Here is a 72,089-nt window from a genome sequence, read left to right as displayed (position 1 = left end):
TGTCCTGATTGGGTGTGGCAGGGAGTTCCAAAGTGTAGGGGCAGCATGACAAAAGGCTCTGTCTCCAAAGGTTTTGAGGTGGAATCTGGGGGTGAGGGGGTGATGCAGTTGCAACAAGTCCTTCAGGTATCCAGGGCCCAGATTGTGCAAGGAGTTGAATGTCAGTAAGCCAATCTTAAACAGAATTCTCCATTTTATCGGTAGCCAGTGGAGTGAGCACAGGGTTGGTGTTATGTGGCAATGGCGGGGTTGGCTCGTTAACAGCCTTGCGGCGGCATTCTGTACTAATTGCAGGCGGCGTAAGTCTTTCTTATGCAGGCCTGTGTAGAGGACGTTGCAGTAGTCTAACCTTGATGTGACAAAGGCATGAACTAGGGTTGGAAGATCCTCTGAAGGAATTTGGTGTTTATTCCCTGCAATATTCCTTAGATGAAAGAAGGAATGTTTCACAACAGCTGAGATTTAATTCCTGAAGCTTAATTTCCCATTAATCAGTACTCCCAGGCTGCACACACAGTCTGAGTTGTTCAGGTCTGAGCTCCCTATCCTTAGTGGTGTTGGTTGAGACTGGGACTGCTTTGCTGTTGAGCCATGGCCCTCGATAACAAGAACCTCAGTTTTGTCAGCATTAAGTTTTAGCCAATTATTATTCATCCACTCCTGAAGCTCAGCTAAGCATGCATTTATTTGTGGAGTAGGGTCTGTGACGTCAGGTTTGAATGACAAATATAGCTGGGTGTCATCAGCATAGCAATGATATGTCAGGCCATGTTTTTGTATAATTTCTCCAAGTGGCAGCATGTATATGGTGAAAACTAAAGGGGATAATATTGCGCCCTGAGGTACACCGTATTTTAGTGGTACAGGGTTGGAGAGGAAGGGCCGTAAGGCTACCCTTTGTGTTCTGCCAGCCAGGAAGGAGTTGAACCACCGGAGAACAATGCCATCTATGCCACAGTACTCTTGTAGCCTGTTGAGCAAGATTTCATGATCGACTGTGTCAAAAGCCGCTGAGTGGTCGATCAAAATCAGGATGAAACATTGACACTTGTCTCTTGCAATGAGCTTGCAATGAGCAGATTATTGCAAATCTGGGTGAGGGCTGTTTCACAGCTGTGATATAGGTAACATCCCTCCACCAAGCGTGGACTATAAACAATGGCAGGGCCGTCTCTTGGGCAGTGCGGCCAGGTCGCCCTGGACACAGCCCGGCAAGTAGAAGAAGGGGGCGCAGGCAGAAGGACATAACCGCTAGGGAGCTGGTGATGCGCGGTGAAAGAAGAAAGAAGATTACCAGCACGATTACCTACCTTGACCCTTCCTGGGCTGCCTGTGTCAGACATCAAGTCATAGTCACGTCACCACTACATGACCAGGACACACCTGGTGCCTGTAGCGGTACTGCAGGCTGTCAGTGCACGGTGCCCATGGAGGAGTCGGCTTTCCAGGCTCTCTTTGCCTGTGTGTTGTCCTGGTCCCTGCTTCCTCCTGGATGAGCGGCTGGTCACTAGTAGGTAGGCAGATCTACTTGTGACCTGTGGCTGTGTGACTGTCCATAAAGAGTAAGGGTTTCCGAGTCCACAGGGGTGGGGGGAAGGGGGCAGATTTTAACACCCTCGCCCGGGTTGCAATTTAACTTAGAAACTGCCCTGATCAATGGAATGGTGGATGAACAAAGGAGTCAACAAGAATACAATATATTAAGAACTGTTTAAAAAGTAGGTAGAGGGGGACTTCGAGACAGGTAAAAAGGGTTCTGTGTGGCCAAGGACATTTGGAAACTGCCATAGGCCGTAATCTGAATTATGGCTATAGTGGCATTCAACGAGTAATTCGGGAGCTGGCAAAAGGTGGAGCCAAATTTACAATAAAAACAGCGCAATCTGTCCGCCAGCAATAGCTGATAGCCAAATTGCATCTTTCTCCCGCTGTACAGCACCTTGGAGGGAAAATAGTAATTAACACTGCCGGAAAATTTGCAATGCAGGGTGAGCTATTTTTCAACTTCAACCTGCGCCTAAATTTTTCGGTGCCTTTTTTTACATTTATTCGCTAGACTTACCTCCAAGTGGAAAACACTGTAAGTGTATTTTTAAAAAAATGACTTTATTAAGCAAATTTTACACCCAATCTCCCACTGTGCACCAGTAAATAATTTGTTTATTTGTCGGTGGCCGCAACACGACCAAATTGTTTCAGTCTTGACAGCCATGCGGTTGGCAATAATTTTTTTTTAAACTAAGACGCTTACCAATAAACATGGTGAGGCACCCACACCCGTGACTGCTGCTAACTTAGGCACTTATTTTGACCTGAGGAAGCGGGCCAGTACCCGTGAAATGCATTGTTGTATTGTGTATCATTAAAACATTTATCTACCCATGTGGTTTGTTCTTTTATGAAGGTAAGCTTTATCTACTCCTATACACTATGATTTAGAGAATAGACTATATCGGTGAGTGCCTCCTACAGTTCTTCCTACCAATAAAAATATTATTTAATATAATCCAGGGAATACAAGCCAAATCCAACCATATACAGGCTCCTGAATAAAACTTTTTTTTTTTCATTTGTGGGCCTTATTTCTGTGTTGAAGACTCAGGGCATATCTGTTTTTTCCTCTTTTTTTGTACCTGCTTTATTATATTCCATTGTCCAGGATAAATAAAGTGAGGCCTGATTTCTAAATAAACACACAAAAATGGCTGATAGATACTTCCCAGTCTTCTGAAATTAAAAAGTGACATCTCTAAGTCTCTAAGCACAAAAAGTTTAAAGCAAAACAGGTGCGCTTACATCAGCTTTGATTATTCACACTATTCAGCTGAGTGCAGATTTTCATGCATTTACAAATACCTGCAATGGTCAACACCCAACGCAACTCAATGCAGTATGTTTCCCCAAAGCTGCTACCTTCATGAAACATTCATGTTGCCTGTGTGATTGAATGTCCCCTATGCATGAGGATAGTAAGTTTGCAAATATCTCCGAGTTTTGGGTAGGAAAGTGCAGGGATCAGCATAGTCCTTATGGAGGGCACCTGTCAGACAATAATTCCAATCTACCCTTCATCTGTAAAAGGGTGGATGACAAGAGGAAACATATTGGATTTTCATGCCTGCCTGGATGTGATGTAAACAGGGAGATATCTGCCGACCTAGAAGCAGAAAATAAGCTTGACTAGCACTTATTTCATGTGCGCCGAAAAGAAAAGGAACTGAAATATTGTAACGTGTAACACATGAATAAGCTATACCTTTATCCTCAATCTTTCCAGGCTGTTAAATAATGAAGATGGTTAGGAAAGAAGTTGAGCATCAGCTTGTTGGAACATTTGTCTTAACAAGCAGATGGCCAACCGCAGAACGTAGGAGCCAGTTTAAGCTGAGCAGTGCAGTATAGTGTAGTAAAGTGACATCATAATTCCTGTGGCTTTGCAAACTCAGGTCCATTCCTATAGAGAGGAAGGTTCTAACAAAAGGGTGAGTTATCTCTGAGGAAGCTACAGTGTTAAGACATATGGTCCACATGGTAGTACTACCTACATCCATCAGCCAGCAATGATCAAGGGCTCCAGATTCTAATATCTGTCACATGCAGTGGTGCTCATCCGGATTCCGGATATCCGACCTTTTTCCAGCTATCCGATTCGGATTCCAGATTTCTGTGCAAATCCGGATAGCTATCTGCAGATATTTGGTCGCATACCCAGATATCTGTGGATATCCGGCGGATGTCCGGATCCGAATACTGTAACTATGGAGTTTACATCATTGAGCCAATCAGAGGGCTCCCAGCAGAAGCCCTAGCAACCAATCACAGAAGGGAACCCTGGCCAGCCCCACCTGAGCTCATTGAGCCATTCAGAGGGCTCCCAGCCTAAGCCCTGGCACCCAATCACAAAAAGGAACCCTGGCCAGGCCCCCCTGTATAATAAGGAGGGCTGCCAAAATGAGAAAGCTCGTCCTTGCTTGTGAATGCTCACTGAGAGACATGCTCCAGTGCTGCTGGCCTAGCAAGTGCTGTATACAGTGATAAACCTAAAGCTGTTCAGTGATTAACCCCTTCACTATCACTACACTATTGTTATATTCTTAATTAGGTAGCAGCTAGCTTGATTTCATTCAGTGAGTGACAGTCAGAGTGTGTTCTGCAGGCCTGCTGCAACTGCTATGTGTCTGTGTGTGTGCTGTGCACAGACTGAGACCAGGCACGTGGCACTTTGCACTTGGCATGTGGCACTTTGCATGTGGCACTTTGATCTTTGCACGTGGCACTTTGCACTTGGCACGTGGAACTTTGCAAGTGGCACGTTGCACGTGGCAGGTGGCACTTGGCACTTTGCACGTGGCACGTGCAAAGTGCCATGTGCAAAGTGCCACGTGCCAAGTGCCACGTGCCAAGTGCCACGTGCCAAGTGCAAAGTGCCAAGTGCCAAGTGCAAAGAGCCAAGTGCCACATGCCAAGTGCCACTGCCAAGTGTCACGTCCGGCATGCTCCTGGCAGACGTTACACCTGCTGCTGCTGCATTGCCCTGCTCCTGCTGCCTTTGCTGCTCCCACCACCAGGGTGCCACAGACCACTGCTGCTGTGCTGATACCATCTATATTTAACCCAAAACACAATTGCTGCATAATTTTTTGGAGGTGTCTGGGCTGAAAACTGCCGTGTCCCAGTTGTGCGATTGGACTTTGGACACAATGTGGCCTGCACGACCGCTGTCTGGAACCTATTCCTGATGTTAATTGACAGCCTTTTTTTACATGCCTCATTTACCCTAAAAAACGTTTTTAAAGCAATTTAAAGGCCACTTCCGTTTTTTCTATCCAGATATCCGAATCCGCCCGGATATCCCGGATACTGGGGTCGGATATCCGATTCTATACATATAAATATCTGGGTATCCGGATCAATTCGGATTTTGAAAAGGGGTATCCGAGCACCCCTGGTCACATGTATGTAGGCATGTTTTCCTTCAACCTAGACTCTGGACCTATTTATAGGTTATGTGAGTCAAAGTGGATCTTCTGCTCTGCAGTCATTGCTGATCTCTTACAGATGCTGTCAATGCAGGTAGACCCCGACTTATGAATGACCCACTGATACAAATGGCGTGAAAATGTGAAATTTGAGTGAACAAGTAAAAAAAATAGTTTTTGAGAAAATCGATTTTAAAAAAGTTCAAAGAAAAATTTTAAATCAGTAAAATGACAATTTTTTTTTACAGTACACTGAAGGTTGAAGGTAGTCAGAAGTGACACAGTGGGGGGTGAGGGGACAGAGAAGGACACCAAAGCCATGGAAAAACTAAGGTGACACAGAGGGTGGCACTGGAGGCACAGGAGGAGGGGGGGGGGGGGGGCATAGAGGAGGTACAGGGGGCAGAGATGGAACAGTGTTTTGACCTACAGTCCCTTTCTCGTTCATTAACCGGGGCCTACCTGTATCTATGAAGTCATCTGGTGAATGCTGATTGGCTTGAAATAAATGTATGGACAGGAAGATATATATTTAAAAAAGACTTACCGTAGGTGCCGAAATGACTAGGCAGTACCCAAATGTGCTGTGACCAGGAGATGCCCAAATGTGCTGTTACCAGGCAAGGGTGCAGATAAGGTTTTTGTGGCCCCAAGAAGCCCATCATTTGTGGCCCTGCCCCTGAAGGTAGGGCCAGTGGGCCACCCAAAGTGTGTAATGGTGAAAAATTGGCATGGCCATGACATAATGAGGTTGGACCCAACTGCATGATGCTATCATGTCAATATGGGCCAAGAATCTCTGAGGAATGCCATGAAGGCAGTTATGATGGCAAAAAAGGTCTTACTCAATACTAGCAAGACCTAATAAAGTGTCTAGCAAAATATATACATTTTCTGGTCAGTGTGTTTCTTTTGGTTCATTTATTAGTCCCAGCCCAATGTAGGTGTCAGATGTCCTCTCTCCCACCCTCACCCCAGCCCAGTATGAGTAGTCAAAGCTGCACCATTGACTTCAATGGAAAATGCCTTCGGAACACAAAAATCGCAATTTGAAATTCGGTATTTACCGGCGGAACACGGAATTCCATTGGACTCCGAATTCAGCTGTTCTGATCATCCTTAGTGCCAATAATTAAAGGTGTGTACCTAGCTAAAGTCTCCATACAGCTGAATGGAATTTTTGATCGTCAACTTTGGCTAAGTACAACAGGCAACCAAAACCCTGATTACCACCACAATAGTGCAGACTGACCCTTTAAAACAAGAGTATGTTCTTGTAAGGGGGATCTGCAGGCATACACAGATATGGCAATCTACAATAAGATTTCCACTTCTTTAACATTATGAATTAACTACTTTTTTTTTGTTACTACACCGTGCAATCTGTACTTCAAACAGTGTAATGTTGCCATGCGTACAGAGAGCAGAAATGTGGACTTCCTTTAAAAATAAACTCACAGCTGGCTGCACATTTAAATGGGAAGGACATTTTTTACAAACATAAAACTTCAAAATTACAGCCTTGAGAAATATGTATCCTTTTTTTTTTTGTTGTTTACTAAAGTGAACTTGCACAACAATGATTTTAATGAGAACATAACAGGATTAAATAGTGTATTTTTACACTTGCCTACTTTGTGCGTTAAGTGTCCATTACTAAAAGTTTCAAGACAAAAACAAAGCAATCAGCCTCCTATGCCCTGCCGTGAAGCATTTGTTTTTACTCTGGGATATTTCATTCCTAACTTGAAAAGCTGTAAACTCCATCTCTGTGCGCTGGGGGGGGGGGGGGGGGAGCGGACGGGCTGGCAAGATTCCTGATGAAATTGTGCGCCGCGCATTTAGCATTGTAAAATGGACAATAAACGCCTTACAGCTTGTAATAAATAAAAACACTCACAGAAGCTTATTGATGGAACGGAGCAATTTGTAACTTATTGCCCTGTATATTTTTCTTATTCCTGCCTAGGTGCTATTGTTACACTTGCAGGACAGTTAATACTGAAAAAGTGCATTTAACACCCCCTCGGAGGATATAAACATGACTAATTTCCATCGTGTACCACTTGTCATACTGTTTGTGCATTATATAATTTGCCATTAACTCACCAGTCTTTCTTTATGAAGGTTTCCGCGTCCGCACTCGCTGCTGCAAGCGTTTAGCTCAGACCAAAGAAACATACGCAGTCAATGGCAGTTCAAGTGCAGCATATAAATTCCTCCATAAAGGCCTCATAGAAGAAGTGGATGGAATGGTGAAAGGCTTGCATTTATACCGTGTATACATTTAAATGTACAGGACAATAGAGCAGGTGAATATGTTTATTGCGGCTGGATTTCTTAACTCCTTAGTGACTGCAGGAAGCGCATATACATTTATATTTTTAAAAGTTACTTTCATGTTACTGCACTTTCCCAAGTACAAAGAAAGAAAAAAGGGGCGCAGGAGTCCTTTCGGTAAAAACGACGCCACCATAAGTACCTATAATAAAAGCTGCATTTTGTGGCATGATAGGGAAATTTGGGCGCATGGCGGCGACCGCTAGGACCAGAGGCTTACACCCCCCTAGTGACGATTTTTTACAATTTAGTGCTCTGCAGCTTTAACAACTTAGCACAGAAATGAATCTGCCCCCTTCTGTTGGTGGCATCTGATTGCTGCTGCGATCTCCATTTTTTTTAATTTTATTTTTTTTAAATAAAAATGTATATTTTATTTTATCCCTTCCCCCTGTCAGCCAATCCCCGCGATCACCTCTCATAGGCATCAGCCTATGAGAAGCGATCGTTTGTGAGCCTCTCCTGGAGAAAGCTCAGTAACATAGCTGTCCCCCGTACAGCGCTGCACTAGAACGCAGCGCTGTACAAGCAATTTCTGTTTGTTTTTTTTTCCAGTTTCGCAACCTCCCAAGACTTGACTCCTTGCGGCATTAGGCGGTCCTGGGGAGCCACCTTGCGGCTACTGATCGGCGTTAGGCAGTCATAAGGTGGATAATTTTGGCGCTGGAAGGCGCCCACTAGCGGCAAGAGGAGGCAGTTTCCGCAAAAAGGCTTGCAAAAAAAAATTGGCTTGCGGATAATTTAAAGGGTAACTGAAGAGAGAGGGATATGAAGGCTGCCATATTTATTTCCTTTTAAACAATACCAGTTGCCTGGCAGCCCTGCTGATCTATTTAGCTGCAGTAGTGTCTGAATCACACCACAAACAAGCATGCAGCTAATCTTGACAGATCTGACAATTATGTCAGAAACACTGATCTGCTGCATGCTTGTTCAGGGTCTAGGGCTGAAAGTATTAGAGGTAGAGGATCAGCAGGACAGCCAGGCAACTGGTATTGCTTAAAAGGAAATAAATATGGCAGCCACCATATAACCTCTCTCTTCAGGTTTCCTTTAAAGTTTGTTTTTTACCACAAGGCCTATCTGTGGAAACTTGTCCCTCTTGATGGGGGTTGACGCTGAAGGTGGAAGGGCGTGGAGGGAGTTCAAAAGGTTTACCGAAGAGGGGTAGGAAGAGTTCCTATGCCTTGAAGTTGTTGTGGAGATGGCCAGAAACCTGCAGCCTGAAGGTAGCCAACTGAAGAAGAAGTGGCCATGGTGAGAGGGGTTGTTAGAAATCCTCGACGCTCTGCTGCGCAATCTGGAGTTGTGGAGGAACACCAGTGAGGTGTGGGTCTCCCTATGATCCTCTCTGCTGATCTGATGACCCTCTATCTGTGCTATTCCCTAATGCCGATAGTCAGCAGCTCTCAGCTGGTTGTCGGCCAACACCGCAGATTAGTCCATATAAAAACGCTGCGATTTTTCCACGGATTTAAGTGTTACCCCGTCTAAATGGAATATATGTAGAATACCAGGAACTAGCAGGATAGCTGCCTGCCTCTTGAGAGGCCCGCCAACCCCGCATCCTCCCACCACTTCACTGTTGCCTTGGGGCATCTCGGTTCTTTTTTTCTTTTTTTTTATGTTTCAATAGGTTTTTATTAAACAGTTTTTGAAATTTTTTACAATAACAGACTTCAATTATAAGTCATGTAACTTTACAGAAAGGTAATATACTTTACATACATTCTGTACATACTAATAAATGCATCTCGGTTCTGAGACACAGGACTGAGATGCCAGCATCTTTCACAATACTGGCAATGGATCTATTCAGAACGATGTTCAGAATGAGCGAAAATGGCACAGCAGATGGAGGACGCAATGACTCAGGTATTTTATTATATAGAATTCTTGATGATTAAGGGGTGCCTCTAGCCATTTTGCAAAAGAAAATTATATTTTATAATTTTATGGCCATTGTTTCTACTGCAGTAGATTACTACAAGCTGGTTCACCACATTGGTGATCAATAGCATTTTTATAAAATATTGTGCTGCAAACATTATTGAGATTGTGATTATTAAAAATTTCAAAATGTTTTAAATTTATACGAGCGCTGTCTGGATTATTGTTTTATACTCTAGCCATTTTGCCACTCCAGGCGAGAAAACCTGTCTAATAAGTCTGAAGTCTATAAATTAAGTGGCAGGGGCGCCCTTTGAAAGGCTTGCCCCCCAGGCGACTGCCTGTAGTGTCTATGCCCTTTGGCAGCCCTGGATTATAGTGCCATCATCTTCCATGGCACTGTACAAACAAACCTGGGTACCTAAAGTTACAGATATTGGTGCAGATAAAATTATAGACATTAATACAATGTATAGAAATGGTAGATAATAAATAATAAGTTATAGTACCAGTTGTATACTGAGTAACAAAAATGTACGAAGACGTTTTGCCCTGATCTCAACATCATCGAGTGTGTCTGGGATTACATGAAGAGATAGAAGGATGTGAGGAAGCCTACATCCACAAAAGATCTGTGGTTAACTCTCCAAGATATTTGAAACAACCTACTAGTGTTGGGCGAACAGTGTTCGCCACTGTTCGGGTTCTGCAGAACATCACCCTGTTCGGGTGATGTTCGGGTTCGGCCGAACACCTGATGGTGTTTGGCCAAACTGTTCGGCCATATGGCCGAACTAAGAGCGCATGCCCGAACGTTACCCGAACATTCGGCTAGCGCTGTGATTGGCCGAACGGGTCATGTGTAGTGTTGGGCGAACATCTAGATGTTCGGGTTCGGGCCGAACATGGCCGAACTCCGAACATAATGGAAGTCAATGGGGACCCGAACTTTCGTGCTTTGTAAAGCCTCCTTATATGCTACATACCCCAAATTTACAGGGTATGTGCACCTTGGGAGTGGGTACAAGAGGAAAAAAAAATTAGCAAAAAGAGCTTATAGTTTTTGAGAAAATCGATTTTAAAGTTTCAAAGGGAAAACTGTCTTTTAAATGCGGGAAATGTCTGTTTTCTTTGCACAGGTAACATGCTTTTTGTCGGCATGCAGTCATAAATGTAATACATATAAGAGGTTCCAGGAAAAGGGACCGGTAACGCTAACCCAGCAGCAGCACACGTGATGGAACAGGAGGAGGGTGGCGCAGGAGGAGAAGGCCACGCTTCGAGACACAACAACCCAGGCCTTGCATGAGGACAAGAAGCGTGCGGATAGCAATTTGCATTTTGTCGCCATGCAGTCATAAATGTAATACAGATGAGAGGTTCAATAAACAGGGACCGGAAACGCTAACCCATCACAGATGTTCATTGTTCATGTTACTTGGTTGGGGTCCGGGAGTGTTGCGTAGTCGTTTCCAATCCAGGATTGATTCATTTTAGTTTGAGTCAGACGGTCTGCATTTTCTGTGGAGAGGCGGATACGCCGCCGTAGCCGCCGATCTGTGACGATGCCTCCGGCAGCACTGAAACAGCGTTCCGACATAACGCTGGCTGCCGGGCAAGCCAGCACCTCTATTGCGTACATTGCCAGTTTGTGCCAGGTGTCTAGCTTCGATACCCAATAGTTGAAGGGTGCAGATGGATTGTTCAACACAGCTACGCCATCTGACATGTAGTCCTTGACCATCTTCTCCAGGCGATCGGTGTTGGAGGTGGATCTGCACGCTTGCTGTTCTGTGTGCTGCTGCATGGGTGTCAGAAAATTTTCCCACTCCAAGGACACTGCCGATACCATTCCCTTTTGGGCACTAGCTGCGGCTTGTGTTGTTTGCTGCCCTCCTGGTCGTCCTGGGTTTGCGGAAGTCAGTCTGTCGGCGTACAACTGGCTAGAGGAGGGGGAGGATGTCAATCTCCTCTCTAAAGTCTCCACAAGGGCCTGCTGGTATTCTTCCATTTTGACCTGTCTGGCTCTTTCTTCAAGCAGTTTTGGAACATTGTGTTTGTACCGTGGATCCAGAAGGGTATAAACCCAGTAATTGGTGTTGTCCAGAATGCGCACAATGCGTGGGTCGCGTTCAATGCAGTCCTAGGCCGAAGAGGTCATAGCCTAGGGTCACAAAACCTGTTTATTTGGGCAATTTCAATGGTGGCGAGTCTGACGTACATAAATCGCAGCAATGGCCGTTAGCAACGTCTGAATCTCACGAAATGTCTCATGCAGGTAGAAGACATATTGTTAGACTTGGGCTCCAAAGATGGGTTCCCTACATCTCTGCAAACCAGAGTTACAGGGCTCCAAATTTGGTAAAATCCCCCATAGGCTTTCATTGGGCCTCCTATTTACAGTTCCAAAATCTCACATCTTTTCAAAGGGCAATTACTCAGCAGTGGCAAATTTTCTAGCATTGTAGGGACCCTTAGGGGGAACATGACTGGTGAGTTTCGGGCCCCTAGGCCGAAGAGGTCATAGCCTAGGGTCACAAAAACCTGTTTATTTGGGCTATTTCAATGGTAGTGATGGTGGCGTACATAAATCTCAGCCATGGCCGTTAGCAACGTCTGAATCTCACGAAATGTCTCATGCAGGTAGAAGACATATTTTTAGACTTGGATTCCAAAGATGGGGTCCCTACATCTCTGCAAACCAGAGTTACAGGGGTCCAAAATTGGTAAAATCCCCCATAGGATTTCATTGCCTCCCTATTTCACTTTCCAAAATCTCACATCTTTTCAAAGGGCAATGGCTCAGCAGTACCAAATTTTCTAGCATTGTAGGGACCCTTAGGGGGAACATGACTGGTGAGTTTCGGGCCCCTAGGCCGAAGAGGTCATAGCCTAGGGTCACAAAAACCTGTTTATTTGGGCTATTTCAATGGTAGTGATGGTGACGTACATAAATCGCAGCAATGGCCGTTAGCAAAGTCTGAATCTCACGAAATGTCTCATGCAGGTAGAAGACATATTGTTAGACTTGGATTCCAAAGATGGGGTCCCTACATCTCTGCAAACCAGAGTTACAGGGGTCCAAAATTGGTAAAATCCCCCATAGGATTTCATTGCCTCCCTATTTCACTTTCCAAAATCTCACATCTTTTCAAAGGGCAACGGCTCAGCAGTACCAAATTTTCTAGCATTGTAGGGACCCTTAGGGGGAACATGACTGGTGAGTTTCGGGCCCCTAGGCCGAAGAGGTCATAGCCTAGGGTCACAAAAACCTGTTTATTTGGGCTATTTCAATGGTAGTGATGGTGGCGTACATAAATCTCAGCCATGGCCGTTAGCAACGTCTGAATCTCACGAAATGTCTCATGCAGGTAGAAGACATATTGTTAGACTTGGATTCCAAAGATGGGGTCCCTACATCTCTGCAAACCAGAGTTACAGGGGTCCAAAATTGGTAAAATCCCCCATAGGATTTCATTGCCTCCCTATTTCACTTTCCAAAATCTCACATCTTTTCAAAGGGCAATGGCTCAGCAGTACCAAATTTTCTAGCATTGTAGGGACCCTTAGGGGGAACATGACTGGTGAGTTTCGGGCCCCTAGGCCGAAGAGGTCATAGCCTAGGGTCACAAAAACCTGTTTATTTGGGCTATTTCAATGGCTAGACACCTGGCACAAACTGGCAATGTACGCAATAGAGGTGCTGGCTTGCCCGGCAGCCAGCGTTATGTCGGAACGCTGTTTCAGTGCTGCCGGAGGCATCGTCACAGATCGGCGGCGTATCCGCCAGGGGCGTTTCTAGGGTCCCTGGAGATCAGTGGCACCTGTGGGCACCAGGAGGGGAGGTACATGCGGCGCGCGCAGCGGCAAAAATGGGTGTGGCCATGCAGTGAGTGGGCGTGGCCATGGGTGGGGCCAAATGTACATGAACTTAGCAGCGGTGTAAGCTACGGATAACAGGCCTGCCCATCGAAATATTGGACGGAGCCCCCTGTCCTTTATTTCGATCATTTACAATCAGTATAGGCATAGATCAAAGATGTATACGCACATACAATTTTGATTGGTCAATCACTGACCCCCAATTTCCCACCCCCGTGCAGTAAGTGGGCCAACAGACAATGAATTTTATGAACAGAGCTAAAATTGGCTAATCAAAATTGTATGTGTGTACCAGGCTTTACAGCTAATACTGTACATACTGAAAGTAGCAGGGATCAGCATACAATACAGCTGGTTTACAATCAATAAAGGCACAGAGTAACACCTTACACTGTACACACTGGAGGTAAATCAGCACACAGTGCAAGCACTAGAGAACAGCGTATACTGTACATACTGTAGGCAGCAGAATTCAGCACACTGCAGCTAGCGTGCCAAAAATATGACGATCACGTTGTGTGGCGTGCTTATCGCGCCGCACCAAAAAATGGGTGGGCCATGGACCAGAATATAGGTGTGGTAACGGGTGGAGACAAATTTACATGAACCTAGCAATGGTGGGACATCAGATTAGGACAGTGGTGGCGAACCTTTTGGAGGCCGAGTGCCCAAACTGCAACCCAAAAGTCACTTACCGGTATCTATCGCAAAGTGGCAACAGCAATTTAAACTAAATACTGTACAAACGTTTTAGCTCATACATGAACATTATGGAAAATCCAAGTTGAATATAAACTGTGAAGATAAACAATTTCATCCATCCTACTCCTGAAAAATGTATTCAATTCAGTTTTATTTTCTGTTTTAAAACGCTAAAAAAGTAGGTTTAATGCTATTGTCTCATATGATAAGGATTCAGCTTTTCCCATAGTCTCGCAGTTAGCAATCATGTGACCCCCAACAAGACATATTCAGCAATCATGAGGCCCCCAACAAATCAGGAGGCCCCCAACAAGACAAATTCAGCAATCATGAGGCCTCCAACAAATCATGAGGCCCCCAACAAGACAAATTCAGCAATCATGAGGCCCCCAACAAATCATAAGGCTCCCAACAAGACACATTCAGCAGTCATGAGGCACATAAATAGACAGCATTTCACATAAATAGGCAGAATGCCCCCTTAATATGGTAGCCCCCCCAAGTTAGGTAGTGAGTGACAGGGACCCCCAGGTTAGCTAGTGAGTGACAGGCGCCTCCAGTTAGGTAGTGAGTGACAGGGACCCCGATAGTGAGTGACAGGGAGCACCTTTAGGTAGTGAGTGAGTGCCAGGGAGCTCCTTTAGGCAGTGAGTGAGTGCCAGGAAGCCCCTTTAGGCAGTGAGTGAGTGCCAGGGAGCCCCTTTAGGCAGTGAGTGAGTGACAGGAAGCCCCTTTAGGCAGTGAGTGAGTGACAGGAAGCCCCTTTAGGCAGTGAGTGAGTGACAGGGAGCCCCTTTAGGCAGTGAGTGAGTGACAGGGAGCCCCTTTAGGGAGTGAGTGAGTGACAGGGAGCCCCTTTAGGGAGTGAGTGAGTGCCAGGGAGCCCCTTTAGTGAGTGAGTGCGTGCCAGGGAGCCCCTTTAGTGAGTGAGTGCGTGCCAGGGAGCCCCTTTAGTGAGTGAGTGCGTGCCAGGGAGCCCCTTTAGTGAGTGAGTTTGTGCCAGGGAGCCCCTTTAGTGAGTGAGTGCCAGGGAGCCCCTTTAGGGAGTGAGTTAGTGACAGGGAGCCCCTTTAGGGAGTGAGTGAGTGACAGGGAGCCCCTTTAGGGAGTGAGTGAGTGACAGGGAGCCCCTTTGGGGAGTGAGTGAGTGACAGGGAGCCCCTTTAGGGAGTGAGTGAGTGCCAGGGGAGCCCCTTTAGGGAGTGAGTGAGTGCCAGGGGAGCCCCTTTAGGGAGTGAGTGAGTGCCAGGGGAGCCCCTTTAGGGAGTGAGTGAGTGCCAGGGAGCCCCTTTAGGGAGTGAGTGAGTGACAGGGAGCCCCTTTAGGGAGTGAGTGAGTGCCAGGGAGCCCCTTTAGGGAGTGAGTGCGTGCCAGGGAGCCCCTTTAGGGAGTGAGTGAGTGCCAGGGAGCCCCTTTAGGGAGTGAGTGAGTGCCAGGGAGCCCCTTTAGGGAGTGAGTGAGTGCCAGGGAGCCCCTTTAGGGAGTGAGTGAGTGACAGGGAGCCCCTTTAGGGAGTGGGTGCGTGCCAGGGAGCCCCTTTAGGGAGTGGGTGCGTGCCAGGGAGCCCCTTTAGGGAGTGGGTGCGTGCCAGGGAGCCCCTTTAGGGAGTGGGTGCGTGCCAGGGAGCCCCTTTAGGGAGTGAGTGCGTGCCAGGGGAGCCCCTTTAGGGAGTGAGTGAGTGCCAGGGGAGCCCCTTTAGGGAGTGAGTGAGTGCCAGGGGAGCCCCTTTAGGGAGTGAGTGAGTGCCAGGGGAGCCCCTTTAGGGAGTGAGTGAGTGCCAGGGGAGCCCCTTTAGGGAGTGAGTGAGTGCCAGGGGAGCCCCTTTAGGGAGTGAGTGAGTGCCAGGGGAGCCCCTTTAGGGAGTGAGTGAGTGCCAGGGGAGCCCCTTTAGGGAGTGAGTGAGTGCCAGGGGAGCCCCTTTAGGGAGTGAGTGCCAGGGAGCCCCTTTAGGGAGTGAGTGAGTGACAGGGAGCCCCTTTAGGGAGTGAGTGAGTGCCAGGGAGCCCCTTTAGGGAGTGAGTGCGTGCCAGGGAGCCCCTTTAGGGAGTGAGTGAGTGCCAGGGAGCCCCTTTAGGGAGCGAGTGAGTGCCAGGGAGCCCCTTTAGGGAGTGAGTGAGTGACAGGGAGCCCCTTTAGGGAGTGAGTGAGTGACAGGTAGCCCCTTTAGGGAGTGAGTGAGTGACAGGGAGCCCCTTTAGGGAGTGAGTGCCAGGGAGCCCCTTTAGGGAGTGAGTGAGTGACAGGGAGCCCCTTTAGGGAGTGAGTGAGTGACAGGGAGCCCCTTTAGGGAGTGAGTGAGTGCCAGGGAGCCCCTTTAGGGAGTGAGTGAGTGCCAGGGGAGCCCCTTTAGGGAGTGAGTGAGTGACAGGGAGCCCCTTTAGGGAGTGAGTGAGTGACAGGTAGCCCCTTTAGGGAGTGAGTGAGTGACAGGGAGCCCCTTTAGGGAGTGCCAGGGAGCCCCTTTAGGGAGTGAGTGAGTGACAGGGAGCCCCTTTAGGGAGTGAGTGACAGGGAGCCCCTTTAGGGAGTGAGTGAGTGACAGGGAGCCCCTTTAGGGAGTGAGTGAGTGACAGGTAGCCCCTTTAGGCAGTGAGTGAGTGACAGGGAGCCCCTTTAGGGAGTGAGTGCGTGCCAGGGAGCCCCTTTAGGGAGTGAGTGCGTGCCAGGGAGCCCCTTTAGTGAGTGAGTGAGTGAGTGACAGGGAGGCCCCCTCTCTAGCCGCCGCCGCTCCCCCCCCCTACCTCTCAGCAGACCTCAGGATCAGCGGCGACCCGACCAGATGTACGAGCGGGCGCTGGACGCACCCGCTCGATATGCGGAAGTGATGTCACTTCCGCATATCAGTGCGGGCGCTGGGTCCTAGCGCCCGCACGATTGGTCGCCGGCTCGCCGCCTGATCCTGAGGTCTGAGACTGTCAGTGACGCGGCGGCTGGAGGGAGCCGCTGAGTCTGACAGAGGGGGCGGCCGGGCGGAGATCCGTGGCACCCCAGGAAAGATTGGGGGCACGTGCCCCCCTAAAACAGGGCTAGCGACGCCCCTGGTATCCGCCTCTCCACAGAAAATGCAGACCGTCTGACTCAAATTAAAATGAATCAATCCTGGATTGGAAACGACTACGCAACACTCCCGGACCCCAACCAAGTAACCGGTCCCTGTTTATTGAACCTCTCATCTGTATTACATTTATGACTGCATGGCGACAAAATGCAAATTGCTATCCGCACGCTTCTTGTCCTCATGCAAGGCCTGGGTTGTTGTGTCTCAAAGCGTGGCCTTCTCCTCCTGCGCCACCCTCCTCCTGTTCCATCACGTGTGCTGCTGCTGGGTTAGCGTTACCGGTCCCTTTTCCTGGAACCTCTTATATGTATTACATTTATGACTGCATGCCGACAAAAAGCATGTTACCTGTGCAAAGAAAACAGACATTTCCCGCATTTAAAAGACAGTTTTCCCTTTGAAACTTTAAAATCGATTTTCTCAAAAACTATAAGCTCTTTTTGCTAAAAAAAAAATTTCCTCTTGTACCCACTCCCAAGGTGCACATACCCTGTAAATTTGGGGTATGTAGCATGTAAGGAGGCTTTACAAAGCACAAAAGTTCGGGTCCCCATTGACTTCCATTATGTTCGGAGTTCGGGTCGAACACCCGAACATCGCGGCCATGTTCGGCCTGTTCGGCCCGAACCCGAACATCTAGATGTTCGCCCAACACTACAACCTACCAGCCGATTTCCTTCAAAACTGTGTGCAAGTGTACCTAGAAGGATTGATGCTGTTTTGAAGGCAAAGGGTGGTCACACCAAATATTGATTTGATGTATCCTTTGTTTTTTCACTTCATTAAAGCATTTTTTGTGTACGGAATTTTTTTACACCTGCCCAAAACTTTTGCACAGTACCGTATATATATATATACCTAGGTATATGAAAAAGTGCAGTGTGCTATATAGTGCAATCGTACAAATGGATAACCGAAATCAAATAGATACTTAAATTTGTGTGTAAAAAAATTGTCAAGAATACATAAGTGCCATTTCCATGCTGAAAGTACTATGGTGCTAATATATAATATATAAAATAGATAATATAGTGCAGTAACTCGGCCAGTTAGGTAAGGTACACCAGAGAGGTAGACAGGAGGATTAAGCGTCAACCTACTTCATGCGCAAGTGTGGTTATTCTGTGCTTGAGCAGGTACAGATGCACCTGTGCAGTAAACCGGAGCTGCTCATGCATGCACATACAAGAGAAATAGCCACCAGGAGACTTGGGCGCAGGATACAGCCCATATACGGCTTACCCTGCTCCTGCACAAGTCCTGGCAGCGTTAATTACTATTCCCTCTCCAGGTCCACGTGGATGGTGGGGAATGATGTAATTCGGCTTCCAGCTATTGCTGGCTGCCGAATTACAGTGTTTTAAAAGTAACTTCAGCTCCATCTTCTAACAGCGCCAAAGTTACTCACTGTGCACCGCCATAGCCTTAATTCCTATTAGGGTTTATGGTGGCGCCGGCTGTGCCCAAAACTCCTGCGCTATAATCTATGTGCTCGCATGCATGCTTTCTTGCTTGCTTCCAGTGTATAGTGCACTGGTAAAGGGTTCTGCTTTTGACACACACAACCAGGGTTCAAATCTCAGCTCTTCCTATCTTCCTGGTAAACCAGCATCTATTCAGTAAGGAGTTCTTGGGCAAGACTTCCTAACACTGCTACTGCCTACTAAGTGCACTCTAGTGGCAGCCTCTATCTTCATCCTGTCCCGGTGTGCAGCGTCTGTCGCTATGGTTACAGCGCCCCGGTGATGACATAACCGCATGTCATCACAGGGGGAGCTCTTACCGATGCAACAGATGCCGAACGCCAGGACAAGATGAAGATAGAGGCTGCATGTGGAGGAAGCCAGGCGAGTTGAAACTTCTCTCTCCCTGCCCTCCTCCCCCTCTATGCTGCCTGGAGACACCTACCTATCTAACCTTTACTGGGGCATCTATCTAAACTATACTGAGGGGTACCAACCTATCTAATTTAAACTGCGTGCACCTACCTATCTAATCTGTACTGGGGCAGCTACCAATCTAACCTATACTGGGGGTACCTACCTATTTAACCTATACTGGGGGCACCTACCTATCTAACCTACACTGGGGCCATCTACCTATCTAACCTATACCGCGTGCACCTACCTATCTAACCTATACTGGGGGCATCTACCTATCTAACCTATACTGGGGGCAGCTACCTATCTAACCTATACTGCAGGCACCTACCTATCTATCCTATACTGGGAGCATCTACCTATCGAACCTATACTGTGTGTACCTACCTATCTAACCTATACTGGAGGCACCTACCTATCTAATCTATACTGGGGGCAGATACCTATCTAACCTATACTGGTGGTACCTACCTATCTAACCTATACTGGGGGCTCCTACCTATCTAACCTACACTGGGGGCATCTACCTTTTTAACCTATACTGCGTGCACCTACCTATCTAAACTATACTGGGGGCATCTACCTATCTAACCTATACTGGGGGCAGCTACCTATCTAACCTATACTGCAGGCACCTACCTATCTATCCTATACTGGGGGCATCTAAATATCTAACCTATACTGCATGTACGTACCAATCTAACCTATACTGGAGGCACCTACCTATCTAATCTATACTGGGGCAGCTACCTATCTAACCTATACTTGGGGTACCTACCTATCTAACCTATACTGGGGGAACCTACCTATTTAACCTATACTGCAGGCACCTACCTATCTAACCTATACTGCCGGCACCTACCTATCTAACCTATACTGGGGGAAACTATACGGGCTACCTATACTGGGGGCACCTATACCTGTCTCCACGTGGGGGGCGCATTTTAAGCTCTCGCACTGGGTGCAATTTAGCCTAGAAACTGCTAGTATTTGGCTCCTCCCACATCATGTTTTGGCCACTTCCATTTTTGACGCGTTGAGCTTCTTTCATGGATGGGGGCCTCAAGTTATGGACTGCTTGGGGCCACCAAAACCTTAGCTGTACCCCTGTCTAGTGGTCCTCCCTCCCCTATATAGTACCCTAGTGTTTAGTGCTTTCCCCCTACCTCCCTACATGATTTCCCTGGTGTTCTAGGGTTTCACCTCCAGTATAGCTTCCTTGATGGTCTAGAGTGGTCCAGACATAATGCAAAGTGGGGAAACCCCTTCAGGGCCAAATTTAATGGCTCTGAGGGCCAGATTTGGCCCACGGGACGGAGTTTGACATGTATGTTCTACAGGATCCAAAGGTTTCCCGCTTCTCACATAAGTATCTGATTTTTTGACCCGAGGTTAGCCTCGGGTTTCCATTTAATCGCTTTGGTTTCGTACTTTAAATTAGCGCAATATGGTTTAAGTGCACTTTCATGATTCAAAATATCAGAATATTTTCACAGCCATCTTCACAAGTGCTAACGCACAGATCTGCACCTGGCTCTTGTTACAATGCAATAAGCTCCATAGGTAAATGCTTCTATTTATCCAACTTATTGTACAGAACCGCAGATATAATCATCTCTGGGGTAATTATTTGGAGGCAGGGATAAAGATTTCGCCCTTCGCGATCGCTTTTGAGGAAGTTGCAGACACACAAATGTGAAGAATGATGCTTGGATGATATCAGCTTATCCAATTTTCCTTTTTTTATAGTCCAAATGATTTATTTACTTGGAAATGGCTGTGTAATTGTTCAAGCATGTTATCATGGGCTAGCTTTCCACGGCAGGAATCTTGGCACCGCGCTCCCAGACTGAAAGAAAGGTTTTCATTAGCTATCCTCGGCAATAAAAGTTTTCTGAGTCACCTTAACAAAAACAATAATTGTTCATGAAAGCCCCAATCCGACGCAGATCCGGTTAAGGCACAACGGTGTTTATATGGTGTGAGTCAGAATTAATCATACGGCCATTTAGTGAAACTGAGACAGGAGTATTTGGTAATAAAGAACTGGGCTCATTGCATCTGATTATAGTCCAGATTGAGCAGGCAGTCATTCTATCGGTTGGTAAACAGACTGTTGCAGCAGGTGGACTCTATTGCAGTGCTTAGCAGAGATCGATTAAAATGTAATGGGGCCCTAGGCAAGGTAGTTATTTGGGGCCCCCTTGTGGTCTTTTTGGTAAGTGAAGAGAGGGCAGAGAAGGTGGCAGCTGGGTCCCTTGATTCCCACTAGGCCCCAAGCACCTGCCCAGGTTGCCTGGTGGATGATCCTGCTCTAGCATTTAGGATAACTGGTATGGCAGTAGGAAGCAGAAATACATATGATTGCATTACCATGCCACATCCACTGTGTCACAGAGTATTAAGGATGCCATTCTAACTACTTTAATGCTTTTGGCAGGGCCATTAAAGCAAAGGGGGCAATTGCCCCAGGTCACATGTCAGCTGCTGGGCCTCCTTGCACGGCCGGTGGTCACCCCGCGGACTGCTCCCAGGGCACCTGCAATATGAGGGATGCGTAAGCCACTACAGCCCCCACAATCCCTTGCAACGCCTACTGCTTGTACCAGGTGACCGCTCATTGGCAATGAGCTGTCACTTGGTATGAACAGTAGTAGGCAATGCAAGGGATTGTGGGGGCTGTAGCACGGATACGTTTGGCCTCCGTATCTGCTACACTGTGCTGCAAGTGGATCAAAACTGCCATGATCAGGGTGGACATGTGTCAGCCAAAGCGGGGGCACCGGGGGCTAATGTCGGTGGTGGAGGGCCCAAGGGTACCTTTTGCCCTGGGGCCCCCATGCGGCTTAAACCTGCTCTCGCACAGGGCTGTGCAGGACTGGCCATGGCCAACCAGCTTTTAGGGGGTTGCCACTGCTGACTGGAGGGTCCCAGAAGGACGGTGCAGGTACAGGATGACTGCAAGGGGCTGCAAGAAGCCCCAGGTAAGTTAAGCTGCTTTTCTTTCCAGGCTTAAGTGTACCTGAGGTGACATGTGACATGATGACAAGATAAACATGTGTATGTACAGTACAAAGCAGATTAATAACCAGGCTGTTTTGCTTGCTATATTTTGCTGCCTGAAAAAGTTCACTTTGAGGCATGGAAGTGACAGCTTCCGTCTTGTCGGTACCTTGTCGGGAATATAGTGACCATCACTGATAAGCAAATTACAGCCATACAAGTTTTCCTGGCAGAATACAACTTTTGAGGGCAGATAGAGATAAAATACCTGAAATATTGACCTTTTTCTAACTTTGGGACACCTAATAGGCTGCCACTGATTAGAGACAGTAAAACATTCAACCAATTTTGAAAATGTTTAAATCTCGTCACTAAGTGAAAGCTTGGAAGTTTGGATGTTTGTTACTCGATCACGCAACAATGGCTAAACGGATTTGAATGAAATTTGGCACACACATAGGACATTACCTGGAATAACATATAGGATACTTTTTATCCCCATAACCAATAAAGTGGGCGGAGACAATTACAAATTTCACTGGGAAAATGTAAACTGCAGCCACTGTTACACTGTTAATGGCAGGGTTCTCAAACTTTGCTCAGTTAGTTACTGGGTGACTGTGATTAATATTCAGAAAAGTGGGTGGAGCCGACAAAAGCCAATCAAAATGCACCTATTGATTTTCAAGGGGAATATTTCATTGCTGCCATTCTTGCACTGTTAATGTCACAAGCCTCAAACCTGGTACAGTTGGTGACTGGGTGACTGGGGTTCAAATTCAGAAAAGGGGGTGGGGCCACAGCCAATCAGATTTGTTTCATGTCAATGCAAATTATTGATGCCAAAGACCGCAAAGTTCACAAACTAGGTCATTGAGTAATTGAGTGTGTGTTAGGGTTGGGAAAGTGGGTGGAGCCAACACCAGCCAAATACATACCTCAGGTTCACCTCAGGTTCACTTTCAGTTCATCAGAGCTGAATGTATAAACAGGGCTTCCACCAGAATCCAGTATGGAAAACTTCATTCAACAAATGAAAAGCAGCAATATGCAACAGAACATAAAACACAGTATGACCCCAATTATTACTGCCTGAGAAGCTGATGTTAGACTCGTAGAACAATTCTGTACGTTCACATTCTCTGCTATAAAAGATAATAAGAAAACACTAGCACGGCCTCTCCCTTCTCACTGTAGTGTACAAGATACAGAGGCGCCAAAAGAATAAAAGGTAATTAAATGAACTTAAAAAACCAACTGGTTAAACAGAGGAGGCAGCGGTGGTCTTACCCCCTCCAAACAGACACAGGCAAGGACTGCGATTCAGACAGTCAACAATTTATTCGGAACTCCAAAAAACAATGCAACGCGTTTCACGGGCCATACATCCCGCTTCCTCAGGCAAAATACAGTAGGAGTCACAGCATCAGAGGCGCCGAGCTCGCTGATATAATACAGATGCTGTGACTCCTACTGTATTTTGCCTGAGGAAGCGGGATGTATGGCCCGTGAAACGCGTTGCATTGTTTTTTGGAGTTCCGAATAAATTGTTGACTGTCTGAATCGCAGTCCTTGCCTGTGTCTGTTTGGAGGGGGTAAGACCACCGCTGCCTCCTCTGTTTAACCAGTTGGTTTTTTAAGTTCATTTAATTACCTTTTATTCTTTTGGCGCCTCTGTATCTTGTACACTACATTGAGTCCACCCTGGGTGGAGGGTTGTTACCCTATCTTCCTGTCTACAGAGAGCGACTTTTTATTCCTGAGTGGGGTCAGGATTGTTCTCCCCACCTGCCTATACAGTGGTTGCCTATTGGTAACCCTGGTTTGTGAGTATAATTTTAACTTCTCATTTATTTTGTTGTCCCCAAGACGAATTACACTATTGGGGCTCTTGGTGTCCCTCTGCTTTATCTCCCTTCTCACTGTACTTTGTTATTTATTTCTTTTTATCTGGAGTTAAGCTGCAGCGAAGTTTCCTCTAAGCCGTATGCTGGTTTCCTGCCCGAGGCTGGTGTGGGGAGGGGGGAGGGAATCGCGCCACCAGCTCACAAAAATCAGAGTTCCATGTGGCAGAATGAATCCTGGCGATCTGCCATGCTAGCTTGTCCCTGAATCTGTGCTCCAGGCAGAAAGGTGACCTCCATATGTCCCAAAAATGCAAAATGAAAAGAAATATCAGTCACAGAAAATACCCCACATCTCTAAGTTCCGACATGTGTAGACAAGGTCCTTGTCCTTGCGGGATTTAAACTCCACCGTTACATAAAAAATTACCAGAATTAACCTCGTAACGATAGGCGAGATCCGATTTAATAATTATCTGCCATCTGCTATATTCCTTTCATCACTGATTAAATTTTAATACATGTTTAACCATAATGCAGGGAAAGAAACATTCAACTTCGGAGGCGGTTGGAAGCAGTGCACTTGTGTGACTGAGCCGTGTGAGGAGAGCAGAGGATCCTGGGAAAATAAGACTCTGAACCACAGAAGGAGCAACAAATGTTTTCTTTCTCATGGAATAGGCCTGACATCTCATGTAAAGGAAGCAGGCGACAAGCTGACTGTCTCTATGAGGAATAGGTTCCCTCCTCATCTCTATAATACAGCCTGTCGTATATTGTGACAGATGTTGGAAGTGCGTATCTACACACTGAACACGTTTGCACATATGGTGAGAATACCCACTTGCACAGTGCTTCTGGGTACAATGCCACCACTCTGTTCATATCTAATACCTCAGAAATCGCAATATTATCCTCGGTCGTATTACAAAAGGCATTGTCACTTACTTTCTATGCAACTAGAACTTGCGTAGGCTAGTCTGCCTAAAGGAAACCTGAAGTGAGATGAATATGAATGCTGCCATCTTCATTTATTTATTCCCTTATAAAGAATGCCAGTTCAGTTGCTTGACAGTCATGCTGAGCTTTAGGCTTTAGTTGTTTTTGAGTCAGACACCTGCAACAAGCATGCAGCCGTTGAAGTTAGACTAGACAGCATCTGATTTAAAGGGTACCAGAAGTGGAAAGGAGTTGGCAGTTTAACTTACCTTGGGCTTCTTCCAGCCCCCTGCAGTCCTTATAAGTCCTTGCTGTCATTCTCCTTTCAGCTGCAGTGCCCCTGAAAGCTGGGCGACTCAGCTAGTCACAGGCTACTGCGCAGCCCAGGCCCGCCCACCTCCTCGATATTGCTCCTATAGCCAGGAGTGTTCTTAGTGTTAGGCATAGGTTTGGGGTAGATTAGTGGTAGATGTAGGTAGGGTAGGGCCGGGGATAGGTTAGTGTTAGGCATAGATGGGGAGAGGTTAGTGTGAGGATAGAATAAGATGGCCGATAGTAGAATATTGGTAAGATTGCTGTTATTCTACTATCTCCAATAACTCAAATTAGGCCCCCCCATGTGACCATGCTTATTTTTAGTAAAGGAGGTTAAACTCTGCTTTGACTCCTTTCCATCTGAGAATAACCACATTTGTTTTGCTGCGAGTTGTGCTTGTCATATTACCGCCTGAGAAACTTAACACAATCACGGCGGCTGTATTCCGCTTTATGCCTTTCTGAACTTTTTTATGTGATAATGCTCTAAAGAAAACTCTTGCCCTTGAGCCCCGGGGAATAACATCATATAAGAGAGAATAACAGCTAAAAGCAGTTCTAAGCATTGTACTGAAGTGTTTGATATAAATAAAAAATAATGAGTTTTCCTTCCTAATATACTGAATGGCCACATTTGCTGCGGCTGCTCAATGCCTCAGCAGTTTTATCTGTCCGCGCACTTACTATGCAAGACATCTAATAATGCCAGATTGAAACGTTTCCTTTTAAATCAGCTATTCACAAAAGCTGAAAAGCCTTCCCTGTCCTAATGCCTAATTTGCTTTGCTGGCGTTTTCTACTAAAATGGATGATTGCACTTGGCTCCTCGTAGGGGTCATTCCTCCGAACTTGGAGAATACCATATTTTATAGGTTTTTTTTGTTTTGTTTTGTTTTTTTACTTTACCTTCTAATGGTCATTATTACTACTGTGCGTCTATGGACAGTGAATAGCAGCCACATTTTCTCCAGGAAAGTGGCTGATAATGTCTACAGTATATTGGTAAACTTGGTAGCATAGTAATGATTCGTTTTATTATGTAGGCTTTTCAAATAAATCCTAATTGCAGCTAGCAAGCTGGAATCTACATGAAGATTAGTGGGGATCAGAAGAAAATATAGGTTACTTTACAATACTGTATGTGGTGTCTAACAATGGCGAGTACACCTCACTATTCTAGACAAAGTAGAGGGTGAACAGTCTACCTGGAACGAAAAAACACAGAGACACACCGGGAGCCCAAATAGTGCAGAACGTCACAAACGATAGAAGAAACAAAAAATATGAACAGAGGGTACTCACAAAGGGAGGTTGCAAAGGGGCAACCAACCACTGCAGACAGGTGGAGATCAACAAACCCGACTCCACTCGGGTGTCCAGGCTACCCGGAGATGGTCACACTTTTTGAGAAAAAGGCCCTAGGAGTCCGTAAAGTGGATCCAAGGGTATCCCCCACCCTGAGCCGGGGCGGGGTATACAATGCACAACAGGATAAAAAGGCGCCCAGAGAATGATAAAATGAATGAAAAACAATAAAATAAATAAAGTTTAAGGTGGCTTACCTTAATGGAGACAAATTCATATAAAATTAACTTTAATAGCACTGGCAATGCGTTTTGAGGCGCTCAAAACTTTGGTTCTTAACACAGTGAGGCACTTTATTTGGCCTGAGGAAGTGGGCAGGGACCAACGAATCGCGTTGCCAGTGCTATTAAAGTTCATTTTATATGAATTTGGCTCCACTGAGGTATCATTCTCTGGGCGCCTTTTTTTTTTCCTGTTGTACCTCACTATTCTGAAGATGATGCACAAGAAAGACTGCAAATAGTTTGAGACAGCAGACTAAGGACATGGATTGCTGGAACCATGTGCTGTGGTCTGATGAGACCAAAATGGACTTATTTTATTCAGATGGTATCAAGCATGTGTGGTGGCAACCAGGTGAGGCATACACAGACAAGTATGTCTTGCCTACAGTGAAGCATGGTGGTGGGAGTGTCATGGATTTAGGCTGCATGAGTGCTGACATCACCAGGAGGCTATGAATCATTAAGCGAACTATAAAAGTCATTATGTACTGTGACATACTGAAGCCAAGCATGATCCTTTCGCTTCTCAGCTACAGGGCAGTACTTCAACATAACGACTGCAAACATACCTCCAAGATGACCACTTGCTAAAGAAGCTGAGGGTAAAGGTGCTGGACTGGCCAAGCATGTTTCCAGACCTAAACCTGCATCCTCAAATGGAAGGTGGAGTAGTGCAAAGCCTCTATCATCCACCAGCTTCATCATGGATTTCAGTGGAAACCTGGGAAGCTCTAGTGAACTTCATGCCCTAGAGAGTTAAGGTAGTGCTGGAAAAATAATGGAGGGCACACAAAATATTGACACTTTGGGTAGAATTTTGACACTCTGCAAGTAGGGGCATAATCATTTTGTTGCCAACAGGTTTTGACATTAATGGTTGTGTGTTGAGTTATGTTGATGGGACAGCACATTTGCACTATTATACAAGCTGTACACTGATACAATGTAAAGTAGTCAAAGTGTCCTATCTTCAGTGTTGTCCCATGAAAAGATATAATAAAATATTTTCAAAAATGTGAAAAACAACCTTTTCAGGCCAGCATATAACCTTGCCTAGGACACTCTAAGGCCCCGTTCACACTTGCGGTTCTCTGCCAAACGGACCGGATGACCTGACCGGATCCGGACCGGATCGGAACCGTACGGTTCTGATCCGGATCCGATCCGGATCCGGTCAGGTTGCATCAGGTGTACATCAGGATGCGATCCGGATCCGTTTGGCAAAAGAGAGTAGAAATAAAATAAAAATGTTGGGGTCTGGGAGGTCAGCAGAAGGTGGACCTGTGGAATCAGGCCCTCCGCTGTTTAGAACTCACCTCCACCTCCGACATACTGCCAATATCTCCAGCACGTTAAAAGTCACTGCTGCTCCACTCCAAAATGCTTGCCCATGTGTCCCCATCCAAAATCGCCGCTACAATACGCATAGGAAGTGGGGTAGAACGTCCGGTTTTTATAGCCAGTGTGTTGTGCGCTCTCCGTTTCTCATTGGTTTGTATTGGCCGGATGCAACAGTCAGGCTCCACTCCGGATACTTCTGCCGGAGGAGCCGGACCAAAAAATAGCGCATGTTGGATCTTATGCCGGAGTCCGGATCCGGTCCGGACGAAACGGACGCATGTGAACGGACGCATAGACTTTCATTGCTATGCCGTGCGTCCGTTCCGTCCGTTCCGCATGTGGTCCGGCTCCGGCACAGCGATTCCGGACGGCGACCGCTAATGTGAACCGGGCCTAACTAGCCTTCGATCACACTGCCACCTCCTACACATCCTTAAACAATAAACAATCAATCAGAGCCAGGACAAGGTCCTCCAGCACCCAAGGCTGAGCCACCAAAGTGCACCCCCTCCAATTCTCCCAGCCCATCCATCACACACTGATTGCTATTAGAATAAGAGGTGCCCCAGGGTCCAAACGTCCCCAACACCTTAAAGCGGTATAAAACCCTGACATAATTTCAATAAAAACATGTTTTCCTACTTTTTATATGCCATACAGTTAGCATATTTGCTTTTGTGCATAAGTATTATTATTCATTTAGAAATGAATCGTTCCCAAAGTACACTTATTTTACTCTGAAAACGTACTTTGCATTTTATTCATAACTGCTTTACTCATTGTCTAACTTAAGCATAAATGCTTTCTGATGCTTTCTGATTGTCTCGCTGTCTTTGGGACACCCCACAGTGTGAGAGAAAGCTTTGTTTACATTCCTCACTTGATACAATTAAACACAAGATAACATTATCTACAAGTTTGGCTGCGGCTAGCTCTGCTGGCAGGAGAGCTTCTAAGGCCTGTGTTAACCCTTTGAATGCAGTTCTAGTAAACAAAAAAATGCTGTTTGTATATAATATGCTGTAAATAATCTATTAGAGCAAAGTAGAAATGCAGGGTTTCATTCCACTTTTACCTCTAGTTATCTAGTTTGCAGTCACTGCCATGTATCCCCTTTTCTTATTTCTCTCTGCTTCAAACACTATAGGGGAATGATAGCTGAATGTGTTGTACACCCCCTCCTACACTGCGCCATGAGGCTGGAGCCTCTCTCGCCTCTGTCCCTGCACTCAATGATTACCAATAGTCAAAGCACTATGATGATAGAAGGGATCATTACCACTACAGCGCCAGTAAAGAGATAAGGCAGCGACTGGAGAAGGGCCCCATATGGGCCCTCAGGTTCAGGGTCGCTGGTGTGTTTACAACCTCTGCATCCCCTATTGCTATGCCATTGGGCCTCTAATAAAATGTCTGTTGCTCTTGGCTATACCACACTTGGGATGAGACAGTACTTCTCTTACCCATAAAATAAGTGGAAGAAAGAACAGTAAAGATCTTGATCATCTTAACCAGCCATATTCTAGATGTAAATTCAATTGAAAATAACATCTAAAAAGTGATTGCTTGCTGCAGGCTTCAGTATATTGCTATCTGCACATTCAGCAAGCAGACACAGAGCCCAGCTGATTGAACATTCGTAACGTTTCCTCTCTACAGCAACAGTGCAAGCCTGCATACAATCACACCAATATTAGTTCACGTTTTTTTCGTGTCTGTCCGTGGTTGGCCTGATTTATTTATAACATGTTTACATTGCTGACATAAATGATAGTAGCAGACAAGACACATAATAAATGACACGGCGGCTTAGAAAATGCGAAAAAAAAACTGCAATTAAAGAAAAGGGTTGGGATTGGGAATAGGACGATTCTGAATTGGAGCCAAACTCTTTAGCACATCTGTAGCCAGGCTGAATTTCAGCTGTGGTTACCAGATGGCCCAGACAGAAAACATATGTTTGCGCAGCATATTTTTGTATTTTATTGCTTAATGTCATTCTGGAATTCAGGAAACCTTGGACATTCTGTGCCAAATCAAGCAGGTGTTAATCATAAGCGGGCTGAGAGAGCCATGTCACTAATGTATAAAATTACAATGTTTTACTAGTCCTAATTAAGAGAGTAAAATATATGGCTCGGCAATCCAGCCTATGTAAATAGTAACATCCAAAAACCATCATCGTGGTGATGATGTTTGTTGGACAGCAAGAAACCAGAGCCTGATTTTTTTTACCCCAAAGCCGCGGAAGAATGAACGGCGGGGGAGTCAGGGCTGGAACCGGTCACCTAATTGGCAAAGGGACTGATGAGGTTAACGGGTACTGTGCCAGAGGCAGCTTTATTACCAATAAAAAGCAACTAATTGGAGGCTTTTATAAGTGATCATCAGGGTAACAGCATGTAATGGGTTCAGGTTGATAAATATTGATGGCAGAAATGATAAGGGGCGAGGTCTCGTTCCTTTTTCAGCTGTCACATGGGCTGATTCGCTTTTGGAAACCACAATATACGCACCCATATTTGGCAATTACTGGATAAATATATATATATATATATATATATATATATATATATATATATATACAGTGCTGCCCATAATTATTCGTACCCCTGGCAAATTTTGACTTAAAGTTACTTTCATTCAACCAGCATGTATTTTTGATGAGAAATGACATGGGTGTCTCCCAAGAGATAATAAGATGATGTACAAGATGCATTATTGTGGGGTAAAAAAAACAATTCTCAGCTTGTATTTACATTTGAGCAAAAAGTGTCCAGTCCAAAATTATTCATACCCTTCACAAACTGTCACAGTCTGTGGAAAAATCCAAAGTTCTATACCATTCCAAATAGTCCAAGCTGTTCTAAAGCATCCTAGTTACAGCTGTCTTAATCAACTCAACAGGTGAAAAACAGCACCTCTCTGCAGTTGGTTTGTGGACAGCCATGGCTAAGATAAAGGAGCTCAGTGAGAACCTGCAGCTGCACATTGTGGCTGCTCACAAGTCAGGAAAGGGCTACAATGCCATTTCTAAATGTTTTCCAGTTCCAGTGGCTACAGTGCAAAGTATTATTAAAAAAAAAAACAAGATGTTCTGCACTGTGGAAAATCACAGAGGACGTGGTCGGAATCCAAAAGTGACACCTGTGCTGGCCAGGAGGATAGTTAGAGAGGTGATAAAAAAAAATCCAAGGATCACCACCAAGGCCATCCTGGTGAATCTGGGCTCTGCTGGTGGCAATGTCTCAAGACAGACAATCCAATGGACACTGCACACTGCTGGGTTCCACTGATGCAGAACAAAGCGGACACCAGATAGGGCACACAAAAGCTCACTTGGCCTTTGCAAACGCTCATCTGGACAAAGAAGAAGACTTCTGGTCTTCTGTGAAACAAAAATTGAATTGTTTGGTCACAATTATGTTTCCTTCATTTGGCGTAAAAAAGGAGAAGCCTTCAACCCAAATAACACCATCCACACTGTCAAACATGGGAACCTAATGCTTTGGGGTTGTTTCACAGTAAACAGCAGGTCGTCTGCAGAGAAACTTGGCCTTGGCCACCAATGGACACTTCAGCATGAGTATGACCCAAAACACACAGCAAAAGTGGTGAAGAAATGGTTAGCAGATAACAACTAGTGTTGATCGAACATCCAGATATTCGTGTTCGGTTCGGTTCGGCCGAACATGGTCCAGATATTCGGCATATTCGTGCTGAATCCCGAACATAATGGAAGTCAATAGGGACCCGAATATTCCTGCTTTACAGGCCAGAAAAAAACACAAAAAATGAGGGAAACTTCTGTCAAACGGCTTGTAAATAGTGGTGGGGGGCAAATGAGATCCTGAAAAGCTGTCGTAGTACCAATGGGACCGGCAACGCTAACCCAGCACACAGGATGGAAGAGGAGGTACAGGAGAGCAAGGCCAGGCTTTGTGACACAACCCAGGCCTTGCCTGAGGACAAAATGCATGCGTAAAGCAATGCATTTTGTCGCCATGCAGTGATAAATGTAATAGAAATTAGATATTTCTGAAAATGGGACCGGCAAAGCTAACCCAGCACACAGAATGGAAGAGGAGGTACAGGAGGAGAAGGCCACGCTTTGAGACACATCCCAGGCCTGGCCTGAGGACAAAATGCATGCGTAAAGCAATGCATTTTGTCGCCATGCAGTGATAAATGTAATAGAAATGAGATATTCCTGAAAATGGGACCGGCAACGCTAACCCAGCACACAGAATGGAAGAGGAGGTACAGGAGAACAAGGCCACGCTTTGAGACACAACCCAGGCCTAGCATGAGGACAAAATGCATGCGTAAAGCACATTGCCCTGAGATTTGGGTGTCTTCGTTCTCGCTTTGCCTTTCAGTAATTGGTGCATTTTCAGCATCCACTGCTAGTGAATCCGGGCACAAGATTTGTGGCTGTTCCATTGTCCTTTCACAGATGCAAGATTGTGGGGGTGGAGCTGGGAATGAGAATAGCTCCTTCGAATAGCCCATTGTGTCGTGGAACAATTCTTCGGACTCGTTATTTGGCCATTGTGTGCATGGTGTAGCTGCTGGTTGTGTCACCTTTGTGCCCACTGGCTCCTTGTAACTGGCAGAGGACCTCGTGCCCGACAAGGATGGGCTGGTGCTTAACTCGCTCCTGGACGTTTGAGAGGTCAACCAATTTACTAACTGGCCCTGTTCTTCTGGATTTTTGAGGGTTGTTTTTTGCCTGGACAAGATGGGCGGTATTAAGTGCGTTTTCTTAGGTGTGCCACCACGGCCTCTATGTGAACTGTCAGGGGAAACACCTCTTCTATTGCCCCTCCCTCTTTCACTGGATTTCTTCATAGTAGTTGTTACTCGTTACTTGTCACAAAGATGAAATAAACTTTTTTTTTAATTATTTGTGGGCACAATTTTTCCCCTGAAAGTACTGTTTTATTATACAACTCTAAGCACGAGTATAATGCAATAAAGTGTGTTTTTTTGAGACACAACTGATCCCAGCTGGCAATGAAAGTATTGTTTTTGGTTCAAAACTACGCAAAAAAAAATAAAAAGCAATAAATTTTGTGTATTTTAGAGACACAAGTGATCCCACCTGGCACTGAAATTACTGCTTTTGGTGCAACACTAAGACAAAATTAGTTGCAATAAAGTGTGTTTTTTGGAGACAACTGATCCCAGCTGCCACTGAAAGTACTGTCTTTTGGTGCAACACTAAGACAAAATTAATTGCAACACAGTGTGTTTTTTGGGAGACACACCTGATCCCAGCTGCCACTGACAGTACTGTCTTTTGGTGCAACACTAAGACAAAATTAATTTCATTCAGTGTGTTTGTTTGGAGACAACTGTCCCACCTGCCACTGAAAGTACTGTCTTGTGGTGCAACACTGCTGCTGGCAGTGCCTGCTGGCAGTGGTGAGTCAGAGGCCCTGTGGGTGCTGTCAGCGGTGAGGATAGTGCCCTGTGGCTGGCCTGTGTGGCCTGGCTGGCAGTGGTGAGGCAGGGGGTCTGTGGGTGACTGGGTGCTGCTGTCAGCGGTGAGGCAGAGGCTCTGTCCTCTGTGGCTGCAGGCCTGCAGCAGTGCTGTGTGAGGCAGAGGCCCTGTGGGTGCTACTGTCAGCGGTGAGGCTGGGGGCCAGGGACCTGTGGCTTGCCTCGCTGGAAGTGCGCTACGCTGACACTCCCTCCTACCTACCTAAAGCTAAACCCCAAAGCAAATGGCGTCGATAACACGCGTTCGGGTATTTATAGTCCCGAACCACGTGACCCGCTCGGCCAATCACAGCGTGAGTCACGCGTTCAGGTGACCGCTCGGCCAAGTTCGGTGCACGCTCGGCCAAGTTCAATGCACGCTCGGCCAATCACAGTAGGGGGAGGAGTTTGAGCAGCGTGGCCAAGCATCGTCACAAACACCATGCAGTGTTCTGCTGTGTTCGACTCGAACCTGAACGGCCCATTATTCGGGGAATAACGAATAGTGTTGAGCACTGTTCGATCAACACTAATAACCACATTAACATTTTGGAGTGGCCCAGCCAGAGCCCTGACTTGAATCCAATTGAGAATCTGTGGAGGGAGCTAAAGATCAGAGTGATAGCAAGAAGTCCTTCCAACCTGAAAGATTTGGAGCTCATTGCTTAAAGTAACTTTAAGTCAAAATTTGCCAGGTTTATATAGTACGGTATATATACACATATATATTGCATATTAACCTTGTGATTTTACATATTTATTATCAGCTTTTCCAATAAGGGTTTTACGTGAAGGTGCCCATACATCTAACAATGGGCAGATCGACCAGGAGACAGATCTCCCTCTGTTCTAATCTGATTAGAGACAGATGTGTTTGATGGTCATACACAGCAGGCCGATTCACAATCGATTTCAGCATGAAACCTTTTGGGGGAAACAGCCTTGTAAGGCCGCATACGCTGCTGTCCCCCCAAATGTTAGTGTGCCCCCCTGGTGCCCGTGCATTCAAATCTCTCACCTGTACAGCTGACACAATTGCCCAGCTTCTCCTTTTCCCCCACTCACATCCCATACGGCTGGTGCACATAGCACATGGCATGTGTGTGACATCACACATGTGACAGTGGTATACACGGCGGCCACGCGGCATGTGAATGGAGGAAGACGGATCAGTGGCCGGACAGGTAAGAAGCTTATCTGACATTATTTGCATCTCTATGATTTTATGCATACTCGCACTGATGTCACATGATTAACTGATTAGATGACTGAGGAAGGAAGACGTTGTCCCTAATAAAGAACTAAGGCCGGATGCACACTAGGCCGGATGCATGGGTCCTCTGCTGATTCTGGCACTGCCGCTCCACCCCACTGCATGAGACAAACACCAATATATACAATGGAGACCTGGTAGAAGTACCCAATCCTAAAAGACCCATGGGAATCCGCACCAGGGAGGATTCTAATTGGTCCACTGCTCATCAGTGAACCAATAAGAATCCTCCCTGGTGTTAGGGATGATTCCAATTGGTCTATTGCAATCCAATAGGAGACTGATGATTTTGCTGGGGCTTCCATCTATATACCAATTCTTGTCCCTGCAATGGAGCGCCCCGGTGATGGTGGCAGCAGCAGAGGATCCCAGGTGACCGAAGACACATGAGTAGAGCAGGAATGGAGGTAGGAAACATCCTAGAGCGAATGGACATAGTTTATTCTCATAGGCTTGCATGGATTCCATGAGCATCTGCAGTGTATGTGAGCTCTGAAAAATGATGCAGGTTGGGAATGTGCGTTCCGCTTCTGCTCCATTCCATTTTAAATGGCAAGTGTAAAGGGATCCTATGCCTAACATGGGATCTGATTACAGATCCGGGCTAGTGGAAAGAGAAAAAGAACACAGGGACACCGGGAGCCCAATCTGGTGTATTATCATAGGGTATTGAGGGGTATGGAATTAAAAGGTAGACAGTTATACAGAGCCGGATTAAGGCTAAATGGGGCCCTAAGCAAAGTAACTGATTTGGGCCCCCCATCATGTCGTAATAGAATCAGAAGATGCAGCTGCACAGCAATATGCCGCACACACCGGGCAGCCGAGCTACTGGTTGCTATGGGCAACAGCCCTCTTTCCTCTGTGGGTGCACAATGCAGGGAATAGCAGCGGCAAAATGCAGAGTGAGAGATGAATGGCTGGGACATTTGCACTCAGGGGCTGGGGCACCCCTGTGAAGAGGGCGCCAGATATCACAGCAGCAGCACTTTCCCCCTGCATCTCCAGCCTGGCAATAGCAGAAAGCTCTGGACACCGCCAAACCGGAAGCCGTTCCCCAGACAGAATTACATAACCACTCCCACCACCGAACAACCAATTTCCTCCCAAACTAGACAGCCACCATGCAGCCTCCATCCCAGTGAATACGATAGTCCAGCAGAGAAGGCAGCCGCAGTGGGGGAGAATGACAGCACCAGATGAATCACATTCACCTATTGCGATCCAAGCAATAGAGGTCCCGTCATCCGGAGCCCATCTGTCTCCTCTAGAGTGCTGCCGCTCTGTTACTACTACTATTACTACTTCCTATTTCCTGTCTGATCTGAGAATCAGGAAGTTCAGAGTGAGCGGCTGCACTGTAGAAGAGACAGATGGGTTTCAGATGACGGGATCTCTATCGCTTGGATCATGGATAGGTGAGTGAGCGTTTGCCATCTGCTGCTATCATTCTTGCTGCAGCTGTGGTTCTCTGTGGGAAGGGAGGGTGGAGTGGGCAGCGGCAGAGCGCACAGTAGCAGGAGGGGGACCTAGGAGGAGAGCCTGGCTCTGAAGACAATCAGCAGCGCACGGCATCATTTGACAAGACAAATAACATTTATATCGCGCTTTTCTCCTGGTGGACTCAAAGCGCCAGAGCTGCAGCCACTAGGACGTGCCCTATAGGCAGTAGCAGTGTTAGAGAGACTTGCCTACGGTCTCCTACTGAATAGGTGCTGGCTTACTGAACAGGCAGAGCTGAGATTCGAACCCTGGTCTCCTGTGTCAGCGGCAGAGCCCTTAAAGGGACTCCAAGCAGTGCCTGTGGATATGCCTTTAAGCATACCCACAACTAATTCATTACATCCTCACACCTACCAGCATGATGTTTGTAATTATATCCCCCTGGGTTCCTTATATTTCATTGCATTGTGCTGAATCAAGCTGCCAACTTTGGAGAAAAGTCGTCCTGTGGCCGTGATTTCGATCGTGAAAATATCGAAAACTAAAAGGCATAGAGCAGCCGTTTATATATCATTGGAAAGAGGAGAAAAAGAGCTTTAAAATGATATGCATCTTTCCATAGTTACTGCACTGCTCAGAGTCGCTTTAACCATTATACCATCCAGCCACCGCTGACTTTGGAGAAAAGTCATCCTGTGGCCGCAATTTCGATCACGAAAATATCAAAAACTAAAAGGCATAGAGCAGCCATTTATATATCATTGGAAAGAGGAGAAAGAGAGCTTCAAAATGATATGCATCTTTCCATAGTTACTGCACTGCTCAGAGTCCCTTTAACCATTATATCATCCAGCCACCGCTGACTTTGGAGAAAAGTCGTCCTGTGGCTGTGATTTCGATCGCAAAAATATCGAAAACTAAAAGGCATAGAGCAGCTGTTTATATATCATTGGAAAGAGGAGAAAGAGAGCTTTAAAATGATATGAATCTTTCCATAGTTACTGCACTGCTCAGAGTCCCTTTAACCATTATACTATCCAGCCACCGCTGACTTTGGAGAAAAGTTGTCCTGTGGCCATGATTTCGATCGCGAAAATATCGAAAACTAAAAGGCATAGAGCAGCTGTTTATATATCATTGGAAAGAGGAGAAAGAGAGCTTTAAAATGATATGCATCTTTCCATAGTTACTGCACTGCTGAGAGTCCCTTTAACCATTATACCATCCAGCCACCGTTGACAGGATGGCAAGGGCTGGTTTATGTGCTGATGGGGCCCCTTTGACTCTGAATGGGGCCCCAAGCGACTGCTTTTGTTGCCTGGTCGGTAATCCGGCCCTGGTTATACTCGCAAGGCTGAGTTGCTATTAGAGGCATAATCGTACTAGTAGCGTGTGAGGAAATACCGTGCCACACCTCAGTATGCTTCGCTGGCCCTGGCTTTTAGTTTATTGCCTCTGTGTGCAGGCGTGGATGCATGTTGTTGGTTTGATTTTACTCCTTGTTCTCTTATTTTCCTCATACAATGTATGTTAGTCTACTACAAACAGCAGTTATGTGTTAGTCCTGAGTGTACTGTTGGTTTTTAAAGGCACTTTATATGACCTGAAGAAGTTGCTTACGCCGTGAAATGCATTGTCCGCACTTTATATGACCTGAAGAAGCTGCTTATGCCGCGAAACGCATTGTCCACACATGCTCAATAAATGATTTTTTTTCTACCTCCTAAATGTGAGATCTATTTATTTCAAGGTAGGACCTCTCTACTTACTTTTTATGTATTATAGAACTATTTTCTTTCTTTGCACACCTCCAGCAATACACTTACTGTTTACACATCAGCTTCTGCCCACTGAATCAGTGTAGTTTTTAGCCTATTGTGAAGCAGCCCATAGTGAGCATGTAGTCATTATGTCATCACATTCTATTGCGAGGGTTTGTGCTTCATTAGTTTTAAAGCTATTCTGAGCTGGTGAATAAGGAGAAGAGTTCCTATAGCTTCCAAATCTCTCCCATCTTCATGAATAATCTGCCTAGAACAGAAAACAATAAGTCAAATAATCCATTTTTGATGACATAACTCATTTTTCTAAAGGAAAGTGAATGTATCCATTGGTTTTATTTGTTCAAATGTGATTTTTGCGGAGGAGATTAATGCACTGTACAGCGTTCCCTTCATGTGCTTGATTGCATATACATGAGCTTTGCCCAGCCGTTTGCTCATGGATTAGACGTCAGCTAAAATAAAGGACATTTGATTTTGTTCATTAAACCAGGAATTAAATCATATGCATAATTTAATTAACATGATATTCTAAATACAAATACAAACATGCTACTGAATATAATTGAACAGAGTTACAACAAGAAACAAGTATTCAATTCAACAATAGCTATTGTGTTATTTACAAATATAATTACAGAGCATCTTCCAAATATTAAATTGCACAAACACAACCTGCCTCCGACTAGTAAGCTGAGCTTCTAATAGCAAAAAGACCATTTAATCCAATAAATGATTTGTTTTAATTTGTATGTTTGTATGTCCGATAATGTCCTTTAATCTGTGGCGCAGCAGTATTCAGTCTGAGAGAGGGAGGCCCATCATGTATGGATTTTAGTGGCTGTATAGTGTACTGGTTAAGGGCACTGCCTCTGACACAGGAGACAAGGGTTTGAAACTCAGCGCTTCCTGTTCAGTAAGCCAAGCACCTATTCATTATCTTTTATTACAAAACTGCTGTCTCACTGCACATACAAATTAGTTTTAATATCAGCCTTAGCTACATGTAAATTGCACCACATGGTTTAAAAACCTACAAGTATAAAAACAACTATACCTGGCCAGGATAAGCGCGCTATTATATATGAGGGACCAGATCCAGTTACCAGCAGAGTGTGATCGCCCAGCCGCAGCCTATGCAGAAAACACACCGCACACTAGGATCTATGTGGTCCTCACCCACCACCTATGCACCGCACACACGTGATCTTGTCGTTGGGGCTATCTCAGCTATTATAGCAATTTCCTGCAGCGCTTCATTGCCATGCTGTTCCACGTATAGTTTTATTTTTTTAGTTGTAGTTTTACTTTTTGGCCACAAGATGAGTTTGTTTACATGACGTCACTCTAAGCGTAACATAAGCTTAGAGAGACGCATGGGGAAGGCAACAGCCAGAAAAAGCGCAGCTTCTGAGAGAAGCTGTCGCTTTTTCAGCGGGGGAGAGGAATCAGTGATCGGGCACCATAGCCCGATTCACTGATTGCCTGGCTAACGAACCGCGGGCCAGGAGCTCGCGTGCATGCGCGCGATCGGCCGCGGGAGCGCGCATGATTCCTGGACGTAGAAACTACGTCCAGGAACTAAAATAGGTTAAGGGACACCTGCAGCTACCTATGACGAGCAAGGGAAGTAAGGGAGAAGTGAGCTGGCTCACTTGCGGTGCGTTTCGGCAAGGGTTTGTAGGTTCAGGGTGAAGTCTAGAATGCTGGGACATCTGTGCCTATAGACTCCTGGGATGTAAATCCGGGCCTGGCTGGAGGTAGCTATCGAACATCTCTCCTGGCTTTACAGCATGCTCATATCTTTCTGACTTGACATTTACTGATATGTGTTGAGGTATTTACCGCACAAGTCAGTAAATTTACCTCACTGGTCAGAAATATCAGCTTGCCATACATAATCATTAAAATCATCTGTTCTCTGCATTAACGCATGCGGTAAAGCTTTGTGAATGCTGGCCATATCACTAATTACAAGCCCCTATGTGCAAAAAAATAATCCTCATGACATACACATGAAAAAAATCGGAGTTTTGAAGGTATTTACGTTTTTTTTTTTTTTTTTTTCATTTTTTAAATGCTGTCACTTCGTTCATTTTTTTGCATGTATTTTATTTATTTGCTGGAGAGGGGGAGGGGGGGGGGGGTGAGAAAGGGTTAATAACTAATGGGGTTTTATTTTATTTATTTTATCCTATTTTATTTATTTCATGTTGGTGATTATTCACAGTCCAACATTCTGGTAGATGCAGTGTGCTGTGAGATCTAAACAGCAACCGTATGTGTCCTTGTAACCCGAGCTTTAGTTTATTCCATTCCTGTCCATCAGATTACTTCTGACTGACTACTGTCTCTTGTATTGCTTGAACTCTATCTGCCTTGACCTGGGATTGTCTACTGTATTACTTGAAGTCCTCTTCTCTAGACATCCACTTTTCTACCATAAGTGCCTGAATGCTGCCAGTCCCAATTTTCACCCTCCGCATTGCTCATTTTCCAGCTACCTTAGAATCTCCTGCACTGACCACTCTTGTTGCCATCCAAGGAATGAGGGGTAACACTGGGGGTCATCACCTAGGAATCTTTGACAGCAAAGAGTTTGGTGCCCTACTTGTAATACCAGCCCAATAGGCTGTCTGTCACTTGACCCTTATATGGTGGTATGAAGAACAGGGTGTTCCTTAGTGTCCCGGCTTTGGGCGACTCCACATCACTCATTGTCAGTTGACCAATAGCATGGGCACAGAAAATAGGGGCCACCTGTACAGATATTGAACTGGAAGGCAAAACATTCACAAATCTCTTTTTCATCAACAATAATTGTAATATGTCTACATACCTTAAAGGGACCCGGAAGTAAGAGAGATGCAGAGGCTGCCATATTTATTTACTTTTCAACAATTCCAGTTGCCGGGCAGTCCTGCAGATCCTCTGGTTCAAATACTTTTAGCCACAGTCCCTGAACAAGCAGGCAGATTAGATGTTTCTGACAAAGAGCCCGAAATTGCAATGCAAATTTTCACATTAACACTGAAACTAACGCAGTTTAATGGAGTCATTTTCATTGTTCAGTCACGTTGCGTTTTTCCAAACGTAGACTGCATGATGCAGACAGTGGCGTAGCTTAGGAGCTGTGGGCCCCGATGCACGTTTTACAATGGGGCCTCCCAAGCACTCTATACATAACAATTGATATGGTGCACCAAAACCTGCCAATGGCAACTACAGTGTCAGAGGTGCAAGAAGGCGATGGGGAGAAGTTTGTTAATGATTACTACTATTCAAAGTGTCTATAAAAGTGATTATTATGAGCACAGGACCAATAGAGAACTAATATTCAATTTCAGGGACGGCCCTACGGGGTTCCTCTGGCCCAAGGGCCCCAATGTGCTAGCAACCTCTGCACCACCTATTGCTACGCCCCTGGCTGCAGATTTCCACACCATGTGCTGCCCTGCATGCAAATTGTGATTAATGAAAGTCAATGGTCCCACATGGTTCGAATGTAAGAAAATAGTATTTTCTTCCAATTCCACATTCCTGCTCCTTGCTGATTGGTTGAGGGCAGTTCAGTGTGACACAAGGCTCAGAAGGGAAATGCACCTTATCCGTCTGCAGAAGCTAAAATACGATCTATGTTCTACTCACATCTGTTTACAAAGCAAACTAGATATGATAGTGCAGTTCTGCATACACCATTTCTGGCAGAGGAGAAACGGAGAAAATGACATTTGTCAGAGGCAGTAAAGATGGAAAATGCCTGGAACAGTTTTCTCTTTATTTACTATATAAAAATCACTGAAATCAAAATGTAGACAGTACGATACATATGTTATGTAAGTAAGTAGAACAAGTATTTATCTACTTATATATGTGTTTTTTTTTCCTGAGATAGTATAGCTGACCCTTGTTTTTTAAAAGGAAGTTCATATGGCAGCCTCCATATACCTTTCGTTGCAGGTTTCCTTTAAATATTATTTTCCACAAATCCAGGTCTGACAGTAGACAAATGCCCATCTCTGCAGGAATTTCTCATCATCTTCAGGGGCTGCTTCTGAAAAGAAGATCACTATTGAAGTTGTACAACAAAAAGTCTTGACATTGAAGCTTCCAAGCTATTCTGAATCCCCCTATGTGATAAGTTCTTTTCTTATTGTGTCAAATGCTAATGCTATTTCATGTATTAATGACTTCTAAAGGGCACTGACCTAATGTTTCAAAGCCCTTCTCTCCTTCGTACTTCACAGACCTTGAAGCTGTGTAAAATAATGTCAGCATTCATCTCAAAGAAATTTAGCTGCAGTCAATACTGACACGGTGAACTAGAAATGTGGAGACAAGCTGAATCACTGACATGCCGTATATTCAGAGACAAACTACCATGAAAACATATTTATTGTTAAAGCAGTGGCGTACCTAGGGCATTTGACACCCGGTGCTGGGTATTAAAAAGACACCCCCCCCCCCCCCATAAAAAAACCAAAAAACAGCAAATGTGGCATGCTAAACGTGACACGGCGGGTAATGCCAGGTGTAGGCTCGCTCCCCCCCCTAAAGTTGTCCTTAGTATAGTATAGTGGCACCAGTATAGCTAACAAAAAATGGGTGCGGCTATAACATGCGCCGCGGCGAAAAATGGGCGTGGCCATGACCGGATGAGGGCAGAGCTAACTAATTTAAAGTGAACCTGGGATAAGAGTGATATGGAGGCTGCCATATTCATTTCCTTTTAAACAATAGGCAGCCCTGCTGATCTATTTGGCTGCAGTAGTGAACTGAATTACACCAGAAACAAGCCATGCAGCTAATCTTGTCAGTTCTGACAATATTGTCAGAAACCCCTGACCTGCTGCATGCTTATTCAGGGTCTATGGTTGAAAGAATTAGATGCAGAGGACCAGCACAGCAGCCAGGCAGCTGGTATTGCTTAAAAGGAGATAAATATTGCAGCCCAATATTATTCTCACCTCGGGTTCCCCTTAAAAGTGCAACACAAAGACAGTGGGCCTTTCCCCAGAAAATTCACATAATTGTTCAGGTTTTCTCAAGAAAATACACGTAATGTGAACAGATTTGACCAGAAAATAGTTCAATCATGTCGGCAGATTTGCCCAAAAAACACGTTCAATCATGTCGGCAGATTTGCCCAAAAAACACGTTCAATCATGTCGGCAGATTTGCCCAAAAAACACGTTCAATCATGTCGGCAGATTTGCCCAAAAAACACGTTCCATCATGTCGGCAGATTTGCCCAGAAAATACATGCAATCATGTCGGCAGATTTGCCCAGAAAATACATGCAATCATGTCGGCAGATTTGCCCAGAAAATACATGCAATCATGTCGGCAGATTTGCCCTGAAAATACATGCAATCATGTCGGCAGATTTGCCCAGAAAATACATGCAATCATGTCGGCAGATTTGCCCAGAAAATACATGCAATCATGTCGGCAGATTTGCCCAGAAAATACATGCAATCATGTCGGCAGATTTGCCCAGAAAATACATGCAATCATGTCGGCAGATTTGCCCAGAAAATACATGCAATCATGTTGGCAGATTTGCCCAGAAAATATATGCAATCATGTGGCCAACCTGGCCAGAAAACACTTCAATCATGTAGCAGACCTGGCCAGAACAGTCGATACACCTGCTAATATAAATTAAATAAAAGTTTACTCACCTGAAGCAGCAGCAGACCTCCTGTCCCGGCCTCCGTCCGGCGCGCAGCTCTCACGATCCTCTGCAGCCAGCCAGCAACTGAAACTCCCGCGCTGAGAGCAGGGCTACGGGAAAATGGCGCTCGAAGCCCTGCATTGCAGACTCCGTCTCCAGAGCAGGGCTTCGGACGCCATTTTACTGTAGCCCTGCTCTGCCGCTGTTGGAGCTGCGGGCTGCTGCTGTCAGTGAACTGACACAGCGTCTATTAGACGCCGAATAGCAGTTCACGCTGGGGGTGCTTCAGCACCCAAACCACCCCCCTGGCACCGCCACTGCCCCAGTATAGCTAGTATAGTTGCCCCAGTATAGCATAGTGGCCCCAGTATAGTTTAGTGTAGCATAGTGGCCCCAGTGTAGCATAGTGGCCCCAGTGTAGCATAGGTGCCCCCAGTGTAGCATAGGTGCCCCCAGTGTAGCATAGGTGCCCCCAGTGTAGCATAGGTGCCCCCAGTGTAGCATAGTGGCCCCCAGTGTAGCATAGTGGCCCCCAGTGTAGCATAGTGGCCCCCAGTGTAGCATAGTGGCCCCCAGTGTAGCATAGTGGCCCCCAGTGTAGCATAGTGGCCCCCAGTGTAGCATAGTGGCCCCCAGTGTAGCATAGTGGCCCCCAGTGTAGCATAGTGGCCCCCAGTGTAGCATAGTGGCCCCCAGTGGAGCATAGTGGCCCCCAGTGGAGCATAGTGGCCCCCAGTGTAGCATAGTGGCCCCCAGTGTAGCATAGTGGCCCCCAGTGTAGCATAGTGGCCCCCAGTGTAGCATAGTGGCCCCCGGTGTAGCATAGTGGCCCCCGGTGTAGCATAGTGGCCCCCGGTGTAGCATAGTGGCCCCCGGTGTACACATAGTGGCCCCCGGTGTAGCATAGTGGCCCCCGGTGTAGCATAGGTGCCCCCGGTGTAGCATAGGTGCCCCCCGGTGTAGCATAGGTGCCCCCCGGTGTAGCATAGTGGCCCCCGGTGTAGCATAGTGGCCCCCGGTGTAGCATAGTGGCCCCCGGTGTAGCCAAGGTGCCCCCGGTATGAGGGAAGCTTGGAAGGTGGGGTGGCGGGGTCCCCTCCTTCCGGCGCTTCCCCCTCCTAATTAGCAGCAGCCAGCAGCTTAGCGAAGCGGGCGGGGAGGACTTACTCACCTGCTCCAGGCGATGGCGCATAACGTTATCCTCACGTGACGCTGGTCTCTCTGTCGCTCACTGTGCTTCCGCAAATCAGGAAGCACAGTGGGCGGTGGAGAAGGTGGAGACCAGCGTCAGGTGACGATGACGCTATGCGCCATCGCCTGGAACGCAGGAAGTAGGTGAGTAAGGCCCGCTCCTGCCCGCTCATCAAGCTGCTGCTAATTAGGAGGGGGAAGCGCCAGAAGGAGGGGACCCAGGTGAGGGAGGTGGGGGGTCCGGCCCCCCTCCCCGCCGCTTTCCCCGCCACCCCTCCTTTCCGGGTTGCTTCCCCCTCCTGTCCTGCCTGCATAGTGCCCAGGCCTCTGTGGGAGGCCTTGGTGACACCCCCTGGGGCACCCGACACCCGGTGCGGGGCGCCCCATGCCGCCCTATGGTAGGAACGCCACTGTGTTAAAGGTCTTCATAGAACTGAACTCGCTGCACTCTTTTCTAGAATGGCATTTTTCATATGAGACAGTAAACTAAATACACAGAGGTCAATATTAACATTCCTGTTCAGGACTCACGGCTAATTGCAGCCACTTCCTGTTTACACTCATTCCAAGCTCCTATTAATGGAAGGAGCAAATGTCCCCCATCTACAGAGAAGTGATAAGAAGTGGCTTGTGTGTGGCGTACGTAGCTTTAGTAACAGAGGGTTTAATTCACAAGAGATTGGTAAAATTAACACACGCAGATAGCTCATGAAGATTTAATGAGTACTTACGACTAGTGATGATCATAATCGGCGAATTACAATTACACAAACTTTTGCATACATTTTCGCAATTACGCCCATATGCAATTACGATTTGTAAATTCAATTGATTTAGTCTAGTCCATTTGTAATAATGTTTTGCATAATTTTGTGCTGACTTTAGCGGTTAGTGAACCTCCAGACTAAAAATCTACTCAGCAGAACTGAAAAGGCTTGGCGTTTCTTTAACAGTTTCAAAGCATCAGAACTTTGTTTTTCTTACCCAAGCCTTATTTTTAGCTGCACAGAAGAAAACTGCCCGGGCATTTTTCCCCTGATGCTGTGCAAAGCATGATGGGATTTCTGATGTTGTTCTCGTTCTGCTGTTTTAGTACAATTTTTTTTTTTTAAATGTTGAATTTGAGATTTGAAGCCTAGCGCGCAGCTGGGAGGGGTGATCAGGACACAGGACAGTTGGAACTCTGTCTCATGCTCCCTGTCACCTCCTTTCAACGAAAAAGATGGCTGCCCCCATGAAAAAGATGGCTGCCCCGATGAAATCACAAACATTTGCCTGTTCTTTTAAAACAGGGTGGGTAAGAGATTATATTACCTATCTATTTTAATTAACATAACTAATGTAACTTAATGACAGTATGTTTGTTTAGGCTGAAGTGTCCCTTTAATAGCACAGCTCCAATACATGTTATTTTCACCAAAAATGCTGCTTCTGTTAAAGTGAACCTCCAGGCTAAAAATTGACTCAGCAGCACTGGAAAGGCCTGGTGTTTCCTTAACTGTTTCACAGCATCAGAACTTTTTTTCTCTTATACAAGCCTCATTTTTAGCTGCACAGAAAAAAACTGCCCGGGCATTTTTCCCCTAATGCTGTGCAAAGCATGATGGGATTTCTGATGTTGTTGTTCTCGTTCTGCTGTTTTGGTGCAATTTTTTTTTTTTTTACATTTTGAATTTGACATTTGAAACCTAGCACGTGCAGCTGGGAGGGGTGATCAGGACACAGGACAGTTGGAACTGTGTCTCCTGCTCCGTGTCACCTCCTTTCAACCAAAAAGATGGCTGCCCCCATGACAAAGATGGCAGCCCCCATGAATCACAAACATTTGCCTGTTCTTTTAAAATGGGGTGGGTAAGAGATTATATTACCTATCTATTCTAATTAACATAACTAATGTAACTTAATGACAGTATGTTTGTTTAGGCTGCAGTTCCCCTTTAAGGAGAAAAATGGGTAGAAGTAAAAAAAAAAAGTTTCAAAAAGAACATCAGTTTTAAAAATGCAAAGGAAAAATGTTTTTTAAAATGTAATTTTTCAGAGTTTAAAACCATTTACCTCAACACTTTTATCAATTTTCTCAAAAATGACAAGTTTTTTTTGAATTTTTTTTTTACATGCATGAGGGCTTTGTAATTAACACCTAAAGTCGGCACAAAATTACGCAAAGATTATGTGAATATTACAATTCTTGATTACACTTACAGATGAAACTAAGATTTTTCCCAAAATTTCGCATTACAACTTTGCATCGCTATTGCGAATCTTGATGAGAAATTACGACTATGCGAAATTTGTGCTCATTACTACTTATGACAGCTACTTAATACACATTAAGTAGCACATCTTGCATTTATGAAAGAGGAACTTTAACCAAGGTTTGAACTTTATTCCAATCAGTAGCTGATACCCCAAGAGAAATCTTTACCTTTTCTCAAATAGATCATCATGGGGGTCTGTATGGCTGATATTATGGTGAAACCCCTCCCTCAGTGTGATGTCATGATCATGGTACTGACAGTTTGCTGTCTGTGATCCTCGTTGCATTGTGGGAAATAATGGCTTTTTCCAACTGCAAAGCAAGTAATATCTCCCTCTGTGCAAAGAACTCTCAGTAATGAGCATTCCGTACAGATCACCTGGCAGAACTAAAGATGTCACTACCAGTGGTAAATTTCAGAATGTAAATCAGGGAGAGGAAAGATTTTACAACGGGGGAAACACTGACTATATAATTTCTAAGCGAGTATTTTAAAAAATAAGCTATTTTATTTATGTTATTTGCACTAATGTTCTTCATTAAAGTAAACCAGAGATCCCAACATCTAAAGAAGCGATACTTACCCGGGGCTTCCTCCAGTCCCATAAACAGTGTGAGTCCTACGCCGTCCACCGATGGTCTGCCGTTCAGCCGCGATCAGTCCCGGGAACTTGCCTAGTTGCGTCTGTCTAGGTCTTCTGCGCATGCACAGGCGGTCCACGCCTGTGCAGTAGACACAAACTAGACCCTTCTGAGCCTATTACTGGGGCTGATTGCCACTGAATGGCAGATCGCGGGAGGATGGCGTAGGACTCGCACGTGTTTATGGGGCTGGAGAAAGCCTCGGGTAAGCATCGCTTCTTTCGATATTAAGAATGATCTCTTGTGCACGTTAAGTAATGCATGCTTTGGCAAAGTAACATATGCATTACCTAAGTAACGTACCCTTTGCCAGTGTAATGAGTGTTACATAATAGCTGCCATGCCAATCTTACCCACCCTTTGTGAATCGACCCTAGAGTGAGCTAAAAGGGCCCTGTAGTGGATCAATATATATGAGTCCAGTAATATATCCTGAAAGGACGGGATAGGAGCTCTGAATCTGAACCCAGATATTACCATACTAAATTTAAAAAGAGGAAAAGTAGGAGAAGACAGCTTAATATTCACCAACCCAGTAGCGGTGCAAGATTGGGCCAACCACCAGACCTCAACAGTTACAGTACATAAAAAGTCCAGTAACTGTTAAAGTCTCAAAGAGGCACATGAAGCTAGAGGTTGATGGGACCTCTGAACTTAAACCCAGACATTACCATACTGAGGTCTCAAAGAGTTGTATGAAGCCAGAAAGTGACAGAACCTCTGAACCTGAACCTAAGCTATTATATTTGGTAGTCTTACCCTTTAAAATGCAGCTATCTCATGTTAGGACTATAATGATTCCTAAACTTGTTCATTTTTATGCTTTACGGACGCCTCTGTTTCTTCAGCCCTGGCCTCTAATTTCTTTACGGGCACCATCAATACTGGTCTGTTCTTTCCATGACTGCTGTAAACAAGGTAGCATTATACTTATTATTCAATGCAAGTTTGTCATGAAGACAAGTAGCATCAGAAAAATGTAATTAATTTGATAGTGAAAGCCTTCATTAATTATCAAGTATTCCCAGAAGAGGCCTCTGAGAGCTAAGACAGAACATGATCTGCTTCCAAATGACTTCGTTTGTATTCTAGGTAGGATCTTGTGATATATTCAGGACACGACAGAGTATATCTCACCGTGCTGAAGAATGGTCAGATGTCCATCTTTAACTAGCTTTGTCTAAACATTGGCTTGTTCATAATTCCAAAGGATTTCAATTTTCAAAGCACATAAAAGAATCGGTGTAAAGAACGCCTTCAGCACCGATACACTCTGGAGGGTTACTGGTTCAACACCGTGCTTAATTAGATACTGCTAATCCAGCATGCTGTTGGTGTTGATTTTGCTGCATGTCTCACGGGCACTTGCATAGCAATAGAAAAATCTTGTAACCTGCAGACACATTTTAGGCGCAGATTATAAATCTATACCATTTGCTTCAACCCTCACAGAAAAAACACTTGGCTCTAATAAAGCGCAGTACCTGATTAAGTTTAACATGTTAGGGCAGTGACGGATAGAAATAGGTCCTCAGTGTGAAATTAAAGCCCGGAGCGTGGGCAGGGGTTTAGAAGCTTTTGGCTTGTTGTCCGTGCCGTTATTGGAGAGATTTCTATCCACTTCCTCTTCCTGGGACCTCCATTGATTCCTAGTATCCTTTTAGACGTGCTGAGGCCACTACAGGGAGCTCACCTGTATATCAGTATATAGGTATGCACATCTAAAGGGATACAGAAAAGCCTTTTTAAATGTCACCTTCCCTTCCCGTTCTGAAGTCCTTCAGAGTATCGAATCAAACTGGGCGAGAAGCAGGGCTGTGTGGCTCCCCCTATTGGCTGTCTGCTACATCTGTCAATGTTACCGCGTGCAGGCCCGGATTTACCTCAGAGAAGCCTATAGGCACAGATGTCCTGGCACCTTAGACTTTGCCCTCTAGGAATCTACAAAGACCCGCTGAATCTCACCGCAAGTTTGCTGGCAGTCCCAGATGTCACATCTCCCTTGCTTCCCTTGCCCATCATAGGTAGCTACAGGTGCCCCTTAGTATTAGGTAGCCAGAGCTATCCTCACTATTAAGTAGCTAGAGTTGCTCCCAAGTATTAAGTAACTAAAGGAACTTCAATATTAAGCAGCTAGAGGTGTCCCCAAGTATCAGGTAGCTAGAGGTGCCCCTGACTGAAGGGAGATCTTGTCAGTTGAATGCCGTGAGCAGGTTGAGTAATCTCTTATTTACTATCTCATCAGGACTCTGCATAGGTAAGGAGGGATGGAGGTGCTCGGAAAGGGGATTGAGCTGCCTTTCCATCCTCAGGTGCCTGTAGGCACGTGCCTACAGTGCCTTATGGTAAATCCGGCCCTGCGTGTGGAGATTGTGAGTTAACGGCTGGTCAGAGCTGGAGGTAAATACCAAGCACTATTGCTTGATTTACCGAATGCTGTAATCTTTGTGTATTGAAATTTCTTGACATTTTTTGATTTACCGCACAAATCAGTAATTTACCACACTAGTCTGTAATTTACCTCACTAGTTGGTGTAAGCAGAAACAGGCTGGCACCACCTGAAGTAGAAAAGTAAAAATTAGCTCTTTGTTAATCAGTCATTAAAATGACAACATGGTCAAAAATAGGCTCTAGCGGCGACAGCCCACTGTTTCGAGCTGCCGATGGGCTGAACGGCTTGAAAAAGAGCTATAGCAGCTCGATACAGCGGGCTGTTCGCCGCTAGAGCCTATTTTTGACCATGTTGTCATTTTAATGACTGATTAATAAAGAGCTAATTTTTACTTTTCTACTTCGGGTGGTGCCAGCCTTTTCCTGCTTATGATTTCTGAGGATTCTGAGGATACAGGAACCCAAGGCTTGGGCACACATCAGTTCCTTCCTATGGATGAGTGCTCCTCCAGCTTCTATTTTTGATCTTACTAGTTGGTAATTTAACTTTTTAGTGCGGTAATACAGTACATTTAGTGAATTGGCTTCTGGCAAGGTGATAATTAAAATCAGCTGTTTTCTGCATTACCAAATGAGGTAACGCTTAGTGAATTGAGGCCAAAGTCTGTAATACATAAAGGGGGTTAAGAGCTTAGTGGGGTTTTAAAATAAATTTATGTTAAAACTCCTCCTGGCTGTGCAGTATGACACCCTAACCACTGGGTGGTGCGCTCATCCCTTGCCTAGTGGGCCTATACCCTGTAATGACTCCAAATATCAAATTTACATTGATGGATTGAAGTTTTGCTTTAAAAAAAAAGTTGAATTGTAAAATGACCATAGCCACGTTTGGAAATTTTCACAGTAACTTTCAACTGTCCAGTTTACATAATGATCACCTTTAGTTTAGATATTATAGTTGAATGGCCATGTTTCAAGGTCTTCAATGAACCTAATAGAATAATATGAAATAATGCAGAAGTTGAGAAAAGTTGATAATTCTTGATGCGATGAGACATGATAGGAGAGGGCAGCCAATATATGGGCTACAAGCATTTTCACACTGAGTTCACCTTCAGCAATTAAATCTTCTCCTGCTCTCTATTAGTGACATGTTCATTGCCAAATACATCATTTAAATTGCCTCTTAAACCATACTTGCAGAGGAAGAGGGACTAATTGGATTCTCGTTGTATGATTAATGATAATACAGCCATTTGCTTATTTCACGCGGTGGGCCAGGATCTATGTTCATCTTTCAGCAGTAAAACCAGTAGAACATATTTTACGGATAAAGTTACACTTCGGTCACCTAGACTCTGGTCACTTTTCAGAGCTTCTGTACATCTTCGCCATAGTAAATTTTGTCTTGTGCCTCAGATGAATCTATGGAAACACAAGGAGCGGAGATGAGGGTTAATGCTTAATAAGACATGCACTTTGTTATGCCGACTCCACATTATCAATCATAATTTTGTTTGGGTTTAGGCAGACTGTTTCTACCTGCTGTAAGTGATAGCAACATAGGAAAAAAGGTAATTTATAGTTCATTTTACTAGATATATAAATCATATGCATGTAGTTTAAATTTTACAGTTTTTTGCAACAGTGGTCCATGAAGAAGGTCACCCAAGGTAGGAAATAGCAATTACACAGGATAACAATAAACCAGCTGCTCCATTCACTTTAATCTATTTAGGACTGGCAGGCTCTGGCCCCTTAAAGTGAACCAGAGACGAAGCATCCTTGTGTATTTTACCATATATATCAATGGGAACATTAGAGAAAACACCTACCCTGCTCTCCGTTTCATCCTCACTGCTAAAAGTGTCTGTTATCAGCTGTGATAAGAATCCCGTACTGAGCATTCAGTCTGGCTTTTCCGGGAATGATTATTGCTGAGTCATTATAGCAGAGCCACAAGGGGGCAGGCTTGGGCTTAAAAAGACACCAGAGAAGACAGACTTAGCTATAATCATTCCGTAGCAAAGCCAGACTGAATGCTCAGTCGGGAATTCTTATCAGAGGTGATAACAGTCAGATTAAACAGAGAACAATGAAACAAAGAGCATATTAGGTGTTTACTGTCATGTTCCCACTGATTTATAAGGTAAAATACATGAGGGTGCTTCATCTCTGGTTCTCTTTAAGGACCAGAGCCTTTTTTTCATTCTAGTGTTCGTGATCATTGTGATTGGCTTACAGTGATCACTTAGTAAGGAACCAATGAATGACATGACAGCCGAAACATCGGCCACAGCAAACAACAATCAGCTCGGGATTTTGGAAAACCACGTAGATTATACATCAGAGAAGGACATTTGCAAGTGCACATAAATGGTCACTTCTGTGAAATAATATGCATAAATCCATGCAATACAGCATAAGGCTGCCTTGTAACTCAACACCCCTTGTTTCATGCAGTTTTAGACTTTATATAAAAAAGGGGGCCTACACCAGCAATATTTGGCGAATCAGGACTGCAGATGCTCTAAAGTAAAAAGCCATTATTTTTTTATCCTGCCTAGAAAAAAAACCCAGACCCTTAAAAGCGAGGGAAAAAGACATTAGCGAACTAACTGATTACGTTTTCTGCTGCTTTTCTTTCGGAGCTCGCACATGAATTGTTGGGTCATCTTCATTCCCAGGTACAATAGACGCTAAAGGCTTTACAGGAGACGACATCTGGGCACTCCGTTTCTAGAACAAAAAGCGCCTCAAGGATCTCTGCCTTAAAACTCCCAGCATCTGTTACAGGTCTTTCTTTTAACATGGTGCACTTCTCTGTAAAGAAAGATAACCTTGAACACTCTTAGGTAGGTGTTTAGAGGATAAAACATTCAGAGAATATATTATTCGCCTACCTGCAATACGTGGAAAAAAATATTGTCTTACAGAAGAAAGAAAGGCAGTAATTGAATTTCCCTTCCCTCAATGCTCTCTGTCTTATATTTGCATTGTAAATTTGAAGGGGGGATTCAGCTGGTGCACGATAAAACATCATCCTGTAAGATTTAGAAATCTAAATAAAAGCTTCACTTATAGCGAGGATTGTTAAGGTTAAAATGTGTATTTACACAAAGGGGTCGTTACTGTTTAAAGAGCCCCCACTCTGAGGCATGAGGTAGCCTGAGTCTCATCATTTACCAGCAGTGCCACCTACTGGTGACTAGGCAGGAACAAAAGGAGAGAGGCACCACGGGAGCAGAATCTGGTGTAGTATTTTAGGCATGGAGGATTATGGAATAAGTAGATGAAAATATTCACAATTTCATGGTTGCTGGGTAGGCACCCACTTTAAAGCTTTACGTGAGAAGTGGGCTTCCAACTGCCTCCCTACTGGGGGTGGTCAAAATGATGGTTCTCTTGATCCTAGGTGAGAAGTAGGTTTCTGACCCAGTAGGGAACTGGGTGTGGTCGAACTAATGTTTTTTTTTATCCCACCCTCTTGCTCCAAGTTGTATCTGTAGGTGGTATACCACGCCTGCTAGGGTTTGAGTCATAGTAGGACTAGGGCACGTGACTGGAACTGGTAAATTGGTTTAAGAAGCAACCAAAATACTACATGCATGTTAGGAAAAAAGGAAGAGGGAACTTACCTTCTTCCCAATAAATGGACTCAAATGAAATAATTCAAATACTTTTTTGTGTATGAGCAACCGGGTTCGCTGGACTATGCAGGCTTCCTCAATAAAAATTCTGGCTGAGTGCCGATAAACTATAGGAATCACCTCGAGGATTTGCCTACTGGTGAATTTGTGATCCACTTCAAACAATTCTGCTCCTGGTGATACTAAATAGAAAAGAGCTTAAATTCTGATTCTGACTTTCCATACAAATTTCCACTAACTTCAGAATGAGCTAATCAAGCCAAGTGGTAGCTACTGGTCTTAACTGGCTCCAAGTAAGTGGAAATTTGCATGCACTAACTACTACGAACTAAGCAGAGATTATTGCCTTCTTCCACGTTCCTTATGTGCACAATCTAAAACAGGCCAGGCTGCGCTTCTCTATTGTCCTTACTCATAGAGTATGGGGATATCCCTGCAAAACAAATTTAAATGCGCACATGGTGCCAAGTATTGCTAAAAACTTTGCATGAACAGCACTCCGTGCTGCACTCCAGGGTGGAGCTAGGCGACACACTGACATTACAAAGAAACACAGGCAGAACTTGGGAGGATGTGCAACCCTGTGTACCGTGGCCAGGGTGGATGTTCACGGACAAGCTGCTTGAGGTCTGTCTTAATAAAACCTTGCATTGAGGATAACAGAACCACCTGATGTCATATACATTCTGATACGCAAGATACAAGTCATTGTCCGGTGAGTGGACTCACGAAGGAGGGGGGGCACCCTGTATAATCCCAGGTGGTGGCACATCCCTCTGGAGTGCAGCACGGGGGGCTGTCCATGCAAACTTTTTAGCAATACTTGGCACCATGTGCGCATTTTAATTTGTTTTGCAAGGATATCTCCATACCGTATGTGTAAGGACGACAGAGAAGCGCAGCCCGGCCTGTTTTGAATTGTGTTTGCGATAACAGTGGTAACTCTTTGGTAGCTGTGATCACCTACACTATAACATTTGAATATACTGGTCTGTGGATTGCAATTCTCTCTTTTGCAACTACGTTCCTTATGTAGAAAAAGGCAATTATCTCTGCTTAGATAGAATGAAAAAGACAGAAGTCACTTATGATCACATTATCACAACTAGCCAGTAAGAGACTTACAAATCAATCACAGGGTCATGTGTCACTTCCTATTCTTCAATCCTGCCTTGAAAGATGGATTGGCAAATAAACTTTGTACAGCGCCACAGAATATGTTGGCGCTTTATAAATCAATAATAATAATAATAATAAACAATCGACTTATCAAAGACTCCCAAAGTGATTATGTGACCAGATGTCACACCTGTTTCCTTCTATAACCAATATAACAATAGTAATCTGATATAATACTCAGACTAATAGCTTCAAGTAATTATTATATGTTGACTTGTGCTTAATTTACTATGGCCTTGCCGGGCCAGGAATCATTGTGGACTATCAGCGATCATCTATGATCCTGAAACAATGGCCTGGGATTTTCACAGTTTTAAATTCACAGGCCTATTATGGTTTCATAGCGTACGTTAAAAAGGGGCGCTGGGAAAAAAGGGTGCGGGGTTTTAAACGATAAGCATTGATAACGTTTAAAAATGTATTGTACTGTATTTCGTTTAAAATTAATGTTTTATAAAGTTATAAATCATTAAATAGTGTGCATTAAATCGGCAATTGTAAAAACGTTAATCTTTCGTTTAAATAGTGAAACGTATAATAACGTTTAAAAAAAAAATTACTAAGTAACCCTCCCTGTACCTACCCCTAACCCCTAGACCCACCTGTTGATGCCTAAACCTAAGACCCCCCCTGTTGGTGCCTAAGTAACCCTCCCTGTACCTACCCCTAACCCCTAGACCCCCCTGTTGGTGCCTAAACCTAAGAACCCCCTGTTGGTGCCTAAACCTAAGACCCCCCTGTTGATGCCTAAACCTAAGACCCCCCCTGTTGGTGCCTAAGTAACCCTCCCTGTACCTACCCCTAACCCCTAGACCCCCCTGTTGGTGCCTAAACCTAAGAACCCCCTGTTGGTGCCTAAACCTAAGACCCCCCTGTTGGTGCCTAAACCTAAGACACCCCTGTTGGTGCCTAAACCTAAGACCCTCCTTAGTGCTCACTGTATTGTGTGTAGAATAATGTTTTAAAAACAGTAAGGGATAAAATATATTACAATTTACATTACGTACTGATCGCTTTGTTTCATGAATAATAATGTTTTACAAACAGTAAGGGATAACATTTAAAATAATGTTTTATTGAAATAAGAAACGTAAATCATCACAAGCAGTTATAAAACATGAAAAATCTTCGGGCGCCGTTGGAAAACGTTATTATTCTCGGGCGCCCTTTTTTCCTGTTCGGCGCCCAGTAAACGATAATTATTATAGGAGTGAATGGCGGCGCCCGATTTGTCCACTAGCCTCCTGCGCCCTTTTTTACTGTTACCGGTTTCATATGACCCAGACAATGTTTGCAAATGCTTACCACCTACCAGCAGATGGCCATGAATACATCTAGGCCAGTTCTGCAAGATCACTTATGTTCTTTAATGGTTTCCAAACAGGCAATGTTTTTGTAAATAAGTGCCAAATGAATTGATAATATTTCTTATGCTGTCAATCCTTGCTCAACCAAGAAATCAAAGACACACTTCTTTTGCGAATCAGGTAATAAGAATACTGCAGTTGCAATTTTAATAAAAAATAAAGCTTGCTGTACACATGTAATAGGAAAGTATACTGTAATAACGCTAACCTAAAGTGTGGTCAAGTTCAGTGAAAATTATGTGAAATAGAGCACTCTATCCTAGTTATTACTGATAGTTGTTGGAGGAGTACAAGTAAATTTGGCGTTGCGGAAATGTGGGCACCAGAAAAAGACACTAGTAGAATATCGGCAAAATTCTCTACTATTGTGCAGTGGTAATTCTGATAATAAAATATCTGTAAATTTTACTGACCATAAACTTAACTTTATTATCTTTAGATTGTAAGTTCGCAAGTGCAATGAAGGCTCTGTCAACCTTTTGTGTCATGAAATTCATTATACATTTTATTCATCATGCTACTTTTGTCAATGTAATTACCAATTCTGTATTTTGTATTGATTCCGTATTTTGTATATTGGTGTATACCATCATCTGTATTATGATGTACCCCATGTTTGTTTCTTACTTGGTACAGTGCCACGGAAAATGTTGGCTCTTTTAAGTCATTAATAAGAACTCTTACACAAGCCCTCCCAAATTACCAATGCCTAATCCTAAACGACACCCACCCCGCCCCCACCACAAAATTCAGATGTATTTAACACTAGACCAGCCTAACCCTATTTGTACATGAGCCCCAAATACCATACCCTACGGACAACCCATCAATGCCAAACCCTAATTGACTCACCTCCAACCATGCCTAACCGACCCCCACTCATGCCATGCCTAATACTAACTGTACCCCCCACTCTGAAATCTCCACTTATATCCGGTCCGTCTTCATATTTCATTGGGCAGCGGGGAACTTTGGGCGCCACCATGGGTGCTCATGGTAATAGCCACAATTAGCCCAATAAAATTGCAGCACCAGAGCCACAAACTGCAGCTGCAAGTAGCGGGCACGAGGCACCTCTGGCCCCTAAAAGTCTTACTTCCGTTTGGAGATAAGGGGTCAGGTTCCTGCACTCACATTTTGATGGTGAATGGGGAAAGCAGGAGTGTGTTGGGGGGGGGGGGGCACATTATTTCAGTTGCCATGGGCAGCACAGTTCCTAAACAAGGCGAGAGATCAAAATTTCCAAAATAGTTGCTAAAAGTTATAAATCTGGGATGGATACAGTCATTATTATTCTGCATACATGCAGAAGGGTCCTGAGCCAGCCCACCAGAGAGTTGCCCAGCAGCAGAATCAACGATGGGGAAAGGCAAGCTTATCTGATGGCATCACAATGGTAACATTTTAAAAGATAAGAGTTTAAATGCTGTTACTGTTGTAAATTTGCTACAACACGATTCATGACCTACTTGACATAAGTTCTACTATAATTCAATCCTGCACACACTGAGCAAAGCCAGTGGTATTGCATTACTTGGTGTTCCTACCTAGAACTTAACCATTAGCAGGACAGGTCCAAGGGACTTCTAAATTAAATTTTCACTCATTCTATCTTCACGGCTGGATGTCTGGTTCTAAACATCTAGAGTAGAAGCTTGTGGATTGCCTGAACAGCTATTCTGCCCTCAGACATGACATGTTTAGTGCTTAGAAAGTCCCAGACAATGCAAAGTCTTAAAAAAGAAGAAATTGTTCTGAAAAGAAAGAAGAATGCCTGGAAGCCGCTGATGTTGTTGGAGGAGGGAGGCAAGGACAATTAGTTTGGAAGATAGTATCAGTATGGTGCTGGTAGCTGTGAGATACATGGTGAGAAGACAAAGCACTCAAGAAATATAGTACATAGATAGTGGGACTGTATTGGAAGTGGAACAAGGACAATGGGACATATTTATCAAAACCTGTGTTAGGAAACTAGAGACAAAGAGGAACAGGATGCATTGAATTAAAATTCTTATTGGACACTTTAAGCATTTGGTTTCCACCAGTGTCCCTCCGATTTCAAGCTAAGGAGCATGAGTATGGTCAAGAGGCGCATATGGTCACACTGGAGCAGCAAAGTCTACAGGAGGCTGGAGCGAGTGAGCTATTGGTAACTAAGCTAGTGATCAGCACTATGATCATGGCAGTAAAGCTTGATACACACTTATTGATTATGGCCCGGTATGCAAAGCAGACCTATTCCTTTCCAAACTGGAATTTGATCAGACAGCAGCCAATTCCCACCTTACACGACACACTCAGTCTCAGTAGATTTTAACACAAATTTGTCATGCATTAATCGAACTGCAATCATCGTATTGCTCGATGCAGTGCAATGCTATGCAGCTATCAATCCCCTGCCAGTCCTCCCCCTGCTGTGAGCAGGAAATTGGAGTTGCTACTGGGATATTTGAGTGCCACCATAGAACACAAATTAATTGCGGCTATAGCGGTGCCTAGTGAACAATTTGGGTGCCAGAGGCGCTAGATATAGTAGAAGCACTGGGGGCAGCGGAGGGACCAATAGCGGTGAAGACTGCAGCCCAGGTAGCCAGGGGCATAGCTAGAAATCATATGGACCCCTCAAAAAAAAGTTATAAGGCACATTTGTGTCCCTCCCCACACACACATCAATTTTAGGTAGCCAGAGGGCCCCCCAGCATTGAAGTGGGCCTGAACTCTTGCACAGGGCTGAAGGAAAACATAGAGAAATGCAGCCTGAATGTATTTAGAGAGTTTAGCCTTTTTTAATTCCCCCTAATTTGTGTCTAATCACAAGTTGTTATTTGATCTCTCGCCTGTGTCACATGATTGCCATGGCAGAGATGGCAGATAAGCTCATTTGAAAGCACAGGATGTTAATATGTCTTCTTCCATGAAACAGAAAGTAAAAACAGTGCAGATGTATTGCAGGATTTATATCAGCTGTAACAAAGAAAAGTTTTATGTTTAAAGGTTATTATGCTGTTGCGTATCTTTTAGAGCAGAGAGGACGTTCTAAATTCAGGTCCGCTCTTCAGTAATGATAGCCTGGGGTACCCCCACCTATAGTTGAGCCCCCAAGGAATTCTATCAGCCAATATTTACGGACACCCCGGCCAAATCACAGGAAAAGGGGGTGTAGGGGGGGGAGGAGGAAATCTAAAAAGGTGACAGTACTGGAAGAGGGTAACCAAATGGGGGGGAGATGAGCAAGGGGGGGGGAGGTATATTCAACATCAGTGAACACCAATTAACAAAAGAGGAAATGAGTCTCTTGAAAAAGGGCTTAAAATTTGCTCCCTGTAATAAAATAAATCAGTTTGACACATATGTCGACATAAAGAAATTTATGCGGAAGATATGTTTAAAGAAATATTTCCTGAAAAGGCCTATACATGAAGAAATACAGCAAAATACCTTTCAACATACATCTTTAACCACTTTGTCCTCCTTGACGTATAAAAACGTCAAGGAGGACAGGCGCGCTCCCGCGCGCTCCCGCGGCCGATCGCGCGCGTGCACGCGCACTCCCGGCCGCGGAGTCGGTAGCCACGGAATCAATTTATCGGGCTATGGAGCCCGATCATTGATTCCTCTCCCCCGCTGAAAAAGCGACAGCTTCTCTCGGAAGCTTCGCTCTTTCTGAAGCTGTGTCCCTCTAAGCATACATTGTACGCTTAGAGTGACGTCATGTAAAAAAAATCGAGATTGCCATCTTGTGACCAAAAAGTAAAACTACAAGTAAATTCCCAAAAACATTACAATACACCAATATTTCCCCAAATAAAACACTTTTATATCCCACCCTCCCAAAAATGCCCACATAAAATGTTTAATAAAAAAAAAAAAAAAAAAAACATTACTATAAAAAAAACAAAACATAAATATTTACCTAAGGGTCTAAACTTTTTAAATATCTATGTAAAGATGAAATATTTCTCTCTCTTTTTTTTTCATAAGAATGTAAATAGTGATGTATGCAAAACGGAAAAAATGCTCTTTTATTTCCAAATAAAATATTGTCGCGATACATTGTGATAGGGACATAATTTAAATGGTGAAATAACCGTGACAAATGGGCAATAACAATACGTGGGTTTTAATTATGGAGGCATGTATTATTTTAAAACTATAATGGCCGAAAACTGACAAATAATGAATTTTTTCATTTTTTTCTTATTCTTCCTGTTAAAATGCATTTACAGTAAAGTGGCTCTTAGCAAAATGTACCCCCCAAAGAAAGCCTAATTGGTGGCAGAAAAAACAAGATATAGATCAGTTCATTGTGATAAGTAGTGATAAAGTTATAGGCTAATGAATGGGAGGTGAACATTGCTCGGATGCATAAGCTGAAAACGACTGAGATGTTGGGTAGTTAAAAAGGCGTACGTTAAAAAGGGGCGCTGGGAAAAAAGGGCGCCGGGTTTTAAACGATAAACATGGATAACATTTAAAAATATAATGTACTATATTTCATTTAAAAATAATGTTTTATAAAGTTATAAATCATTAAATAATGTGCATGAAATTGGCAATTGTGAAAAAGTTAATCTTCCGTTTAAAAAGTGAAACGTATAATAACGTTTAAAAAAAAATAGTAAGTAACCCTCCCTGTACCTACCCCTAACCCCTAGACCCCCGTGTTGGTGCCTAAACCTAAGACCCCCCTGGTGGTGCCTAAACCTAAGACTCCCCTGATGGTGCCTAAACCTAAGACTCCCCTGGTGGTGCCTAAACCTAAGACTCCCCTGGTGGTGCCTAAACCTAAGACTCCCCTGGTGGTGCCTAAACCTAAGACCCCCCTGTTGATGCCTAAACCTAAGACCCCCCTGGTGGTGCCTAAACCTAAGACCCCCCTGTGATAAGCATTAATAACGTGTGAAAAAAATATTGTGCTGTTTTTCGTTTAAAAATAATGTTTTAAAAAAGATTGTACTGTTTTTCGTTTAAAAATAATGTTTAAAAAATTATAAATCATAAAATAATGTGTAATCATGAGAAGCAGTTATAAAACAGTAAAAGTCTCCGGGCGCCGCTTATAAAACGTTATTTTTCTCCGGCGCCCTTTTTTCCTGTTGGGCGCCCATTAAACAATATTTATTATGGGAGTGAATGGCGGCGCCCGATTTGTCCACTTGCCTCAGGCGCCCGAATTTACTGTTCCCGTTAAAAAGACCCTCAACCTTCTTTCCGCTGAGTGAATACAGTGACGCAATGACCGCGTTTGAGAATCTTGTAGAGCGAGACATTAGATGCCTAAAACCTAAGAAAATATATAATGACAATTTAACAAAAGGAGAAAGGGCAGCTATAAGAAAAATACGCGAAGATCCAGCGATCACTGTACGGCCAGCGGACAAGGGTGGAGGCATTGTTGTACAAGATACTAGTGCATACCATCAGGAAGCAATGAGATTGTTGGGAGATGAAAATACATATCATGTTATGAGGAGTGACCCCATCTTTGGATTCGAGAAGGAATTAAAAACATTATTAGATAAGGGGTTTGATCAGAACATTTTGTCATTGAAAGAATATGAATATTTGAACGTGAGGTTTCCTAGAAAACCCTTATTCTATCACCTGCCGAAGGTCCATAAGTGTATACAAGCCCCTCCTGGCAGACCCATTGTATCCGGGGTAGGGTCCCTAACCTCTAACCTTTCTAGATATGTGGACTCTTTTTTACAAAAGTATACTAAGGAAACTGAAGCCAATTTGGAGGATACCAAACATATTTTAAATATTCTGGAAGGTGTGAAATGGGAGGAGGAATGGCTGTTGTGCACTCTTGATGTAACATCGCTATATACTATAATAGAACACCAGAAAGGACTGGAAGCGGTCAAATATTATCTGGATGGTGATGAGAACATGAGTGCATTGCAGCCAGACTTCATCCTAGAGGCTATACAATTCATTCTGGAACATAACTATTTCCAGTATGGGGAAGAATGGTACATACAGGTCAGCGGCACAGCGATGGGGACCCGGTTCGCACCGGCTTATGCAAACTTATTTATGTCTTACTGGGAGACCCACAATATATATGGAGTGGGTGGTCCCGGTGCGAGCCGGGTCCTATGGCGTCGTTTTATAGGCGATGTGCTGTTGATCTGGCAAGGTGACCGAAGCTCACTGGAACAATTTGTGAGCACTGTTAATGATAATGACTGGAATATAAAGTTCACTGCAAATATAAGTGATCAAAGGATACATTTCTTGGATTTAGAAATATATATAGAATCAGGAATTTTAAAGACCAAGACCTTCCAGAAAAATGTTGACGTAAATAGTTATATTCTTTACAGTAGCTGTCATTTGCCAAGGTGGCTAAATGGTATTCCCAGGGGACAGTTCACGAGGCTACGCCGTAATTGCACAGAGATAACAAATTACAATATAGAAGCAGATGGACTCGTGGACTGTCTTCTGGAAAAAGGTTACCCGAGAGACCAGATTGAGGAATCTAGAATTTGTATTGGTAGCCAGAAGTAGTGCCCCCAGGTGTAGGTAGCCAAAGAATACTCCCATATAACTAGCAGGAAGTAGCCCTCTCACAAAAGGTAACCACTGGTCCCCCCATACGTAGGTAGAAGTAGAGCCTTCAGTATAGGTATCTACAGGGTCTCCCGTAAAAATAGTTAGAAGTACCCCCCTCCCCTCATCTCAGTAGAGTTACACCCCCAATATAGGTAGTCAGAGGTAATTCCCTCAGTATAGTTAGCCAGAAGGACCACTCCAGTATAGGTACCCAGAAGTAGCCCCCCTTAATATAGGTAGAGAGAGGGCCCAGAGTGCAGGTGGGCAGAAGGACCCCTCTTATAAGTAGTCCTTTCAGTATAGGCAGCCAGAGGGCCCCCAGGATAGGTAGCCAGAAGGATCCCCGTGTAAGTAGCCCACTTAGCATAGGCAACTAGAGGGCCCCCCAGTGCAGGTGGGCAGAACGACCACCAAAGTGCAGAGCAGTGGCAGCAGTTGTGCATAAATAAGGACTCACTTCTTTGCTCCAGAGACAATATATCCTGTCCAGACACCCCCTATGATTAGAGCACCCTCTAGTAGACAGGACAGGGGCATCTGGACAGGATAGATCATCTGTGGAGCCGAGAGGAGAGTTCTTATCTATGCACCTCCCCCCCGCTACTCTGCACTTTGGGGAAGGGGGCCCACTACTGGTCCCCACGAGGCCCAACACGGATTTCAATATTTCCTTCAGCCACCCCCCACCAGCTATGGGTCTCACAGTGCCCACTCTGGCTGCCTACGGGAGCCTGTGGGAATATAACTGTCCCCGCTCTGTGTTCTAGGCCTGTAGGTGCAGATGCTGGTTGGTCACTCTCCTGGATTAGTGGTGAGAACTCCAAAAAGACCTCGTGACTATGAACCCCTTAGGGTATGGACTATGCTAAAAACACTGGTGGAAGTGCCCTTGATTATGATTATTGATTGTGTGCTACTATAAATAACTGTATAAATTAGATGTGTAATATCTTACCTTCTCGGAAAGACAAACCATTGGTAAATAGAAAAGTATATTTTATTACTACACAATAGACAACACGTTTCACGGGTCTTGGCCCGCTTCTTCAGGTCAATACGAGTTTTAAGTCACGAACGTGAGCGCCTAAAATTCCATTTAAAATTTGCCAGCAGTCCTTTGATCGCTATAAAGGGCTAATATGGATCTACTAACTTTGTTTTACTTTGTTTTACTTCTGCTTACAATGGAAAAATCTTGCTCTCACTGAACGTGGCTTCCTGGCGAGAATTGGCTTCTGATTCTCGCGACAAAGTTGCAAAAAAAGATGGGGGACAATTTGCTGTAAGACTGAATTTGATAATTTCACTCACTCATCCCTATATTGGCCATATTCTAATGCCTAAATTAGACAAAGCAATGATCCAACTTATTCCTCTGTAAAATATGATTTCATCACCTAAAGATTTTACAGGCTCTACTTATTGTTTTTTCCCTTTTTTTAGGTTTTATTCAAATCTAGATTCTTGCAAAATTATTATGATAACACCCGGCCAACGCTTTGATCTTTCCGCAGTATAACAGCAGAGCTTCTTACGTTTAGAAGAAGAAAAAAAACATTTACTCTTTTTGGTTTTTTTTGTCCATTATTATTGCAGACTGATGTGTGTGGCAGATTTCTGCATGATGCCCTTGCAAGGCTTCCATTGTAATCTCCCGAATAAGACTCAGTTAAAACAGCTATCGTTTAAAACAAGACGTTCTGAAATCTATCTTACATTTTACGCAACAAAAGAACTTTTTGATGGTATCATAATTAATACTGAAAGAGAAGATCCACACACACAGCTCTTATTTGTCTACATCTGATAACAATATGAGCACAGAAATGTAGATTCACAGTTAGGTTTTGTTCTAGCATGGAGACAAAGTCACATCTGAAGATGAAATGGTTTTATTTAACAATTGTCCCTTTGTCATCCTTGTTAATTAAGTTTTCTATTTGACGAAAATGTGTAATCTTAAGATGATTCGTAAGAACTCTAAAAAGTAAACGTTGGTAAAATATACAGTGTGTGAATAGTCATCTCAGCTAAGTCATTCTGTGAGTAACCCTGCAGAGTATAAATATGTTGGTTACTTTCCAATCTGTCCCCGTGTCTCACAATGGTTCTGACTACTGGACGTAAGAGGGCTCTCCATCATAGCTAGCCTTAAATAGCTAGCATACCTCCCAACTTTTTGAGATGAGAAAGAGGGACACTTAAGCCTCTCCCCTGACATCCCTGATCACGCTCTTGTGAAAAATGGCCTGGTCTTTAGGGGGGTTTAAGCCCGTGATCCTTAACTTCTTGCCGGCGGCATCACGCCGATGGGCGTGGCCGCGGCGGCAGCCCCAGGACCGCCTAACGCCGATTGGCCTAAAGTCCTGGGGCTCTGTTTTGCAGGAGATCGCGCGCATTCTGCGTGCGCATCTCCTGCTTGGGGGGCGGAGCTCCACCCCGCCTTCAGTCTCTGAGCGGCTATTGCCACTCGGGAGACTGTTAGACAGCGTGATCGCCGTCTATTTACATGGTGCAGCGCTGCGAACAGCAGCAGCGCTGCACATGGGACAGCCGTGTGACACGGCTGTCCCCCTGGGGGACAAGAGAGCGATCGGCTCTCATAGGCAAAAGCCTATGACAGCCGATCGCCATAATTGGCTGGCTGTGGGGAGGGAGGGAGGGTATTTAAAGAAACAGGGTTTTTTTTTTAAAAAAAAAGCCAACAATAATATTTATTACAAAAAAAATAAACATGGGGGGAGCGATCAGGCCCCACCAACAGAGAGCTCTGTTGGTGGGGAGAAAAGGGGGGGGGGGTCACTAGTGTGCTATGTTGTGCGGCCCTGCAGCTTAGCCTTAAAGCTGCAGTGGCCTATTTTATTAAAAATGGCCTGGTCACTAGGGGGGTTTAGCACTGCAGTCCTCAAGAGGTTAAGTGGTTAAAGATGGCATTATGGCACTTGGAGCAGCAGTCACAGGATGATAGCAAGTGGTTTCAGCATTATATACTACACTTGCATAAAATTGCCACATGTTTGCCTGGAGTTCTTCTTTCAATGTTATCATTATAGACCTTCTTATACATACTATATTCTCTCACTATTTACTCACTGCAATCCCACATCCCAGAAAGATACTGATAAGTTAATTGGTTCCTCAGAAAACTGACCTTAGATCAGCGCTGGGCAAATTACGCTGCAGTGTTCTGTAGTGCTATTCCTCCCCCCCCCCCCCCCCCTCTCACTCATTGCAGATTCACGAGTGGGCAGTAACTGGGGGTAGCTTAAAACTCACCTGATCGCTGATTCCAGCATTGCATCTCCATGGCAACCATGTGTCACATGACATGCCGTTAGGACGTACCAGCATATTACATGCTGGCACGTCCTGACAGCATTTCACTTGACACGCGGGCTGACATGGAGACGTGATGCTGGAATCAGTGATCAGGTGAGCTTTAAGTTACCCTCAGTTACCGCCCACACTTGAGTCTGCAGTGAGGGAGGGGGAGTAGAGGAAAGTAAGGAACGCGGCCCGCGGCATGCGGCCCGGCCTGCGCAAAGTTTGCCCAACCCCGCCTTAGACTAATGTAGGGACTACGATATAAGTTACATATGATTGCCGCGCACCTACCAGCACCACAATAAGGAGCTTGGCAAAAAATGTTGGCTGCAAGGAGAAAAATGGATCTGTACCCCAATCCTCTCAAATTAAACAAAAAATAAAACAATAATACTCCTGCGCACTTAAAAACTATTTAATAACATCAATTATGTAGCAATAAAAGATCATACCACTACAAGTAGCTCCTCTAACTTTGCACCTCACCGTCACTCACATCCAGACAAATCTACAGGTATGCATAGACCTCACACACCTCTTACACTGAAAAGTCCCGCAGGATCCTGCTAATAAGCCTGATGGTCCAGAGCGGCAGTTGAGGATGCAAAAATATGCGAGCAAACACTTCAGTGGCAGATAAAAATTTCAATAAAAAAATTCCTTACTTATACTGACTGTAAAGATCTCAGCAGTACATAACTGCGTAATAATAATTCCCTTATACAAACCTGAAAATGAAACCAAATAAACAAAACATTAATTTACAGAAAAATATAGCTAAAAATAATGTTAAGTTGACTGTTGATAATTTTTTCAGTGCATTTCGCTTAGCAAACAGTTAAATGGTCATGAAAGGTCATAAAACTACAACTGTGATATATAATTGATACATTGGTCTAATAAAAAGATATCAGAACAGGAAAATAATATCCTGTCCTTGAAATAGTACTGCTGGAATAGCACTTAATGGCATCATAACGATCTTCTGCTTTCAGAATTTATGGGTTTTTGCTTGGCCTCAACGTTCCCTATAAAAGCCTTGAGCCTAATATTTATATTATAGCATGTGATCCGCACCACTCCATAATATTTCATACCTTTATCAGTGTCCCATAAGCCACTCTAGACCTATTGTAGGTATAATAAACTGGAAAGATCGTAAATTCCTGGGGGGTCAAACACAATTTAGTGGAAGCTACGGTGCGGGAAAAGACAGTTAAACATTTCTATATCTCAGGTGGGGAACATTAAACATTAATTCTGGACTGAACTTTAAAGTGTAACTCTATTGCATTACTATTTTTGCTTAGCGGAAAATAAAAAAAAAACTTCCATCGAGGTCACATATAAACTACAGATGAGCTAGTCAGTTTTACCAATTTTTTTTGCCATTGTTTGACCAAATCAAAAAGCGTCAAATTAAAGAGAGATGTGAAAACATTGGTGCCTTATGTATGCATCTTCTGTGCTATTTACCTGGACTGCCATCACTTTAAAGCAGCCACAAAATCGAATTCCATTTATCCACTGGTCTGTGTTTATTATCTAGCCCACATCCTGACCCTGCTTTGCAAGCATTCCAATATAATCATAAATGTTTCTGCTGTAATGAATCTCATCTCGCCCAGCCTAGCACTATTCTGATACATTGCTGAGGAGAGGGAAGCTTGTTATCTCCCCTCCCACATATCTGCTCCTCACTGATTGGCTGAGGACAGTTCGAAGCTGAGAAGGGAAGGTGTTTACAAAGCAAGCTAGATATGACAGTTTCTAGGAGAAAAAAAAGAGTAAGGTAGGAAATGACATGAGGATTGTCTTTAGTCAGAGGTAGTAAAGATGGAAAATGCCTGTGACAGTTTTCTCTTTATTTATTATATAAGATTCACTGAAATCAAATTATGGACAGTACAATACATATGTTATGTAAGTAGAATAAGTATTCATCTACTTATATATGTGTATTTACTGAGATAGTATCGCTGTCCCTGTTGCTTTAAAGAACAAGCGACACCCATGCTAACCTAGAAATAAAAAACACATATATAAGTAGATAAATACTACTTCTACTTCCATATCAGATGTATTGTGCTAGCCACATAATGATTCCTGTGAATTTTATAAAGGAAAAGCAGAAAATACTATTCTAGGCAGTGGCCATCTTACCAAGCTAATGCTGACATCATATCCTCCCTGACTCTTGCTTTCCCCCCTCCCTTCTCTTGCTCATTATATATTCATTAGCTGCCCTCCTCCCAGAGTCTTCAGACATTCCCACAGAGGTGTATACTAGGAACTGCACTGTTTTTTTTTTATTTACACATCCAATCGCGGAGTCACCTCAGCCTTGCTTGTAAACACAAGTGATCAGAGGGTGTTTCTGATAAGCAGCTAGGCAGGGAAATAAATTTAAGAGGAGGAATATATTACAGATAAAAAGAACTCTTAGCATTCAACTCTTTGGCACTGTTTGGCACTAGGGCCAGTGCTCCATAAAGTATGTGATAACTCCAAACGATAACAGCAGAAAAAGTTTTGCAAGTTTTGAATGCAGGATTAGCATCTTTATCACTTAATACACTCAGACCAGTTGCTGTTGAAATTTGATTTTTATGGTGACAATACCGCTTTAAAAAGAACAGCCACTGGTTTAGAAATTAGCTGCACCACCCCATGTTATGTCACTAATGTAACCTGTACAAGCATGTAAGTTCCTCACTCACTTTTGGTTACATCCTCAGTGGCCAAATGGAGGCTTTGTGTACCTCTGAATGGCCACCTCCAGGTGTAATGAAGTGTGAAGGGCTTCTATATATATATAGAAAGATGAAGATGGCTTTTATCTTGATACAGTATGTATTTGGGCTTTGGGCACAATGTATATAAAAACAAACAAGCAAGCAATAAAAAAACAAAAAGTCTAATTTTAAGAAAGTGAAATAGTTTATTTAGGTTTTTTTTTTTTTATATAGAGTAACTTACTTACTCACATTTTTGTAAATATTTTATAATATCTTTTCATGAGACAACACTGAAAATGTTACAATTTGATACAACGTGGTACAAGTAGTCAGTGTACAGCCTGTGCAAAGGTGGCCCTACATCACTCCATGTATGGCCAGATCGACCATTAGATAGATCCGTTTCAACACATTATATAGCGATTTCAAATAGATTTTCAATGTATTGGAAATGATCCAGCTGCCACCTGCCAGGCTACCCACCCCACCAAGTGTAGAAGTGACCCCCCCCCCCCCCTTCCCATAGGCAAACGCGGGAGAGATTACAGCTGACCAGAATCCCCCCTCAGACCAGGGCTGGTGAAGTGTCTGGGGACAGGCACAGGCCAGAATATCTGCAGGTATCCTGCAGCTCCCAGCACTGCTCCTTTTCTTTCCCTGCTATAGTTGACTTTGGATGTGTACAGAGCATGGAGCAGCTCTGGGGAAGTTAACAGAGTCAGGTATGAGCACAGCCCTATGTCCTGCTGTGCGAATGCTTCACTTTCCCCTTCACTACCAATGTCGGCTGTCCTCATTATTATCTGTATCCAAAATGCTTTTGATCCATCCCGTTGGTGGTTGGACGGTTGGACGGGAAATTGAATTATGTGTACCCAGCATGATATTCTACCATATTAATATACTTTATTGTGCGTGGCTGAGGGAGACCTTTCAGGAATCCCCCCCCCCATTGAAAATCCTGAGTTTGCCCCTTCTCCCTTTGCCCATGCTCAGTGTAAAGTTAACCTCTCCGCTGGCACAATTCCTGGCCTCCCCCGGGGTCCTATCAAGCACCTGTACCATGTGACTGGGGAAATGTGACATCGCAACATGGGCCTGTGTCCTGTGGAACAGGTGCTCATGTTGATGCCGAACCCTGGAGGCCAGGAGTTGCACCGGTGGTGAGGTGATATTTTTACACTGCACACAGGCACGGGGGGGGGGGGGGGGGGGGGAATCGGCACTTAAAAGTGAACCAGAAGCAAGTAAATGCAAATGAATATTACATACTTACCTCGATGTCAGTTCCTCACAGAAGCTCACCATTTTCTTCTTAGGCTGGGTCCACACTAGACCCGGTTGCAGGACGGACACTGCAGTCCGGATCAGGGGAAGTACCCACCGTACTGCAAACTGATGAAAGTGCATCAGTTTTGCATCAGTTTTGTATCAGTTTCCGTTCAGGTTTTTCCCTGACAGAAAACGTCTCTATCATTAGGAAGGAGTGGGAGGATTTTTTGGGCCAATCATAAAGCTCAGGCTATCCGTTTTCACATCCGTTTTTTGCCTGTGGAGCTGGAGATGCGTTTTCTCATTGCTTTCACTACCCCTGCGTGTATCCGTGGTCCTGATCCGTTGCATGAAAATGCAGCAGGTCCGGACCTTCCGTTCAAGTTTTGAAAACGGATCCCCGCAAACGCAGACGGATCCGTTTTTTACTTGGGTGAGGCTGCCTGCTATTTTAAACATTAGTATCCGGGACTCCGTTTTTCATCAGGTTTGAAAAACGCAGCCACGGATATGTTTCCGGACCTAGTGTGGACCAGCTCTTACTGTGATCCCTTCCAGTTCTGACAATATTTTGTCACAACTGAAACATATCCATTGCTTTCAAGTTTATATCAGTTGCTGTCAGTTATAGCTGAAAGTACAGCTGATGAGGAGGAAGGTAATGTCCATGTTACCCAATGGCTAACATAGGCGATATTACAGTTTAACAGTGTGCTGACCAGGAAGCTAGTATGGGGTAATGACCATTTTCAAAATGGAGGATGGAGAATTCCATTAATCACAGTGAACAAACAGGACGCGGGAGTTGAGAAAGACATTGATGTGTAGATTACACGGGAGGTAAGTATGACGTGTGTATGTTTATTTTGACTTTTAATTTTCAGTTCAAGATTGCTTTAAGCACTTTGAGGGACATCGGAGGAGGGGTCCATCGGGTCTGTCAGTCATCGTGATATAGAATGACGTTACTTGCACCCGATTGAGCCCTTGTGACCAAAATTTTGCCAGCATTCCCGATCAGTGGCGTAGCTTAGGAGCTGTGGGCCCCGATGCAAATTTTACATTGAGGCCCCCCAAGCACTCTATACATAACAATTGATATGGCGCACCAAAACCTGCCAATGACAACTACAGTGTCACATGTGCAAGAAGGGGATGGGGAGCAGTTTGTTAATGATTACCACTATTCCAAGTACAGTATCTATAAAAGTAATTGTTATGAGCACAGGACCAATAAAGAGCTAATACTGAATTTCAAGGAGGCCCCCTCTGCGGTCTCAACCTCTGCACCCCCTATTGCTAAGATCTCTGCAGCCACGTTGCGTCATTTCCGATTCAATCCAATTATCAAATTGAAAAGGTCGATCAAGCCACAATATTGAGTAATGTAGGTTTCCCATCTATGTTTAGTTCAGAAAAGTGCTCTGATGCCTCCCACAGCAAAAGAACACAAACGTTTCTCAATCTCTCCCTAAACTTTACACTGGGAATATTTACCGACAAGGGTTCATCTGGCGCATATGAATTCTCCAAAAACAAATAGCAGGCAGCCCAGCCCTCCTCCCACCATGGATACATTTGGGTTTCCGCTCCCCGTTCGTTTTTAGCAGCGTGCAGTTGTTCGAACCTTTAAGACGTTACTGTAACAGATGGTTTTGTTCCTGTGAATTAATGTGCACAAAGCATAGGGAAACATGAACTTATTAGAATTCAACAGATTGTTGTAGGACATTTAACAATCTGAATATGCAACAAGCAACAAGAACAACATCTGATTTTCATTTACCCCAACCAGATAGCAGATAAAGCTTTAATTAATTAATGCCTGTGCCTGCTCTGTCACCCACTGTTCCTCTGGCGCCATATGAATGGAATACGGTCGATCAGACGTGACCCAATCAAAGGGGAATAGGAGCCTTATTGGGAATAATATATGTAGTAGCAATATTTTTCAAAGGTGCAAAAAAGTTGCTGAAAATGTTAGGATCTTCATTGAAGTCTGAAAGAGGACCAGTAATGACAAAGAGAAGAATGCAGTAAGGCTTTAAGGATACCAATTTGTACGTTAAATATGCTGGTTTCAGCATCAGAAA

The 72,089-nt window shown here is 44.4% G+C and overlaps 1 long non-coding RNA gene across 1 annotated transcript; it reads right to left on the bottom strand.

Annotated features, from left to right (window-relative positions):
• Window positions 1–38,060: 38,060 nt before the first annotated feature.
• Window positions 38,061–51,329, bottom strand: LOC137517824 (uncharacterized). Its single transcript, XR_011020678.1, has 4 exons — window positions 51,254–51,329; window positions 41,692–41,797; window positions 40,583–40,702; window positions 38,061–38,198 (listed from the first exon to the last, which is right to left on the bottom strand). It is a non-coding gene; the product is annotated as an uncharacterized lncRNA (long non-coding RNA).
• Between the last annotated feature and the right edge of the window lie 20,760 nt (window positions 51,330–72,089).

This window comes from Hyperolius riggenbachi, chromosome 5 (assembly GCF_040937935.1).
Source record: "Hyperolius riggenbachi isolate aHypRig1 chromosome 5, aHypRig1.pri, whole genome shotgun sequence".
Lineage (NCBI taxonomy): Eukaryota > Metazoa > Chordata > Amphibia > Anura > Hyperoliidae > Hyperolius > Hyperolius riggenbachi.
The sequence above is the reverse complement of the archived record's forward strand: the minus strand, read 5'-3'. Positions and strand labels throughout refer to the sequence as shown.